Genomic DNA, 56,943 nt, shown 5'->3' on the forward strand with positions numbered 1-56,943 from the left:
TTCTCATCCTTCTGGCCACTTTCCTTCCTAGGGAGCTGGAGTCATTTCGCCAGGGAGAATGCAGAGCTGCGCCGCATGCAGGTGGCCCCGAAAGTCTCCCTTCCCTGGCCCCCAAACTGGCCCCCAAAGTCCCCCAACCTCTTCCCTCATCCCCCAAACTGTCCCAACAAACTTCCCCTCCCCCAAAACTGCCCTCCAAATCTCCCCACAGCTCTCCCCGGGCTGGCGCTGGAGCAGCCACAGCAGCACCCCCCATCCCTCCCCCACACAGTCAGGTAAGTGCTCCCCAAATTTTTAAGGTCTTCCACACCCTAAAACCCCTCCCCATCCCCTGCTTGCTTGGGTCTTCCCAAATTTTCTGTCTCCCTTCCAGTCACCGCGCAGCCCCGCCGGCAGCTGAGCAGCCAAGTGGTCAGGTAAGGGAGGGGCATCCTAAATTTGGGGTGGGGTTCCCCCCATTGCAAAGGGGAGTCCCCAAAACCTCACAGCCCTCTTTTGCAGCCGCTTGTCCTCACTGGAGCCCCCCTGGTCCCGCAGCACCCCAGGATGGCAGGTAAGACCTTGCCCCAAATTGGGGCCATCCAAAAAAAGGGGTGTTCCCATAATGCTTTGCGTGCACCCCCACAGGTTGGCGTAGCCTACAGAGATTCAGGGACCCCTCTGGCCTCTAGCATGGGTGAGCAACTCCAAATCCTACAGGATTTACCCCAAAATAATGCCGCAAGCACCACCGTTCAGCTCCAAGCCTCATCCCCTTTCCTCATCTCCAAGGAGGGACCCCAAAACCCCTGATCTCTCCCCAGAGAGACCCAAAAGCCCCTATAGGACCCCCAAACCCCTGATCTCTGCCAATAGGGACCCCAAACCCCCATGGAAGGAGCCCAGAGCTCCACAAACCCCCCACAGGACCCCAAGCCCTCCCAGAGAAGCCCCTCAGCACTGGTCCCCATCTGTGGGGTGACCTCAAAAACCCCCTAACGCCCTTTTTTCCTCCTTAGTGACCCCCCAGGCTGGGACAAGCGAGGGGCAGGTACTGGGGCAGTGGGAGGGACTGGGAGGGACTGGGGTCCTTGGGATAAACGAAAGACGTGGAGAGGAGGATCTGGGGGGACTGGGATAAACTGGTAGAGACTGAGAGGGGATGTGGGGAGCACCAGGAGGGACCTGGGGGCACTGGGAGGGGGTTACTGGGAGGGACTGGAATAAACTGGGAAGGGTAACCGGGAGGGACTGGAAGTGGGCGTTGGTTACTGGGGGAGTATTTGGATTCCTGGCAGCACTGGGAGGGGAGGTTGAGATTACTGGGAGGGGAGCTTGGTGTTACTGGGAGCACTGGGAGCACCCCAGCTTCACCCCCCCCCCCCCTGCCCCTCCCTTATCCTGCCTCTTTTCCTCCTAAACCAAGACAAAATCTCCACATTCAGTAGCTATTCCCCGTATTCAGTAGCCAAGCCCCCGCAAAATTCATTAGCCACTCCCCAAAATGCGGTAGCCAGCCCCAAAATACGGTAGCCACACCGAAATTCGGTAGCTAGGACCATTTCCCTGTATTTAGGGTTCTGCTCTGCGGCTGGCGAGGGACTGGCGCTCCCAGTGGGATCCCAGTCCACGGCCATAAAGGACAAACAGGGACCTCTGAAGGGATCCGAGGCTCCTGCACCGGGAGCGCCGGGACTTCCCTGGAGGTGGCTGGGGGCAGAAGTCAAGAATAATTAAAAAGATGCCAATTTTGGGGCTATTTTGTGTCCGTTTTGTGGGGCCGGGGGGGAGGAGGGGGGTGGCCTCCACTGCGTGGCCCGCCACCGCTTACATTTCGAGTTGTGTTGCCGGTGCTGCGTTGGTGGCTCGGTGTGGGGGCGGCAAAAGGGGAAAGCGGGGCTTGGGGGGAGTGGGGGGAAATTGGGAAAAATCGGGGAAATTGGGGAAAAATGGGGGAGGCGGGTATGAGGGGGTCTAGGGAGGAGGGAGAGGGCCCGCGAGATCCTGGGAAAGCGCGGATTGGTGGAAATCCGTTAGGGGGCGCGGCATGAGCGCGGCCGGTGCTGGGGATTGGAAGCAAGGCACGGAGGGGGCGGGACCTGCGCGGGTGTCGGAGCCGGATTGGTGGCCAGGAGGGCGTCGGGTCACCTGGAGCGGCGTCACTTCTGGTTAGCGGAATTTCCGCGTCCTGCTTGGCCTGCGGTCGCCGCTGCTCCGGGAACGCTCCGAGAGCGGCCCGGGCCCCCCAGAATCGCCCCGGGACTACTCCGAATTCCTCCGCAACAGCCGGGGCTCCACCTCCGGACTCTCCTGCGGTACGGCCCGGCCCGGCCCAAGCCGCTCTTCCCCCGCCCCGGGTCCGGCGCGGGGCTCGGCGGGGCCGGCCGGGGATGCCGCGGCGCTGCCCGCGCCATGTGGTACATCATGCAGAGCATCCAGAGCAAGTACTCGCTGTCCGAGCGCCTTATCCGCACCATCGCCGCCATCCGCTCCTTCCCGCGGGACAACGTGGAGGATCTCATCGGCCGGGTGCGCCCCCGCGGCCGGGACATCCCCCTTCTTCCGCGGCCGGGCTTGAGTCTCGCGGGGGCTCCGGGTCTTCTGACGGGCACTGCGAGCTGTCCCCGGCTGTCCCGGTCCCTGCCGAGCTTCCGTGAGGAGTCCCTGGAGGGGTTTTTGGGTCCCGAGAAGGGAAGATTAGGGCATCTCCGGTAGAGTCTAGGCTTTTCCTTCCCCGCTCCGGATCCGCGAGGCCGGGGGATCTGCGGCGGTCTCTGGGCGCCGTTTGGTGACAGTGAATTGGTGAAACACAAGTGGGAGCCGGGATTAAGACCGGGAGCGTTCTTGCGAATGAACCCGTGGGATTTCTCTTAATTAAACCTTTCTGAAGGGATGGGAAGAGCAGGGAAATGGGATGGGATTTGCTGACCCCGAGGCGGTTTCTGCCCTCGGAAGTTCCTGCAAAATCCCGGGATTTGTGTGAATTGACCCTTTCTGAAGGGGTTAAAGCGGGGAGTTCCTGACCCAGGGGGGTTCTTTTACTCCCCAGGGCGCCGATGTGAACTGCCTGCACGGCACCCTCAAACCCCTGCACTGCGCCTGCATGGTGGCTGATGCCGACTGCGTGGAGCTCCTGCTGCAAAAAGGAGCTGAGGTAAAGCTTTGAAAAAACTCAAAATAGATGGAAAATGCCGAGAAAAGGGGTGGGGAAGTCAGGAGGAGCTGATAAACAACTAGGGTTAGAGCTGATGAGTTAAAGTTGGATTTTGGGAAAAAGTTATTTCTCCAGAGTGTCATGGGGCACAAGCTCCAGGGACTGTTGTTTGGACATCAGGCGGGATTTTTGAGTGTCTTGTGAAGGACCAGGGCTTGGATTTGATGATCTTTGTAGGTCTTTTTCTGCTCAGGATGTTCAGTGGGTTTGTAACTCCTTACAAAGTAGCATCAGGCAAATGTTTGTTGTCCCAGCAGGGAGGGAATTTTTGGGCTGAGATTTTTGGGAGCAGAGGAAGGATTTAAAGCTATATTTTTGTGCTGGGCTGTTGGGGAGGCTGAGGAGGGAGAATTAAAAGCTGAACGTTTGCGCTGAGATTTTGGGAAGGTGAGGAGATAGGATTTAAAAAACAAATTTTGCGCTGACATTTTGGGAGGCTGGGAAGAAAGAATTAAGCCCTAAATTTGGTGGATTATTTTTTTTACCTGACTTTCCCCTGGCTTGCTGGGCTAAGCTCTTCCTCATTTTTCCCTACATTTGAAGCCTTTGGCTGTTCCCTTGCTGCTGTATCCAGCCGGAACCGCTCCCTGACTCCCAAACCTTTATTTTCTCACCCAGGTGAACGCCCTGGATGGCTACAACCGTACAGCCCTTCACTATGCAGCAGAAAAAGATGAAACCTGCGTGGAGATTTTGTTGGAGTACGGAGCCAACCCCAACGCCCTGGACGGCAACAAGGACACACCGCTGCACTGGGCAGCCTTCAAGAACAACGCCGAGTGCGTGCGGGCCCTGCTGGCCAACGGCGCCCTGGTCAACGCCCTGGACTACAACAACGACACCCCCCTGAGCTGGGCGGCCATGAAGGGCAACCTGGAGAGCGTCAGCATCCTGCTGGACTTCGGCGCCGAGGTGCGCGTGGTCAACCTGAAGGGCCAGAGCCCCATCTCACGCCTGGTGGCACTGCTGGTGCGGGGCCTGGGCACGGAGCGTGAGGACTCCTGCCTGGATTTGCTCCACAGAGCCACGGGACACTTCGAGCTGCGCAAGAATGGGAGCCTGCCCTGGGAGGTGGCCCGGGACCCGCAGCTGTGCCAGCGGCTGACGCTGCTGTGCTCGGCGCCGGGCACGCTGCAGGCGCTGTCACGCTACGCCGTGCGCCGCTCGCTCGGCCTGCGCTTCCTGCCCCAGGCCGTGCAGCAGCTGCCACTGCCCGCCTGCCTCAAGGAGTACCTGCTGCTGCTCACCTGAGGCAGGGACACCTGCCCGTCCGCCACATCGCTCCTGGGAGAGGTTCCCCGCTCGCTTCACAACTCGCAGGGTTCCTCTCTGTGGTTTTTGTTCCCCTTGGCCACCTGGGACCCCGCTGGCCGCTCAACACTGCCTCTGTTTCCTCCCCCTGTCCCTTCCATTTTGTCCTCTCACGGTTCCTCCTCTCTGTCCCCTCCACTTCTCCCCCTGTCTCCTCCTTTCACCCTCCTGCAATGAAAAATATCCGTCTGATGGCAAATTATATCCCAGCTGTTGGATTGATCTGTTTTTCCCCTTTTTTTCTTTTATGTTTCCTTTTTTGCCTTGGGAAAGGAAGGATTTAAAGGAAAATTGTCTTTTGAGGAAGGACCCTGGCCAGGTTGGGATGCAGAGAATTTCTGTGGGATGTGTTGGCTGAAAATCAAAAATCCAGGTTTGGATCTGAACTTTTGCAGGACTGGAATTCTTGTGGGCCAAGGAAATTTTCTCCAGAGAGCTCCACATGGAGCTGAGGGCTTCTTTCCCACCTCCTCAAGCTCTTCCTGAGGTTTCCCACCAGGAATTCACTCTTTGGTGTTGGTTTGGGGGGTTTTTGGGGATCTGTTCCAGGGTCCAATGGAAGAGCAGCTCTCCAAGGTGAAACCAAGCAGCTAAAAACTCTTGTTATTTTCTGGGAGGAACTTGGGGACGAATGCTGAAATTCCACCTCTTTTATCCCTCTTTGTTATGCTGGGCAGTGAAATCCTGAGGAGCAGGAGGGATTTGGGGGGAGTGCAATCCAGGTTTGCCTTTCCATGGATTTACAGAGACCTGGAGCACTTGGATAAGCACTGAATTTATTGAAATATCTCCATTTTGTGACTCTTAACCCTAAAAACCTCAACCTCCACCACCCATCAACTCATCATGCCATTGCTTGACCACTTCTCAAAGTCCCATAAAATCCCTGAAAAGCCTCAAAAGGCTGTGGGAAACAGGGATTTTTGGGGTTTCTCAGGGCTGGCAGTGGCCACTGTTCCTGTCACACGGTGGCTTCAGGGACCAGGACCTTGCGGGTCAGGTGCTCCAGATGCGCCGTCTCCGACGTGTCCAGCTCGATGTTGTACTTGGCCAGGACTTTGAGGATGGGCCGCAGCTTCAGCCACCACTGCTCCTTGGGGATGCGGTGCCTGAGGAGGCAGGACAGGGAAAGGCTGGGGACATCCCTGGGGAGGGATCCTGAGCTTTGTCCCACCTTTCTGGGGTGGGGAAGGGAGGGACACGCACTCGAAATCCGTCTGCTGGCGCAGCTCAGTGATGGGCTGGAACATCAGGCTGCGCTTGCGCATCCCCAGCAGGCACGCCGAGTCGGCCGTGTTGGCAAAGATCCGGCCTGGGAGGGACACGGGAATGTTTGGGAACCTCCTGGAGGCGAGTTGGGAATATTTGGAATCCACCAGGGATGTGCGAGGGAAGGGTGGGAATGTTTGGGAATCTTCAGGAAGGGGAGATCACCTAGGAAGTGAAGTTGGGAATGTTTGGGATCCTCCTGGAGCAGGGGTTGGGAATGTTTGGGACCTTCCAGGAATATGAGAGGGGAGGTTGGGAATGTTTGGGATCATCCAGGAGCAGAGAACACCCCCCAGAATCCCATGAGAGGGCATTTTGGGAATGTAGGGTCACTCTGGGGTCCCTCTGGGATTCCCTTTCCAGCAGCACCCACCATGCCGGGAGCACTCCTTGATCTTCCCGGTGATCCAGGCCACAGCCTTGGCGCCCATCTTGGTGCCGAAATTACGGTCGAAAGGGGTGGGACTGCCTCCCTGTGCCAGGAGAATCCAAGATGAGCCGGGGAATCCCCCAAACCCCGATCCCATTCCCAGGGGAATTCTTAAACCCTCATGCCATTCCCACAGAATTCCCACCTGCTGCATGTGCCCCAGGACATTTTTCCGGCAGTCAAAGACCCCTTTGCCCTCCTCGGAGTAGAGGTTGTAGATGAAATCTGTGGTGTAGTTCTCATTGCAGCGCTCGTTCCTACAGCAGGAACAGGATCAGGCCCAAACTCCACAATTTACCCCATCCCTAACAATTCCACTGATCCCAAACCCAGTCCCCCCTGGGGGTGACATGGGGCCCACCTGAGCACAAGCCCCCTTTTCACCGAGGTTTTCATCTTCTCTGTCAGGTGGTCCACGTTGGCCTGCGGGGTCAGGAGTGGAGTCAGGAGTGGAAACCTGCTCATTCCACACCACCCTGGTGACACTGGGGACAGGGGACAGGGCTGAGCCCACCTGCAGGTCGCGGCTGCTGAAGGGCTCCTCGAAGATGTAGGCGGCGTCGGCGCCAGCCGCCAGCCCGGCCATGGTGGCCAGGTAGCCACAGAAGCCACCCATGGTCTCGATGATGAACACACGGCGCTTGGTGCCTGCAGCCGACTGCTTGATCAGGTCACACGTCTGCAATGGGGACAGGATTTGGGGTCAGGAAAAGGGATTTAGGGCCAGGGGATTGGGGTTCCTGCCTCAGACTGCTTGATTAGTTCACATGTCTGAAATGGGGGATTTGGAGTCAGGAAAAGGGGTTTAAGGGCAGGGGAGTTGGGGATTTCCATCGTGGTCTCAGCCCAGTGATGGTGGTGGGAGAAGTATTTTGGGATCAGGGGAATTTGGGGACCTCCACTGGGGTCTCATTATGGTGTTTGGGAAGAGGAGGGTTGTGGGATTTAGGATCTCACTGTGGTGAGATGGTGTTTGGGATGTGGGATTTGGGGTCTGGCTGTGGTGATGGTGATTGGGATGAGGGGGATTTAGGGTGGGTATTTGGGGTCTCACATTGGTGATGGTGTTGAGGGAGGTGTCGGCGCCAATGCTGAAGTCAGAGCCGGGGACGTTGTTGGAGACGGTGGCTGGGACGATGCACAGGGGGATGCAGAGCTCCTCAAAGCGTGCCCGGCCCTCCACCAGCTCCAGGCCACCCACGAACGCCTGCAGGACAATGGGGACATCAGGGAACAAAGGGGACACTGACCACACCCTGAGTGGACGCGGCCCTCCACCAGCTCCAGGCTGCCTGTGAGTGCCTGGAGGACACTGACCATGCCCCAGACATGCTCTGACCAAGCTCCACTCACACCCTGTGGATCTCGTCCTGTCCACACCCTGCCCACCCCCCACTGACCTCAAAGCCGCCGATGATTATGAGCCCGTGGATCCCAAATTTGCTGATGTTGGTGCTGATCTCCTCGAAATATTTCTTGGGCAGAGTCCTGGGAAGGGGAAGCCCCTCTGGATGAGCCTGACCAGGGTGACCAAATGACCCCACATGGCAGGGGGGGCAGTCACCTCTTGGTGCCCAGTTTAGATCCTCCCAGCCCTGTCCAGCCGCCCACGGTATTCCAGCCAATCTCCTCCACCTGGGGGATGAAACAAGGGGTTAATGGGGTGGGAGAAAGGTCTGGGGTCACACTGGCCCCCCTCAGCCCTATCAGAGCCATATTGGGGTCACACAATGTCCCCTGGCTCAGAGACAGCAGCAGATCAGACCCACAGCAGTGTTGGAGTTTGGACGGGGTTAAACACCCTCATCGCATGAAATTCCTGAGGAATCCCCATCCCTGCACGGCCACAACTGCCCCTTCCCAGGCCCTTTTCTTGCACCCTTTTCCCACACGGATCTCCCCATCCTCAAATCCAACCCCTCAAATCCATACTGCACTTCCCAAACGCTTTTCCCACCCTATTTTCCCACTGGAATCTCCCCATTCCAAAACCCAACCCTTCAAACCCATCCTGCACTTCCTACCCCCTTTTCCCTATAGGAATCTCACCAGCCCCTCGAATCCATCCAAAACCCCCATTCCCTGTAGGAATTTCAGCATCCCAAACCCTTTCCCCTCTGGAATCTCCCCATCCCGGACCATTTCCCCACCCTTTTCCCACCCTATTCCCTTCTGGACCCTCACCATGCTGAAGGTCGCCCCCTCAAATCCACCCCAAACCCTATTCCCAGTAGGATCTCCCCATCCCAACCCCATTCCCTGTAGGATCTCACCATCCCAAAGGCCAGCCCCTCAAAGCCATCGTGCACAGCGAGCATGCGGTGTCCGTGGATGAGGCCGATCCTCACAGTCGACCGCACGGCCGCGTTCATCCCCGCTGCCGGAGCGCCCACGTTCATCACGGCCACCGTGTACCCGCTCTGGGGACAGGAACGGGGTCAGCGACATGGGCACAGGGGTCAGTGGGCCTTGGGGACAGCAGCAGGATTGGGGTGTCTTGGGATGGAATTGGGGTGTCCTGGGTCAAGCCCCTCCCCAGTGCCCCCTACCTTGGTGGCAGGCGGGCGGATGTGAGCCAGCAGCTTGTAGACGTTCCAGTTGTTCTGGAAGCTCCTAAAAATCGGGGAAATTGGGGGTTTGGATCATTTTGAGGACATTGGGGTGCAGAGACAAGGACAATGAGATGCCACCCACCGGCCCCGCAGCTTCAACGCATCCTCGAAGCGTCCCTCGTTCATGGCTGTGGTGACGTCCTTGGTCTGGGAGCACAGAGGGGGATTGGGGTAGGCTCTGTCCCTGGGGTGTGATTGGGGTATCCTGGGGTGGGACTGGGGGGGATGGGGGTTTCCTGTGTGGGACTGAGGTGGGATTGGGGTGTCCTGGGGTGGGATCCATCCCTGGGGTGGGTTTGGGGACATCTCAGGTGTGGGAACCATCCCTGGGCTGGGCCTGGGACCACTCTCAGTGTCCCCCACCCCCACTCACCACCTGGACGCACTCCATGAGGGGCAGGCGCACAGCCTGGTTGCCGGACAGACTGACCACACAGGCCGGTGTGTCCGGTGTCGCCTCCAGCAGCGCCATCACAGCCTCCACACCCATCCTGCTGGCCTGAGAGGACGTGGGGGGTGTTACCTCCAGTGGAAGCTGTCACCTCCAGGTCCCCTTGTTTGGGGCCGGGATAAGGAAGGAGGTGCCCACCAGGATGCGGTCAAAAGCTGAGGGGGTCCCCCCGCGCTGGACGTGGCCTAGGATGGTCACCCTTGTGTCATACCCCAGACGTTTCACCACCAGCTGTGGGGACACAGGAGAGCTCTGGGACTGGTCCCAGAAGGCAGGGTGGGGGCAGAGGGGGTTGTCCCCCATGTCCCCCTGTCCCCTGTGTCCCTCTGTCCCCACTCACGGCCTTGATCTCATCCGAGGTGATGGGCTTGCCCTGCTTGTCGATGGCGCCCTCGGCCACGATGATGATGTTGAGCCTGGAGCCGCCATCACGGGTCTGGGGGGAACACAGGGTGATAACAGGGCTGGGAACAGGAGGAGATTCTCCCTTCATCTTTCCCATCCATCCATCCATCCATCCATCCATCCCCATGTCCTTCTCTCCCTCCCACCTCAGCCAGCCTCCTGCACAGGTGCTCCTCCCAGTCGTCCTCAGGGGGTGACTCGGGGATGAAAACCCAATCGGCGCCGCAGGCCAGGGCTGTGATCAGTGCCAGGTACCTGAAGTGGGGCCAAAAACAATTTTTGAGCCACTTACCCCAATTTTGGGGGTGACAAGAACCCCTCCCAGGTGCCATGAGGACGTACCCGCAGTGCCGCCCCATCACCTCCAGCACAAAAGTCCTCTGGTGGCTGCAGAGACAAGAAAGTGTCACCCACCCAAAATGGGGACACAGCGGGTTGGGGACAATAAGAGTGTTCCTGTCACCTCTGCGCCGTGGTGGTGATGGCGTCCACGATCTCCATGATGCGGTGCAGCGCCGAGTCGGTACCGATGGTCATGTCAGTGCCGCAGAAGTCGTTGTCAATGGAGCCCACCATGCCCACGATGTTCAGGTGGCTCGAGCGCTGAGCCTCCTCTGCCGTGATGCCACCTGGGGAAGCGGTGGGCAGGAGGGGGCATCACCCCCAGATGGTCACTCAGTGGGTGTAGGTGTCACAGGCATTGTTAGGGGGGAAAATGCTCAGCTTTGGGTGACAAAACCCCATACTTTTGTGTAGCACACCTTGATTTTGGAAACAAAACTCTTGGAATCAAATCTTTCCACACCCCCTTTTCCTAATGTGGGACCCCTCCAAAATGTCCTCTTAGGGAAGGGGTGCCACAAATCTCCATTTTGGGAAAAAACACCAATTTTTGAGTGCCACACCCTGTTTTTTTGAAGCACACCCTCTTCTCCCTCTGTGTCCCCCCTAGAAAGATCTTCATCAGTCCCCCAAATCTCCTTATTTAGGGAAGAAAACACTAAGTTTCACATCCTGATTTGGAACCAAACCTTTACACACACCTGTTCTTTCTGTGCCCCCCTCCAAAATGTCCCCTTGGGGAGCAAAGATGCCCTAAACTTCCATAATTAGGGAAAACTCACACATTTTTGTGTGCCAAAACCTGAATTTTTGTGTGCTTTTGAACCCAAACCTTTCTCATTTTACTCCAACCCTTTCCTTCTGCCCCTCTCCCTCATCCCGAGGTGGTTTCGAGGCTCCCCCCGTGTTCCTCCGTACCGGTTTTCACCAAATCTGCCAGGAGCCCGCCCCACTCGGCGCGGAAGGTGTCGGCGCCGGTGAGGCTGCCGTCGCCGCCGATCACGCACAGGTTGGTGATGCCGCGCTTGACCAAGTTCCGCGCGGCGCGGAGCCGTCCTTCGCGCGTGCGGAAATCCTGGCAGCGCGCGCTGCCGATCACCGTGCCGCCCTGGGGACGGCGGAGGATGTGTGGCCTTGGGTCTGTCTGTCTGTCCGTCCCTGTGTCCATCCACCCCTCTGTCCACCCTGCCATCCCATCCCCGTGTCCATCCCTGTGCCCACCCCTCTGTCCGTCCCCCTATCCCAGCTCCGGTTTTGGGTCATTTTCTGCTGAGCCCAGGCTCAGACTGGGACCGGTGAGGAGCACACCAGTGCCCCCCCAGCCCAAGAGCACATCCCCCAGTGTCTCCCTGTTCCTGTCCCTGTCCATGTCCCTCACCAGCTGCAGCATCATGGACACGCTCTCCCACGTGGCCTCCTTGATGTGCTCGCCGCCGTCCACGAGCCCCTGGTAGCCCTGGGGGCACAGAGCGGACAGTGGTTGAATGACCTTTTCCCAACTTTTCTGGTGGGGATGTGGAATTTTGGGATCGGGGCTGGGCACTGACCTCATACACGTAGAACACCCTGGCCCCGGTGTAGATCCCCACGCGCACCACGGCGCGCACGGCCGCATTCATCCCTGTGGGACATTGCTGTCACCCCCTGGACACCTGCAATCTCCCGAGGACAACCACAAAGCCACCATCCTGTCACCTCCCTGTGACTGCCACCCCCAGGGGACACCCCAAATCCGGCCCCCCCTTCCCCCCCTTCCCCTCCTTGTCCCCCCTTGCAGCTGCCACCCCCTGGGTTATTTTTGCCCTGGTGACCTTTGGTGGCAGCGCCTGACGCGGGTGATAAACACGGGGTGGGTGGGGGGGGGACGGGACGAGGGACACTCCGGGGGGGCCGCCCTGGCCGGGAACCCCCCCCCCCATGTCTGTCCGTCCCCAATCCTTTTCCAGGACCCCCCCGGAAAAATCCCAAATTTGGGGATGAATCCTCGGAAGTTTGGGCAATCCTGATTATTTTGGTTCAATGCCAAAGTGCCACCAATGTCCCCCTGGATCCCCCTCCCCGAATTTTGTCAATGTTGTCCCTCCCCACGGCATTGCAAAACTCCCCCCGAGCTCCACCCGACCCCCAAAATCCCGCCAAGGTCATTCCCAAAACCCCAATCCAGGGAATACCCTGACGGCTGTGGGATCAAAATCCCGATTTTTACCCCAGAAGGAGCGATTTTAGGGATTTGGCGGCGATTTTTAGGGATCTGGGGAGAATTTCAGGGAGTTTGGAGACCCCAGCGATTTCAGGATCCCGGGGGATTTGGGGAGTTTTAGGAGAGGAGGGAGAAATTTGGGGGGATTTCTAGGGATCTGGGGCGGGATTTTGGATCCCGGGGGTTTTGGAATAGCGGGGATTTGGGATCCTGGAGATTTGGGGTTTGGGGTCCCCTTACCCTGCGCGTCTCCCCCGGAGGTGAGGACGGCGATGGCTTTGCCGACCCCCAGGGTCTCGGAGTGCCGGGGTCCCACGGGGCTCGGGGACATTTTCCTGCCTGAAAAAAAAAAAAACAAAAAAAAAAAAAACAGAAACGGAAAATCGGGAAATTCGGGCAAATCCCAAGGCGGGAAGGGCGGCTCTGTCCCTCCGGGTGGCGCTGCCAGCGCAGAGTGGCACCGCTGGGGGAGGAACACGGGGACAGGGACAGCGGGACAGCCCCGCTGCCACCGCCAGGACACTCCCGCCCGGGGGGGCGCTGGGGGACTCCTTACTGGTCCCAGTCTGTCCTTACTGGTGCCAATCTTGGGGCCTTACTGGTCCCAGTCCCTCCTTACCGAGGCCAGTCTATCCTTACTGGTGCCACTCTGTCTTTACTGGTTCCAGTCTGCATTCCCTATTCGTCCCAGTCTCTATTCCCTGTGGTTACTGGTCTGCCCTCCTTACTGGTGCCAGTTTATCCTCCTTGCTGGTCCTAGTCTGTCCTTACCAGTCTCAGTCTGTGTTCCCTGTGGGACTTGCTCTGCACTCCTTACTGGTTCCAGGCTGCTTTTCTTACTGGTCCCAGTCCCCATTCCCTGCCGCTGTCTCTCCCGTTGCTGTTGGCTGCCGGCCCCGGTGCGGGGGCGTTACTGGTGCCAGTCCCCGTGCCCTGCCATGCCTCTCCCTGCTGGTCCCAGTCTGGGGGCGCTACTGGTCCCAGTCCCTGTTCCCTGCTGATACCAGTACCTCTCCCTGACCAGTTCCAGTTTATCGCCGGTCCCGGTGCGGGGCGGTTACTGGTCCCGGTCACAGCTCCCAGTGGGATCTGCTCTGCCTTCCTTACACTGGTGCCAGTCCCCGTTCCCTGCCCGCGGGCGTTATTGATGCCAGACCGCGGGCATCACTGGTGCCGGTGCGGGGCCGTTACCGGCGCCAGTCCCCGCTGCCCCCGGGGAGCACTGACCTGCGGAGCGCCGCCGGCTCGGGGCGGGGGGCACGAAGGACAGGAGGAGGAGGAGAAGGAGCGCGGCCAGAGAGAGCGCGGCCGGGGCCAGGAACCGGCTCAGTCCCGGGGACAGCGGGACCGCCACCATGGCCCGGGGACAGCCCGGACAGCGCCACCATGGCCCGGGGACAGCGCGGAGACACGGGCTCGGGGACCTGGGATTGGCCGCAGGGAGCGGTGTAAGGACATCGCGGTAATGGGATCGGGTAACGGGATCGGAGTAGCGAGATCGCGGTAATGGGATCGGGGTAATCGGATGGCTGTAACGGGATCGGGGTAATGGGATCGGGGTAACGGGATAGCTGTAACGGGATCGGGGTAATGGGATGGCTGTAACGGGATCGGGGTAATGGGATCGGCTGTAACGGAATCGGCTGTAGGGTCCAGCTATTGTGGGATTGACTCTAACGGGATCGGTTCTGATGGGATCCGCTATTATGGGATCGGCTGTAACAGCTTTGGATGCAGGGACCAGCTGTAACAGGACTCACCATAGGGAGAAACCGGAATAGGCTCAGCTGTAATGGGATCGACTGTGATGGGATCGACTGCAGGGAGTAGCTGTAATGGGATACACACACAGAATGACCCCCTACAGGATGACATCATCACAGGGTGATGCCCTATGCGGTAGCACGCCCTCCCACAGGGTGACCCCCTATAGGATGACCTACACACACAGAGTGACTCCCTATAGTGTGACCCTCCCCGCAGGGTAACCCTCTGTAGGGCAACAACTCCCACAGAATGACCACCCACCACAGAGTGAGCCCCTGCGGGGTCACAGCCCCACAGAGTGAGCCCCTGCGGGGTCACAGCCCCACAGAGTGACCCCCTGCAGGGTCACAGCCCCACAGAGTGACCCCCTGCAGGGTCACGGCCCCACAGAGTGAGCTCCTCTAGGGTCACAGCCCCACAGAGTGAGCTCCTCTAGGGTCACGGCCCCACAGAGTGAGCCCCTGCAGGGTCACGGCCCCACAGAGTGACCCCCTGCGGGGTCACAGCCCCACAGAGTGAGCCCCTGCGGGGTCACAGCCCCACAGAGTGACCCCCTGCAGGGTCACGGCCCCACAGAGTGAGCCCCTGTAGGGTCACAGCCCCACAGAGTGAGCTCCTCTAGGGTCACAGCCCCACAGAGTGAGCCCCTGCAGGGTCACAGCCCCACAGAGTGAGCCCCTGCGGGGTCACGGCCCCACAGAGTGAGCCCCTGCAGGGTCACAGCCCCACAGAGTGAGCTCCTCTAGGGTCACAGCCCCACAGAGTGAGCTCCTGCAGGGTCACAGCCCCACAGAGTGAGCTCCTCTAGGGTCACAGCCCCACAGAGTGACCCCCTGCAGGGTCACAGCCCCACAGAGTGACCCCCTATAGGGTCACAGCCCCACAGAGTGAGCCCCTCTAGGGTCACGGCCCCGCAGAGTGAGCCCCTCTAGGGTCACAGCCCCACAGAGTGAGCCCCTGCAGGGTCACGGCCCCACAGAGTGAGCCCCTGCAGGGTCACAGCCCCACAGAGTGACCCCCTGCAGGGTCACGGCCCCACAGAGTGAGCCCCTGTGGGGTCACATCCCCGTCCAGGGTGACCCGTCCTCTCTGCGTTGCTACCCTGGACATCCAACCCGCCAGAGGGCGCGCTCTTCTCCCAGCAATGCGCGTCTCGCTTCCCCGCTATCTTCCACTTCCGGCGGCGCCTCACCCGCCGCCTTCCCTTCCGCTTCCGACGCCTCTTCCTCGCTGGAGCCGTCGAGCCCGGGAGAACCGCGCGCCCTCGGGACGCTTCCTGTGCCACTTCCGTTTCCGGTCGAGCGGCCGGGCCGGCTGAGGGCTGCGGAGCGGCGGCGGTTCCGGGCCCTGCTCCGCTCCCTGACCCCGCTCCTCTCCCTCCCGCTGCCCTCACACCGGAGTCCGCCGCCGCCGGGCCTTTCCCCGTGCCCGGTCCCGCCGCCGCCGCCGTCCCCGATGAGGATGGAGGCCCGGGGTGCGGCGCGGGCCCGGCCCGGCCCGGCCTTCAAGGGCTTCGGCGCCGAGAGCAAGGTGCGGCGGGGAGCCGGGACCCTTCTCCTTCGGGGCCAGAGCTGCCCCGACTCTTTCCCTCATGGAATTACAGCAGGATTTGGGCGGGAAACCGGTTTCGGGAATATTTGGGACAATTCCCCCGTGCCGGGGTGCTCCTGGGACACTTCCATCCGCGGTTTTTCTGGGAAAACTCAGCCTAAAGACCCCAGAAGTCAAATGCCAAACCCGTTTTGAGTTTTTCCCGGTTCCTGACGTGGGAATTCCGCCTAGAATTTGCCGGGAATTGACAGCCCGAGTGTGGGATCCACCCCAGGCCCGGAGCTGCCGGCAGAGCTTCGGAATTTTGGATTTTTCCACCAGTTTTTGGATTCTTTCTGCTCCATAAATTCTCTCCCTAAAATTTGAGAGTTGGGAGTTCTGGGAGTTGTGACCTTTAGAAACTGTGAATTTTGGGATTTGGGAATGTTAGGAATTGTGAACTTCAGGAGTTTTGCATCTTAGGAGCTGGCAGTTTTGGGGGTTAGGAATTTTGGCAGCTGTGGCTGTTAGGGATTGTGAACTTTAGGAATTGTGAATTTTGGGAATCATGGACTTTAGCAATTGTGAATTCCTGCCACCATTCCCAGCCAACCCTGGGAACACCCTTTCCTTTTCCCTGTAATTTTCCTGGATTCTTCCCTGGCATTTTCCCCCTTCTAACCAAAATATTGGAATTTTCCCACTGTTTTTCCCAGTTTTTCCCCTCCAAACTCAGCAGCTTCTCGTGCCCTGCTGGGAACTCCTCCTGCTCCCTCAACTACACCCCAGGTGAGTTTTCCCTCTGGAATTTGGGATTTCCCTTTGGAGAAAGGGAAATTTGGGAATTTTGGGGAATTCCCGGTGTTTTTCCTCTTAGAAATTCCCGAAAGATTCCCGGGAGCCAACGGGCAGTGGAGGAGCTCCAAGCCCCGGGGGAGCCGAGGCTCCTTCCTGGAGACCCGGAAAAATTCCAGGTGGGTGCAGCAGATCCCAGATTCCAGGGTTTCGTTTGATATTTTTGGAGGTTTTATTTTGGGATTTTTCAGGGGATTAAATTTAGTATTTTGGGGGGTTTTTGGCAGTTTTATTTGGGATTTTGGTTGTTGGGGGACGATTTTTGAGTGCAGTGTGGGATTCTTGGTGGATTTTTGAATTTCATCTGGGATTTTTGGGGAGGTGGAATTTTTAATTTGGGGGATTTATTTGGGGGGGGGTTTGGAGTTTTTTTTCTTTTTTGGTGATATTTTTGTGGATTTCATTTGGGGTTTTTGGGACAGGATGGTTGGGGATTTTATTTGGGATTTCGAGGATTCTTTGGGGGATTGGGGGGGCAGTTATTTGGAATTTTTTGGCATTTCATTTCTCCTTTCATGCTTTTATTTGGGGTTTGAAACCAATTTGCGGGATTTACAACAAACCTGAGGTGTTTTTGCCTCCTTCCAGTGGGAATTCCGGCGCTTTTGGGGGAAAGTCCACCCTCCACGGAACCTCTTTCCCCCTGAAGCCAGCCCCGAGCCCCTCCTGGAGCCGCCGCAGCCCCAAGAAAGCCCCGCGGCGCTTCCTGAGCGCGGCCGAGGAGGTGACGGGGCTGGGAGCGGGGAAATGCGGGGAAATGCTGGGGCTGGGAGCGGGGAAATGACGGGGAAATGCTGGGGCTGGGAGCAGGGAAGTGCTGGGAAATGCTGGGGCTGGGAGCGGGGAAATGCTGGGAAATGCCGGGGCTGGGAGCAGGGAAGTGCCGGGGCTGGGAGCGGGGAAATGCAGGGAAATGCCGGGGCTGGGAGCAGGGAAATGACAGGGCTGGGAGCGGGGAAATGACGGGGAAATGCTGGGGCTGGGAGCAGGGAAATGCTGGGGCTGGGAGCAGGGAAATGCTGGGAAATGCCGGCAGTTTTGTGGGACTGGGGGGGCTCGGGCAGAGCTAGGGGTGCTGCTGGGGTTAAACAAGAAAATTCCTGTGCTTTTCCAGCCGTAAATCCCAACTTTCAGGGGTTTTTCTCAGCATTTTCTTCACGGGATCCCAGCAGACCCCTGAATTTGGGGGTAATCCCTCGGGATCGGTGAATTCCAGGGGTTTGACAGGAGTTTTTTCCGTGGTTCTTCCCCACAGACCGTGCGGGAGGAGGAGCGGGAGATTTACCGGCAGCTGCTGCAGATGGTGACCGGGAAGAAATTCTCCAGCTGCAAACCCTCCCCACTGCTCCCCTTCCACCTGTGAGTCCACAGCATCACAAAAACCCCAAAAACCTGCCCCAGATCCCAAAGATTCTCAAAAGCCCTACTCGAATCCCAAAAATCCTTCCCCAAATCCCTGAAAATCACTAAAGGCCCAGCCCAAATCCCAAAATTTTCCAAAAAACTCTTTCCTAATCCCAAGAAATCCCCAAACCCCTCCCCAAATCCCAAATCTCCGGTCTTTTCCCAGGATATTCCCTAACTGGGTGTGTTTTTGCAGCTCCCGCTGTCCCCGTTCCAGCCCCTCCCTGACCCAGGAGGCTCCCAGGGATGATCCCGAGGCACTGGAAATTCACAAAATTCCGGGTCCTGCTCCACATCCGCCGGAGCCGCCCCAGAATTCCCAAAATACCCCCCTGGGCCCCTCTGCGGGGTTTCCTGGGGGCTTCCAGCCACAGAATTCCGCAGCCCCCCAGCAGCGGGAGGAGGAGCCCGTGGCCGGGGCACAGAGTGAAGGTAAAGATTCCCAAAAATTCCAGGAAAATAACCCCAGGGATTGTAGAAGATCCCCCAAGCATACCAACATCTCAAATAAACAAAAATGAACAAACTATGCCCCCCCCAAATAAAAATAAAAAAAAAATCAAAAACAAAAAAAAAATCCTCCCAAAAAAATCTGAAATAAGTTTTTACAAATCCCGAAAAACTCCACTAAAAATTACAAAGAAAACACCCCAAAAAATTCCAAAGAAAGTACACTAAAAAAATCCCAGATATATCTCAGAAATCCCACAGGTCCCAGATGAAATGAAAAGCAAATGCCAAGTAACCTGAAACCCTGGGAAAAGGATTTACATTCCATAACCAATTCGGGGGTTTTATTTGGGATCGGGAGGGAAGGATTTGGGCTGGGAATCTAGGGAGACAAAATTCCAGGAATTTTTCCCTTTTTTAGGGTCGGATTCCGTCATTTTGCTCAAGGTCAAGGATTCCAGGACGCCAGCTCCAAGGTGAGGGGTGGGAAATGGGGAGATGGAGGGGATTTTTAGTGACACGAGGAGGTGACAGTCAAGAAGGACAGGGTGAGAAATTGGGAAATGAGGGAATTCTGGGGAAATTCTAGGATTTTTGGTCACTTCCAACCCTCCTTTCTTCCTCTTTGCAGCCTCCCCTTTTTCCAGGCCGAGCTATGGATCAAAGAGCTGTGAGTCAATATTCCTTGCTTCCTATTCCTGGGATTTTTGGAGTGGAAAAACCAAAATCCTGATTTTTTAAATCCATTTTTCCATTAAAATCCTGGCTCTTCCAGGACGAGTGTCTATGATTCCCGAGCCAGAGAGAGGTGGAGGCAAATCGAGGAGCAGAAAGCTCTGGCCCTGCAGCTCCAGAGCCAGGTGAGAATTACATGGAAAAATGCCCTGGGTTGGAAAAATCGTGGGGGGAAAGTGCAAAAACGGGAAAAAAGCGGGAAAAATCAACTTTTTAAAAGCTTTTGTGCTTCCCAATCCTGGGATAAACAGCAAGGAGAAGAAGAAATGTGTCCCAGGTTGGAAATCACACCAGATTGGGAATTTTGGCATTGGGAGGATGGTCATGGCTTGGAAAAGGGGTCAGAATCCATGGAAATCGGGAAAATGCAGATGTGGCACTTGGGGACCAGAGTTGGGTGACTCTGGAAGGGTTAATTCCATGATCCTGGAGGTTTTTCCAAATTTTGTTGGTCCTAAATCCTCTTTTTCCCCGATCCCAAATGCCTCTGTGAGGAGAATCCCTGATCCCAGCTCTCTCATTCCTAAATCCCCGATCCCTGATCCCGGCTCTCTCATTCCCAAATCCCAGTCCCTGATCCCGGCTCTCTCATTCCCAAATCCCAGCTCTCTCATTCCCAAATCCCCCATCCCTGATCCCAGCTCTCTCATTCCCAAATCCCAGCTCTCTCATTCCCAAATCCCAGCTCTCATTCCCAAATCCCAGTCCCTGATCCCGGCTCTCTCATTCCCAAATCCCAGCTCTCTCATTCCCAAATCCCAGTCCCGGATCCTGGCTCTGTCATTCCCAAATCCCAGCTCTCTCATTCCCAAATCCCCCATCCCTGATCCCAACTCTCTCATTCCCAAATCCCAGCTCTCTCATTCCCAATCCCAGTCCCTGATCCCGGCTCTCTGATTCCCGCAGCGCCTCCAGGAGCGGGAGCGCTCCGTGCAGGACCTGGTGGATCTGCACCTGCGCGTGCCCCTGGAGAAGGAGATCCCGGTGGCCGTGGGGCCGGAGGGGCCGGAGCGCGCCCGGGCGGGCCAGGGCGACGAGGAATTCCCAGAGATCACCGAGGTGGGGCTGGGAGCGGCTGCTCCTGGGGCTGCTGGGATTTGGGCGCAGGGATGGAGCCCCACGCCCTGCTCCCGTAGGACTTGTGGATCAAGGGACAAAGAATCAGTTTGGGGTTCAGCCCCTGGGGATTTGGGGCCTGGAAAAGCAGGAATTCTGCCTCCCCTTGCCACAGGAAATGGAGAAGGAAATCAAGAGCCTTTTCCGAGGGGGGAACCAGGACGAGGTGCTGAGCGAGGCTTTCCGCCTGACCATCACCAGGAAGGACATCCAGACCCTCAACAACCTCAACTGGCTCAACGACGAGGTGAGAGCCCCAAAACTCCCAATTCCAGCAGCTTGGGAGGGAAAAACGGGTGGGTGTGGTGCTGGGAGGGGATTTGTGGGTTGGTATTCCCACCCTGGAGTAATAAATCCGTGGGGAGAGCGCTGTAAAATAACAACAATTTAATTGATGGGGGGAATTAGTGATAGTGGGAGAATGGGATTGATGTGAACAGGGGAAACAACAAGTAAATCTTAAATGCAGACAAATAAATACAGGAAAGTTCCTAAAAATCCTTGGATTTTTTCTGGATTGCTTTAATAGTATGGAGCTATTGCAAACCCCCCTGGGTTTTTTGTAGGTTTTAATGCAAATCCTGCTTTTTGGGGGTTTACTCCCTAACTTGGGCCACAAATCCGAACTCCATGGTAAAATAAATAAAAATCCTGTCTGTTTTCCCTTTCTTTTCCCAGATCATCAATTTCTACATGAATTTGTTGATGGAGAGGAGCAAGGAGAAGGATTTGCCCGCAGTCCACGCCTTCAACACCTTTTTCTTCACCAAATTAAAGACTGCAGGCTACCAGGCTGTGAAGAGATGGACAAAAAAAGTGGATATTTTCTCCGTGGATCTGCTCCTGGTGCCCATCCACCTGGGAGTGCACTGGTGCCTGGCTGTGAGTGCCTGAATTATCCTGGAAATCTTCAACTTGGAGTTCAGGGCTGGAATTTCATTGATTTTGGGTGATGTTGAGGGGAAAAATCTGTGCTTGTGACTCACATTAAAGCCTGAAGTGGGTACAAGGCTAGGACCGGCTTTTTTGGGGGGGGTTTAGATCTTACATTCAGACTGGAGGTGACTTAATTCCTTAAAATCCTCAGTTTGGTATTTAAGGCCCAAATTTTGTTGGTGTTGGGTGATGCTGAGGGGAAGATTTGGTGTTTGTGGCTCAAATCCGAGTTTAAAGGGAGATACAAAGGTAGGAGCAGCTTTCTGTGGGGGTTTTAGTCCTTAAATTCAGCCTGGAGGTCATTTTAGGGAATTTATTCTCTTGGGAAGATCCGATTTCCCCGTTCCCACCAACTCCTGGTGCCACAGGATCTTGTTAAAGAGATTTAGGCCACAGATATTTCACTTTATTTCACTTTTCCCTCTCCTTTGTCCATCCCCTCCCCTGGCTTCTGGCATCCTGCAGGGATTTTCAGCTCCTTTAGCAAAAACCTCCTCAATTTATTAATTCCTTGCTTAAATTGTTGATTAGTTCCATGGAGAAGAGGTCATTTTCACAAATGATGTGGGAGTGGGGAGGGAAAGCACCAAAAGCTGCCCAGACTGAGGCCTTGAGAGGTGGGACAAAATCGTTTAAACCTGTGGGAGGAATAATAGTAATAATAACAACAACAACAATAATAAATAAATAAATAAATAAATAATTATATTAGAGGCTGATTTAGACATGGTTAAGAGCACAGCAGGAAATGGGGTTTTTTGGGCAAAATCCTTCTGTGAAATAACCTGAGGTTCTTTTTGGCCTGCAGGGAGAATTCCTGATTTTTTTTTTTTACCCACTCTAAGGATTTTTCTCTGTACAGGTCGTGGATTTCAGGAAAAAAACCATCACGTACTACGATTCCATGGGGGGGATCAACAGTGAGGCCTGCAGGATCCTGCTGTGAGTGAAATCCCTGCCCCGGGAGAATCCCACTCCTGCTTCCCCAGCCTTGGAAACACTGGCTTGGCCTATTTTTGGGGTCATTTTTGGGCCCTCTAGGGTCACTTTTTGCTGCCTTTTTCAGGCTCATTCTTCCCTTTCAGGACCTGCAAAATTCCTGCCCTTCCCTGGAATTGCCTCCCACAAATCCCAGGAATTCTCTCCCTTTTTTTTCTCCCATGAGATTCAGCCTCTCCTGATTAAATTCTAGATTTTTTTGGCATGGATTGATTTGTAAATCCCCACCCCAAGTCCCTTTGGGAATGACCAAACAGAGAAAAACCTCAGAATTCCCGTTTTCCCATGAATTCCAGCTTTTCCCACTCATTTTCCCACAGGCAGTACCTGAAACAGGAAAGTTTGGATAAGAAAAGGAAGGAATTCGACACCAATGGATGGGCCCTGCTGAGCAAGAAGAGCCAGGTTTGGAGAGCCCAGAATTCCCAAAAAAACTCGGGATTTCCTTGGATTCTCTTCCCTTTTCAGGCCCCTTTTCCTTCAGGGATTCCTGGGAAGAAAAGGAGGGAACAAATCCCAAATCTTGAGAGAGGAAATTTTTCACAGGGGATCTGAGGGAAGGGTTTGGGTGGGAATGCAAGAAATCCTGGAGTTCTAGGACTCGTCCAGCCCAAAAGGTTCTGGAATTCTGGGACTTGTTTGGTTTTCCAGCAGGAGGTTCCCCTGGGATTTCCCTCAGATTTCCCTGGGATCAGGGGGGGTTCCTGGGCGGTTTGGGAGCGTTGGTTTCCCCGCAGGAGATCCCGCAGCAGATGAACGGCAGCGACTGCGGGATGTTCGCGTGCCGCTACGCCGAGTGCATCTCCAAGGACAAGCCCATCAACTTCACCCAGGTACCCCCTGCTCCCGGCCCCCAAAATCCGGGACAAATCCCCCCATTCCACCACAAAGTCCCAATGAATCCCTGGGTCATTCCCCATTCCCAACCTCTGGGAATATCCCACTTCCCTCCTCCAACATTCCCAAATTCCCTCAGGTCCCAGACCCCAGGGCCAGGAAAACCCCAAATTCCCCAGAGCCCCAGGAAAATCTGGGATAAATTCCCCATTTTTTGCCTGAATCCCAAGAAATTCCCCCTTTTCCCCCCATTCCTCAAAGCCCCAGATTTTGCTGATTTTCCGTGGGGAAAAAAAAAAAAAAAAACGTGAATCCACCCCTGGATGAACAAACCCTGACCAAAATTCCCATTTTTTCCCATTTCCCCCCAAAATTCCCAAAGCAACACATGCCCTACTTCCGGAAGAGGATGGCTTGGGAAATCCTGCACAGGAAGCTCCTCTGATGCTGGAAAAATCCCAAAATTCCAGAGATTTGGATCAGAAGAATCCCGGGATTCTCCTCGGGACACAGCCAAGGAACTCCGGGTCCTGCTCTTCCCAAAAAAATCCCCTTGGATTTGGGGGGAATAGAAAAGTTTGGAAGCACAGTTGGGATTTTGTGGAGGTTTTTTCCCTCTTTTTTGAGATTCCAGGATAGATTTTCCTGCTTCTCTGTCTGCTGGGATGGGGAAATTTGGGAATGTTGGGCTTCTTGGAGCCAGATTTTCAAGACAATGGAGGAGCCTCTGGATTTGGGTTGGGAAAAGCAAGGGAAGGGTTTGGTTCTGGAGGGAATTTTTGGAGATCATTCCAATTTTTTCCACCTCATTCCCAAAGTTTGGGGATTTTATCCATGGGAAAACCTGGAGTGGGATCCCTGGGAATAATTCCTGCTTAAATCCCAATTTTTCCCAATTTTTCTTCCCAAATTGCAGCTTTATAGCATGGTTTTTCCCAGGATTAAGCTCCAGAATGCCAGAATTCCTCTAGATTTATACCCAAACTTTGTTTTTCCGAGGGATAAACCCCAAAACCTGGGATTTTTGGAGAGTTTTTGGGAATTCTCCCCTCCTTTTCAAGCTGCTTAATCCCAGCAGCTCCTGTTGCTTTTTCCATCTACTTTTCCCACTTTTTCCCAGAAAAAAAGCTCTCCCAAATCCCAGGAACTGCAGAACCATGGGGAAAGCCCCAAAATCCTGGAATCCCTTCAGTTTTTCCCAAAAGAACCCCAGGACTTATTTGGGGAGCTTTTCACACCCCTTTCCCCAGATTAATTTATTCCTGAATTTTTTTGGAGCTTCCCAAGCCTCTGGATTTGCTCTTCCTGGTGGAAAAGAAGATTTTTAAGAAGAAAAGTGGGAAAAAATCCCAAATTTTTGTATTTTCCCTCTCCTGCGGGAGCTGGGAACTTTTTCTATTTTTCCCAAGCTGGGAGCTGAAGTTTTGTACCGAATTCCCAAATTTTTGGAGCCCTTTTTCCCGGTTTTTCCCGGCCCTTTGTGTCCCTTTGGATCCCAAATTCTCTTCCCTGTTTTATACCAGATTCATTTCCTACTTTTTTTATCTTTTATTGGAATTAAAGATGTGAAAAAAAAATCCTTGAATTGTGGAATTTTCCTGCTTTTTGTGCTCCCTGGGTGGGAATCCCAGGGAAAGGATTTGGGGTTGTTTGCCCTCAGGCAAAGAAATCAGGCAAAGTGCCCCAAAATCTGGGAAAAGCCCCAAAGTCCAGTGTAGATGCCCAAAAATCCAGGGGAGATGCCCCAAAACCCGGGCAGACACCCCGAAATCCATCCCAAAATGACCCCAAATTCCACGGAGCACCCTCAAATCCCGTCGGGAATTCCCTCCCCCCTCCCTTCATGCCCCTCCACCCGCCCTGGCTCTGGCACTATTTTTACCAAAATTCCCTGAAAACGCCAGGATTTGGGATAAAAGCTCCCTTTGTGGGGCTGCGGCCGGGCCGGGCAAACCTCGACTCTCCCGGGAATCCAAAAATCCCAAAAAAATTCCGGGACACGGAGTCCCCCTGTGCTACCCCCTGAGAACCGGGAAAATGCCCCAAAATCCCTGGAAAATGCCCCAAAACGCCAAAGGATGTCCCAAAACCAGGGATGCCTGCCCCATAATCGGACACAAATCCCCCAAATACATGAAAGATGCCCCAAAATCTGGGACAGATTCCCCAGAATTCACAGTCGGGACCCCAAATTCGGAGCTGAGAGACCCCGGAATTCAGAGCTGCCCTTCCAAGCCCCAGTTTTGGGTCATTTTGGGGTCATTTTGGGTCATTTTTTACCCCAAACCTGGCCAGGTCATATCTACCCCTGCAAAGGCCAGTTTGGGGTAATTTTGGGGTCCTTTTGTGTAATTTTGGATCATTTTTAACCCCAAACCCAGCCAGGTCCGAGCTACCCCCTCCAAAACCCCCAATTTGGGTCATTTTGGGTTCATTCAGGTAATTTTGGGTAATATTTAACCCTCCAAACCCTAATTTTGGGGTCATTTTGGGGTAACTTCAGGGTAATTTGGTGTCATTTTTCACCGCAAAGCTTCCAGACCTCAATTTTGGGGTGATTTGGGGTGATTTTGGGTCTTTTTTAGCCCCAAGCAGGAACAGGGTCCTCACACTCCAGGAGCCTCCTGATCCTAATCCTTCCTAACAATCCGCCCCCTCCACCGACCCCATTAATCCCCACAGCCCCGAGTTCTCATTAATTAATTAATTTACCCACAGGCCCTGCTGGGCTTTTTTTCCAGTTAAAAAAAAATCCCAAAAATATCCAAAAAAATCCCAAACCTGATCTCCCTTCGAACCCTGGGACCCTCAGCCCATCCCCCATCAAAAAATCCCTTTTAGGGTCAGGGTTTTTTTGGGATTTTGGGTGTTTTTGGCAGTTTTAATTTTTTTTTTCCTGGATTTATTTATTTTTTGGGATTTTTCCTGTTCTGGGACACAGGGGCGCCTTTGTCCCCGTGGCTTTTGGGGCCCTGGCTCAGTGCCACCCCAAATAGTTTTTTTTTGGGATGGGGGGATGGGAGAATTCGCCATCAAAGGATCCTAAATCCCGGGTTTTTTTGCCTCTTCCTCGCACCAGACAGGGAAAAAAAAAAAAGGAAACTTTAAGGGTTTGGAGCTGGAGGAAAATCCTGAATTTCAGGTATTCAGGGGCAAAAATTCCAAATTTTGAGGGGGTCCTAAAAAATTAAAGGTGAAACGACTCCCCCTACATGGAGCAACCCCAAGGGGAGAAGTCTGGGAATTCCAGGGGGAAAATCGACTTTGGGAATGGGAGAAATCCCTAAAACAACCCCTAAAATTCCCAAGGAATCCCCCAAACCCATTCATTCCATTCCTGACATTTCACTACAAAATCCCTGGATTTTGCCCCAGATTTCCAAGGTTTGCCCCAAATTCGAAGAATTTCACCTCAAATTCCCAGCTTTTCACACAAAATTACCCCAAAAATAGAAACCACACCAAAAATACTCAAAAAAAATTGAAATATTAAATATAAATATAAATTATATATAATTAAATATTTTAAATATGCAAAAATAATTTAAAATGCACTAAAAATTTAAAAACCAAAAAATACACAAATATACCACATAAACATAAAAATATACCCAAAAATATAAAAAAATAATGCCAGGCAATATTTGAACACCACACAAAGAAATCAAAAAATTCAAAAAATTAAACTGCCCCTGAAAAAATCAAAATAATGCTGAAAAATATTCTAAAAACATACAGAAAATAACAAAAAATATCTTCTTTGACCAAAAAATGCAAGAAAAACCCCAATAAAAACATTTTAAAAATAAAAAATAAATCAAAATAAACCAAAATAAATCAAAATAAATCAAAATAACCCCCAAAAAATCCCCGGCGGGGCCCTGAGCTACCCCCCCTTGCTCCCTGAAAGGATCCCTTTGTACCTTTCCCAAAAAATCGCCTTTTCATCCCAAAAAAGGGGGAGGAGGGAAAGGAGGAGGAGGAGGAAGAGGCCACGCACAGGGGGAAGGCTTTGACCTCATCCCACAAAAATTCCCGGTTTTTTCCCCCATTTCGGGCCCCTTCCCACCTTTCCAGGGGGAAAAGGGACAAAGGGGCTCTGTGCGACAAAACCCCCAAAATTGGGTGAAAAAGGGAATTTTGGGGATTCTACCCACCGGGAAAAGGAGGGGAAGGGAAGACTGTAAATGGGAAAAGGATTAAAAGAGGATTTTGGATCCCTCCAATTAAAAATTTGGGGAGTAAATTCGCCCCAAAATCGGATTTTCTGTGGGGCTTGGGGTGTTCAAAATCGCTTTTATTGCATGAATTCACCCCAAATTTGGAGATTTTGGGGGTTTTGCCTGCCTAAAATTGGGGATTTGGGGGGTTTTACCTCCCCAAATCTGGAGATTTTCCGGGACTTTGCTTCCCCTAAAAAAATAAATTTGAGGTTCGAAAAAGATATCATCTCAATATTATTTTTTAATTGGAATTTTTATGGTATAATTCAAGATACAGAGTGAAACAGCTGCAAAATTAGTAGGAAAAAAATAAAAATTGGGGGTTTGGAGGGGATAAAGGTACTTTTTCTGCTCCCCAGTCCCAAAAGCGTCCCAGGAAATATTTGGGGCCAGATCTGAGGTTATCGCGAGGTGCCAGAGGGAAAAAGTTGAATTTGGGGAATTTTTGTGTTTAAAAACGCCAGTTTTGAAGGGAATTATAAATTCCTGGCTCCCTCTCTGGGTTTGGGGTTTTCATGGGATTGGGTGGTTGGGGAAAGTGGGAAAAATTGGGAGGGAAGAGACAAAATGGGGGGAAATGGGTGGAAAAGGGGGGAAATTCGAGGGGAAAATGGGGCAGAAATTGGGGAGAAAACAGGGGGAAATGGGGCAAAAATGGGGAAAATTTGGGTAAAAGAGGGGCTGAAATGGGGCAGAAACTGGGGGAAAGGGAGAAAAATGGTATAAAAATGGGGAATGGCTCAAAATTATGGGGGAAAATGGGGAAAATGGGGGAAAATGGGGCATAAGTCTGGGAAAAGTGGGGCAGAAATGGGGCAAACATCTGGGCAAAAGTGGTTAGGAAATAGGTTTAAATTTGGGTAAGGTCGGTGTTAAAATGGGGGGAAATGGGGCAGAAATGTAGCAGAAATGGGGGAAATTGGGGAAATAGAATTAAAATGGGGTTAAAATGGGCCAGAAATGAGGTTTATATGGGATATAAATGGGGAAAAGTGGGGTAAAGTTGGGACCAAGATTGAGTAAAAACGGGACTGAAAAAGGGGTAAAAGGGGGCAAAAATGAGGCAAAATTAGGGGAGAAATGGAGGAAAAATGGAACCAAAGTGAGACAAAAATAGGGCAAAAATTGAGGAAAATAGGGGGAAAGGAGGGGAAATGGCGAATAATGGTAAAAACTGAATTTCCCCTCCGCTCCCAGAGCAGTCTTGATCCTAAACTGGGGAATTTGGGGAATTTGGTAAAATTTACTCCCAACTCGACGGGGACAAGGCCGGGTGACGCTCGCGGGTGATGGCCCCGGGGTGGGGACAACGGGGCGGTGCCACCCCCTGGGCCGGTTCCAGCCCAAACCCGCCCCCGCCCCGCCCCCCAGCCCGCTGTCACCTCCCTGTCCCCTCCCTGTCCCCTCTCTCTCCCCTCTCTGTCCCCTCGCTGTCACCTCCCTGTCCCCTCCCTTTCCCTTCTCTGTCCCCTCTCTGTCCCCTCCCTGTCACCTCCCTGTCCCCTCTCTGTCCCCTCTCTCTCCCCTCTCTAGCCCCTCGCTGTCCCCTCGCTGTCCCCTCGCTGTCCCCTCTCTGTCCCCTCCCTGTCCCCTCCCTGTCCCCTCTCTGCCCCTCTCTGTCCCCTCCCTGTCCCCTCTCTGTCCCCTCTCTCTCCCCTCTCTATCCCCTCGCTGTCCCCTCCCTGTCCCCTCGCTGTCCCCTCCCTGTCCCCTCCCTGTCCCCTCGCTGTCCCCTCGCTGTCCCCTCTCTGTCCCCTCGCTGTCACCTCCCTGTCCCCTCCCTTTCCCTTCTCTGTCCCCTCGCTGTCCCCTCTCTGTCACCTCCCCGTCCCCTCTCTGTCCCCTCTCTGTCCCCACTCGTTCCCCTCGCTGTCCCCTTACTGTCCCCTCCCTGTCCCCTCGCTGTCCCCTCTCTCTCCCCTCTCTGTCCCCTCCCTGTCACCTCCCTGTCCCCTCGTTGTCCCCGTCTGTCGCCGGGCTCTGGAGAGGCCATCAGGGACCGGGGCCAAGTGACAAACCCGGGGGGCCCCGCTTTACCTCTGTCACTGCCACATTCACCAGTGCCACCAGTGCCACCAGTGCCACCAGTTCCATCATTGTCTATCACCGGTGTCACCGGTGCCACCTGCATGTCCCCACTCCGAGGGGAACGGGAAGCGATGTCCCCACCCCACGGCGGGGACTGCACCCGCCCGCTGTCCCCACCCCGGTTTGAGGGAGTTTTGGGGGAATTCGGGGGATTTGAGTGGTCCCTGGCCCTGTCCCGGCTCTGTCACCCTGGGGACAGCGGCGGAGCCTCCCCAGAAGCTGGGGAGGGGTCGGGCAGAGCCTCCTTGGCCGTTTGATTTATTCCCAAGTTTTCTGTTCCATCGGAAAGCGGCGGCCGGAGCCAAGGCCTGGCCCCGATCCCGGCCAGATCCGGCCACGCCGAGCGCTCTTCCACCTGCTGGGGATGGCAACCCCGAAATCCCCCAAACCGGACTCAACCCCCTCCCAAAACTCCTCCCAAAACCCTCAAAATCCCGCCCAAAATATCCCCCCAAATCCCCCCAAGTTCCCCTCAAACCCCCCCCAAGTTGCCCTCAAAAGCCCCTCGAATCCTTCCCAGAATCTCCTCAAATCCCCCTCAAGTCCCGCCCTAACTCCCAAAAAATTGGGGGGGGGGGCGTTTATGGGACATTTAGGGGAATTTTGGGGGGTTTGGAGGCAGGGCATGGTCCCGGGGGAGGGTTGCGCTGGGTTTGGGGTCGGGGGGGTTCCCCGTGCCCCCCAGCTTGGTCCCACAATTGCTGCCGGGAATTCCGCCGGGAATGGGGACAACGAAAGGGGGGAGGGGTCGGTCTGGGCCCGAGGGGGCCCCAGAGGGGGGCGGGGATTTGGGGACACCGCGGCGGGGGCGGGGGAGGACGGAGTTGGGGGGTTCCCGTCCCGGGGCGGGGTCGGGGGCATCCCGATTTTCCCAGGACCCAGGAATGGAGATGGGATGGGGTAAAAATGGGATGGAAAAGAGGATGGGATGGGAATGGGTGGGAATGGGATGGGGTGGGGTGGGGTGGGGTGGGCTGCGCCGCCTCACCCCCGGCATCCCCCCTACCCCGCATCCCCCAAACCCTGCATCATCCTCCAAACCCCGCATCATCCCCCAAAACCCGCATCATCCCCCAAAACCCGCATCCCCCAAACCCGCATCCCCCCTCACTCCGGTCCCTCCGCCCGCTCTGGCCCCGGTGGTGGCCGGGGGAGGGCTCGGGGAGGGCTCGGGAGGGCCGGCCCGGCTCGGGGCCCGGGGGAGGGTCCGGGGCCACCGGGGGAAGGTCCGGGGGGCCCGGCGGGGCCGGCCCGGCTCGGGTTACAGCTCCGGGGGGCGGCGGGGCCGGGACTTAAACGGGGCCGCGGGGCCGAGCGGGCACTGCCGGCCCCGGGCGCGGATCGGGCGCAGCCGCCTCGCCATGCCCGGACACCGCCCGGCCCCCGGCGGCCACCGCTCGGTCCGCAGCGGCCACCGCTCGGAGCCCGCAGCCACCGGCGCGGTCCCCGGAGCCGCCCCCCGGCCGGGGCTCCTGCTCCTCCTCCTCCTCTGCCTCGCCGCCGCCGCCGCCGCGCAGGACCGAGACCTCCGTGAGTGGCGGGCATGGGGACGGAGCGGGGACGGAGCGGGGACGGAGCGGGGACAGAGCGGGGACAGAGAGGGAAGAGGGATGGGGAAGTTCTGGGACATCGCCGGGGGGGTGAATGGGACACGTTGAGGGAAAGTTGGAGAAGGGGAGGGGGGACAGCGTGGGGACAGAGGGGAACAATGGGGACAGAGGGGAGACGGAGCGGAAAGGGGATGGGCGACAGCGAGAGGACATCGCAGGACACTAAGGGACATTTTGGGATGGACAGGAAAAGTTTCAGAGTGGTGGGAGGGGGGACAACTCGGAGAGTGGGGACACCGGGGGACAACATGAGGATGGTGGGGGACAGCGTGGGGACATCGGGGAACATAGCGGGACAGTGTGAGACGGACGGAGAAAGTTTCAGAGTGGCGGGGAGGGGACAGACCGGAGTGTGGGGATATCGGGGACTGCAGGAGGAGGGTAGGGAAAAGCAGGAAGGCACCTGGGGACAGCGTGGGGACCCTGCGATGGAGGCACAGGGTACGGGACAAGGGGAAAAGTTTCGAGGCAGTTCTGGGGACAGCAGCGCGAGGAGGTGGGGACACCGTGGGACAGCGCAGGGACACCGGGACAAGTGTCAGAGAAATGTGGGACAACCTTGATGGCGGGAGGGGGAGCAGTGGCGGACAGGGAGGGAGACGGAGGGACCCCAGGACAAGAGCTGGGGACATCGGGGGACAGTGGGCAATGAAGTGGAACGAGGAGGGACAGCGTGGGGGACGCCCGGGGGCAGCCTGGGGGACAGTGGGGGGACAAGGTGGGGCAGGGAAGGACAGCGTGGGACACTGCAGGTTGGCACAGGGCGGGCGGGGGACACGGTGGGGACACTGGGGGACAGCTCGGGATCCAGGTGTGTGGCGTGTACGGAGTTTAGGAACAGTGGGGACGGACAGGGACAGCCTGAGGTGGCCGAGAGGGGCACAGCTGGGATGTGGGAACAGCAGGTGACAGTGACGGGACAGAGGGACAGCGGGGAGTGCAGGAGATGAGCCGGAGCAGGGGCGTGGTGGGGACAGGCTGGGGACAGTGAGGTCCGGTTGGGGTCACAGGGTCTGGCTGGGGACAGAGGGTCCACTGAGGGCCAGCCCTGGGCTGTGTCCTGGGGTCATCCCTGGGGACATCCCAGGGACCCTGGGGACACCTGGAGACCCCGGTGTGCAGCCTGGGGACCCCGAGGCACCTCATGGGGACACTGGGGCACCTTTTTGGGGACCCTGGGGGACCCCCGGGACCCTCCAGGAGCACCCGGCTACCTCCGGGTCAGCCGTGAGTTCAGCCTGGGGACACCAACCCCCCTCCTCCCCGACCCGTAGGGACACTGGTGCCACCAGGGCTGCGGGGACCTCGGGGACACTCGGGGGACCCGGGGAAGGGGTCGGGGGTGTCGCTACTCTGGGCTGTGTCCCCTTCGTTGCTTCAGAGCCTCAGCGAGAGCTCAGAGGGGGGCTGGCAGTGCCACCACCCCGTTGCTGGCTGTCCCCGCGCTGTCCCCGAGCTGTCCCCACCCAACTGGGGGCCGCGGGGCCCCTTTGGCGTCCCCTTCCTCCTCCTCCTCCTCCTCCTCCTCCTCCTGCTCGTGTTCAGGACGGGGCTGGCAGTGCCATCCCCTTCTCCCGCGCTGTCCCCGCGCTGTCCCCGCGCTGTCCCCGCGCTGTCCCCACGCTGTCCCCGCGCTGTCCCCACGCTGTCCCCGCGCTGTCCCCGCAGCCGAGGCTGGCAGCTGCTTGCAGGACGGGCACCGCTACAGCGACAAGGACGTGTGGAAGCCGGAGCCGTGCCGGATCTGCGTGTGCGACACGGGGACAGTGCTGTGCGACGAAATCATCTGCGAGGAGCTGCGGGACTGCCCCAGCCCCGAGATCCCCTTCGGAGAGTGCTGCCCCATTTGCCCCACCGAGCAGCCCAGCGGTTGTAATTTATTTATTTCCTTGAATTAGCGAATTAATAAATAAATTACCCGGCCATGGATGGCGCCATCCATGCGGCAGCGCAGGGAAAAGGCAACTTAACCCCGAAACAACGGGGGGAAATCGGCCCCAGGGGGAAGAATCGTGGAGGTTTTTAGCCCTGGTTGAAAATTTGGAGGTTTTGGGGGATTTTAGACAGAAAAAATAGGGGAAAGGGGGGTTGGAGAGGACTTTGCACCCCTGGAAGAAGGATTTTGGTGGAAATCCCCCGAAATTGCGGGAATGTATCCCAAAATTAATGGAACCCCACAGAAAGCCCCGATCCGGGTTCCCAATTGTGGGATTTCACCCCAAAATGGAAGAAAACCCAAAACCTGCTTCCCCAAAACCTCCAAAACCCCCAAAGTTGCCTTTTTTTAACCCTTCCCTGCCCCCGCCCGGGAGGGGAGGATTAAAGGGTTGAGCATCCCCAAAAATCCTCCGAACCGCCCCAAAAAAGCCCCCTCGACCTTCTCGCTGCTGGCCCCGCTTTGGGGGAGCCCCCAGTGCCCCCCCAGTTTGGCCCTACAGCCCACCCAGGATGGAAACACCTCGTGTTGCCCCCACCCCAAATTCGTGTGTCCCACTCATTAATTTATCTTTATTTTTCTTCCCCGGGGGATCTCCAACAGGAAAGCCCGGCCCCAAGGTGAGTGAATTTGGGGGGCAATTTTCCGGAATTTTGGAATGGTTTTGGGGCTTTGGGAGGCTTTTGGGGGGAATTTTGGGGCAGTTTTGGGGTCTCTGGGTTCATCCTTTGCTTTGCTTTGGGGGATTTTGGGGAGATTTTGTGCTCATCCCTGGGGGGGCAGAGAGAGGAATTTGGGGGCGGTTTTGGGGTCTCACTCTGCTTCTCCTCGCAGGGACAAAAAGGTGAACCCGGTGACATCAAAGATGTGAGTGGAGGGCAGACCCCAAAAGGCGCTGGGAGGGGGCGGCGGGGCTGGGACACCCCAAAAAGGGGCCGGGACCCCCCCAGCCGAGCCCTGATGTCGCCCCCATTTGTGTCCCCACAGGTCGTAGGACCCCGAGGACCCCCGGGCCCGCAGGTGGGAGCAGCTCCAGGCTGGGAAATCTCTGGAATTTTGGGGGGAGGGGAGTTTGGGGGGGCGGGGGAGGGGCGGGAGGGGGGAGGGGGGTAGGGGACTCCTGACACCCCCTCCCCCATCCTGTTCCTCCCCTCAGGGCCCCGCAGGTGAGCAGGGACAGCGAGGGGACCGCGGCGAGAAGGGTGAGAAGGTGAGCGGGACCCCAGAATCCCTAAAAATCCACTGGGAACGCCCCACATGTCCAAAAATCCGCTGTGACCCTCCCAGCATCCTCTGTGAAACCCTAAAATCCTCCTTGGCCTCTCTTAAAAACCCCAAAGATCGAGTGGGAGCCCCCCACAGTCCCCCGTGGCTCCCCCAAATCCCGTTTTTGTGCTCCCACCCCAGGGCGCCCCCGGCCCGCGGGGCAGGGATGGAGAACCCGGAACCCCAGGAAATCCCGGCCCCCCCGGCCCCCCCGGCCCCCCGGGACCCCCCGGCCTGGGGGGGGTGAGTATTTGGGGGGGAGAGGGGGGGAGATAGGATACTGGGGGGAGATTGAGGAGATTTGGGGAGGGGGCGAGGGGAATTTGGGTGGGTTTCCTGGAACTTTGCTGGGAATTGAGGGGGATTTGGAGGGGGTTTTTGGGGGGTGTTGAGGAGATTTGGGGAGGTTTTGAGGGGGATTTTGGGAATTTGGGGTGATTTTGGGGTGATTTTGAGGGGGATTTGGGTGAGTCTTGAGCACAGAAGGAGGGATTTGGACAGGAATTGGGGGGTTTTGGTGGGAATTGGGTTTTTTTGAGGGGAATTTGGGTTTTTTGGGGTCTCCGGGGTGCTGAACCCCCTTCCCCTGGCAGAACTTCGCGGCTCAGATGGCCGGGGGCTTCGACGAGAAGGCCGGAGGAGCTCAGATGGGCGTGATGCAGGGACCCATGGTAATGTCACCCCAAAACCCCCAAAATTCCCCTCATTCCCCCCAAAATTTCCATAAACCTCCCCCATGTCCCCTCAATTCCCCCCAAATCCCATCAACCTCCCCCTCAATTCCCTCAAATCCCCCCTCCCCACACCCGATCCCATTTGGGACCCCCCCTCCGGAGCCCCCAGGTTTTGGGGGCTCCCCCGCTTCGGAGGTTTCGGGGGTGTCCCCCCCCGGTGTCCCCTCCCTGTGTGACATCGCTCTGTTCCCCCAGGGCCCCATGGGACCCCGCGGCCCCCCCGGCCCCTCCGGCTCCCCCGTAAGTATCGATCCCTTCTCCTCAAATTTTGGGGTGTCCGGGCCGGCTGGTGCCACCCCGCTGACGTCACTTTGTCCCCGCAGGGTCCCCAAGGATTCCAAGGCAACCCCGGCGAGCCCGGCGAGCCAGGCGCTGCTGTGAGTGTCCCCAAATGTCCCCACCCCTCCCCAAATCAGGGCACTGCCCCCCCAGCGCCGCTCACCGCCCCCTCTTTGTCCCCTGCAGGGTCCGATGGGTCCCCGGGGACCTCCGGGACCTCCTGGCAAACCCGGTGACGACGTAAGTGACATTCATGGCATTCAGCCGCGGTGCCGGCTGCCGAAGCCGGGCTGAGGAGGGACAGAAAGTGACATTTTTGTGTCCCCAACCCCTCAAAAATCCCATTTTCCCCGCAGGGTGAGACCGGCAAACCCGGCAAATCGGGCGACCGCGGCCCCCCCGGTCCCCAGGTGAGCGTGGCACCGGTGGCCCCGCGACAAAGCCGCCGCTGTCCCTCCGTGTCCCCTCTGTGTCCCCTCCCCGTCCCCAACTGTCCCTTCTCCGCCGTCCGCAGGGCGCTCGTGGCTTCCCCGGGACCCCCGGCCTGCCTGGAGTCAAAGGCCACAGGGTGAGTGCGTGTCCCCTCCCTGTCCCCATGTCCCCTGTGTCCCCCGGAGTGGCTCTGCCATTGTCACACCCCGCCGTGTCCCTGTCCCCAGGGCTACCCCGGCCTGGACGGCGCCAAGGGAGAGGCGGGAGCACCTGGAGCCAAGGTGAGAGGAGAGGACAGTCCCTGGTGCTGGGGACAATCCCCTGGGCGCGGTGACTGTCCCTGTGCTGGGATGGCTGTCCCCTGACTCCGGTGACCGTCCCGGTGACACCAGGGGACCGCGCCCGTCCCCGCCCCGCGCTCACCCCTGTCCCTCCCCGCAGGGCGAGTCCGGCTCCCCGGGCGAGAACGGATCCCCCGGGCCCATGGTGAGTGCGAGAGGGAAACTGAGGCACGGCGGGTGCGCTCGGGAAGGGCCAGCACCCCCGGCCTCACCTGTCACCCTCTGTCCCCACAGGGTCCCCGCGGGCTGCCCGGAGAGCGAGGACGCCCGGGCCCCTCGGGCGCTGCGGTGAGTGCGGTGTCACCTGCGGTGTCACCTGCGGTGTCACCTGCGGCGCTGGTGGCACCCGGGGGTGGCGGGGGGGACCCGTTCCCCGCCCTGGGCACCCCCGTGACCCCCGGCACCTTCTCCCCGCAGGGCGCTCGTGGCAACGACGGCCTCCCTGGCCCGGCCGGACCCCCTGTGAGTCCAGCGGGGGTTGGCGCGTCCCTTGTGACACCCCCGCGAGGGGACAGCGGGGTCTCCCAAGGCCCCCCACATCCCGGGGGGACCCTCACGCTCCTCTCGTCCCCAGGGTCCCGTCGGCCCCGCAGGAGCCCCCGGCTTCCCCGGCGCGCCTGGCTCCAAGGTGAGGGGACAGGGTTGGTCCCGATGGGGACAGGAGGGTGCCGATGTCACCGCTGACCCTCTCTGTCACCTCCCCCCCAGGGTGAAGCGGGTCCCACCGGAGCGCGAGGACCCGAGGGTGCCCAGGGGCCCCGCGGAGAATCCGGGACCCCCGGCTCGCCCGGCCCCGCCGGCGCCCCCGTAAGTCCTTGTGTCCCCTCGCCCTGGTGGCTTCGTCCCCTCGCCCTGGTGGCTTCGTCCCCTCGCCTTGTCTCAAGAGCTGGGAGAGGCGGGAACGGGGCCGGATCCGGGGAAACTGAGGCACGGAGCTCAGCGGAATCTGCTTGCAGGGGAATCCCGGAACCGACGGCATCCCCGGAGCGAAGGGATCGGCGGTGAGCGGGGACGGGGTGGGGACAGGGACGGGGAGGGGGACGGGGATGTGGTGTCCCCGTGAGTCGCTGGTGATGGGGACAGGGACTGACCGGGAGTGAGGAGCAGCTGCCGAGGGCTGCGCTGGGATTTGGGGACATTTGGGTCCCCTGGGGGTTGTGGGACACCCAGGGATGGGGGACATTGGGGGACCTTGGGGACACTGAGGGGACACGGGGCTCTTGCGGGGTCCCTGACGTCCCCCGGTGTCCACAGGGCGCTCCAGGCATCGCGGGCGCTCCAGGATTCCCCGGCCCCCGCGGCCCACCCGGACCCCAGGGAGCCACCGGCCCGCTGGGCCCCAAGGGACAGACGGTGAGAGACCCCCGAGGTACCTGCGGGGTCCCGGCCACGCCCGGTGACAGCGCCCCGGACACTGACCACGCCCTGGCCACTGACCACGCCACATCCATTGACCACGCCCCCACCAGTGAATGGCCACGCCCCTTCTTCCCAGGCCACGCCCCTTCACACCTTCCTTCTTTGGGTCTCCTCCCTGGGGTCACTCCAGGGTCACCCCGGGGTCACTCCAGGGTCACCCCTGGGTCACCTGGCCCTCACCCCTAAGGGGACATTGGGGGTGGGATGGGATGGGATGGGATGGGACAGGACGGGATGGGGACAAGGACCTGGAGAACAGGGATGGGGTGGGGACAGCTGTGGGGACGCTGTGACATCGTCTCCCCTTCCCAGGGCGAACCCGGCATCGCGGGATTCAAAGGCGAGCAGGGACCCAAGGGAGAGACGGTGAGCTGGTGTCCAGCCTTGGCCTTCACTGTCCACTGAGTGTCCATCCCCAGCCTTCATTGTCCACTGAGCGTCCAGTCCTGGCCCCTCATTCCCCATCCCAGTGTCCATCCCCAGCCCAGTGTCCATCTCCAGCCCACTGTAAATCCTCAGCCCAGTGCCCATGCCAGTGTCCATCCCAGTGTCCATGCCAGTGTCCGTCTCCATGCCAGTGTCCATCCCAGTGTCCATTCCAGTGTTCCTGTCAGTGTCCATCCCCAGCCCAGTGTCCATCCCAGTGTCCATTCCAGTGTTCCTGTCAGTGTCCATCCCCATCCCAGTGTCCATCCCAGTGTCCATCCCCATCCCAATGTCCATCCCCGTGTCCATCCCAGTGTCCATCCCCATCCCAGTGTCCACCCCAGTGTCCATCCCAGCCCAGTGTCCATCCCCATCCCAGTGTCCATCCCCAGCCCAGTGTCCATCCCCAGTCCCTCTCTCCCCTCCGGCGCCTCCTCGGCCCTAATGAGCTGTTCCCCTAACAAGGCCCCTTGAGGGGCAGCGTCCCCCTCCCGCGGGGGGACGGTGGCCGGGGGGGCAGTGGGACAATGGCCGCAGTGTTCGCGTGTCCCCCCTTGGGGACATCGCCCCCCCTTGGGGACATTCCCCCCTCGCCTCATTAACCACCATCAATGGGGCCCTGCGGAGCCCGGCGCCAGCGGGGACAGGAGGGGGACACGAGGGGGACTCGGATTTATGGGATTTGTCCCCGGGGGGGTCGGGGGGAATGAAGGCTCCTTGTGACCCCTTTTCCTCCTCGTCCTCAGGGCCCTGCAGGACCCCAAGGTGCCCCCGGCCCGGCCGGAGAGGAAGGGAAGAGAGGAGCCCGCGGAGAACCCGGAGCTGCCGGACCTTTGGGACCACCTGGAGAGAGGGTCTGTGGTGCCCTCGACCCCAAGGACCAACCCTGATCCCAAAAAACTGACCCCGACCCCAGAAAAACAGCCCTGATCCCAAAGAACCGACCCCAATCCCAAAAATCCTCCCCTCGACCCTAAAACCCTCCCCAGACCCCATAAATCTTTGTCTTCCCCCACAGGGCGCTCCTGGCAACCGCGGCTTCCCCGGGCAGGACGGGCTGGCCGGCCCCAAGGTGGGACTTCGGGGACACCGGGGGGGACAATCCCAAACTCATCCCAAATGCCCCAAACTAACCCCAAATCCCCGCACAGGGGGCACCGGGCGAGCGCGGCCCCGCCGGCCTGGCCGGCCCCAAAGGAGCCACCGGCGACCCCGGACGCCCCGGAGAGCCCGGCCTGCCTGGAGCCAGGGTGAGGGACCCCAGAAATGGGGACAGGGTGGCACCTGTGGGGTCTGGGGGATGGATGGGGGGGCGTCATTGGTTAAGTCACTTTTAGGGTCAATGAGGTGATTTTGGAGCTGGTTAAGGTGGTTTCGGGGTCACTAACATGCTTTTGGGGGTGGTTAAGGCACTTTTAGGGTTGGTTTAAGGAGATTTTGGGGTGGCTAAGGTGCTTTTGGGTCAGTAAGGGGATTTTGGGGGTGGTCAAGGAGATTTTGGGTTGATAAGGTGCTTTTAGGGTTGTTTAAGGAGCTTTTGGGGTTACTAAAATCCTTTTGGGGTTAGCCGAGATGCCCTTTGGCATTAAAACCTTTTTTGGAGTTGTGCTTGGCACTCCTTGCTGCTAATTAAGAAACTTGGGGGTTAATTAAGATGCTCTCTGCTAATTCAGACACTCTTTAGGATTCCCAAAATCCCATTTCTCTTTTGGTGTTCCCAAGAATCCTACTTGGGGTTCTCCACTCTTCGTGGGGAACTCAGGTGCCCTTTGGGGTCACCCCATGGCCATGGGGTCAGGCCCCCCACGCCGGGGGATGTCCCCAAATGTCCCCAAACCCTTTTTGTCCCCACAGGGTCTCACGGGCCGCCCCGGTGACGCTGGGCCCCAAGGCAAAGTCGGCCCCACAGTGAGTGACACCCCATTAGGGGTTTGGGGTATGGATGATTTGGGGTTTGGGGTGGCCTCCTGTCCCCGCTGACCCCGCTGTCCCCACAGGGTGCCCCTGGCGAGGACGGACGCCCGGGACCCCCCGGCCCCCAGGGGGCTCGGGGCCAGCCCGGCGTTATGGGGTTCCCCGGTCCCAAAGGTGCCAATGTGAGTACAGACCCTTCTTCCTCTTAAAATACCCGGGACTTCCCCTGGGGCTGGAACCCCAAATCCTCCATCCTTTTTTAGGGTGAGCCTGGAAAAGCTGGTGAAAAAGGACTTCCTGGAGCACCGGGGCTGAGGGTGAGGTTTTCTGCCCCCACAAACCCCCAAAAATTCACATTTTGGTGCCACTCCACCCTAGAAGGCACCTAAGGGGGAAAATGAGGCACAGAAGGGGGAGAAATGGGATTTATGGGATTTGGGGCTCAGCAAGGTTTCCCTTCTCTGTAGGGACTTCCCGGCAAGGACGGAGAGACCGGAGCCGCCGGACCCCCAGGACCTGCCGTGAGTGCAACGGGGCGAGCTCGGGGCTGGGGCTGAAAAACCCACATTTGGGCTAAACCTCCCCCTGGATCTGCTGGGGGATCCCAAAACCCACAAATCCCCAGCCCTTGTGGCTGGCTGAGGGAAGTCTGAAACCCCAAAGGTTTCTGGGGTCCTTGAGCAGCGTCTGTCCCACAGGGCCCGGCAGGAGAGAGGGGAGAGCAAGGAGCCCCCGGCCCCTCCGGCTTCCAGGTGAGCACAAGGGTTTGGGGTTTGGGGTTTGGGGTTTGGGGTGATGCCACCCCAGTCACCGGGGTCTCACTGTCACCATTCTCACGTGGCTCCTGTCCCCTCTCAGGGGCTGCCAGGGCCACCAGGTCCCCCCGGTGAGAGCGGCAAACCCGGAGATCAGGTGAGAGCCCCCTGTCCCCTCCCAGGTGGGACTGAGATTCCCCAAATCCCTCAGGTCTGACCCCAAACCCGTTCATCCCCTTCCCACAGGGTGTTCCTGGAGAAGCTGGAGCCCCCGGGCTCGTGGGTCCTAGGGTAAGTGTCACCTGTCACCTGGGGGTCTCAGAGTGTCACCTTTGGGGGTTGCAGTGTCACCAGTCCTGGGGACGTGCTCATCCCATGGAGACCTCGGGGGGTCCCAGGGCCGCCAGTTCCGTGCTGGTTCTGCCCCCATCCCAGTCCCTCCCAGTCCCTCCAGGGCAGCGTGGTGGCAGGGCAGCCCTGCCACCTGCCCTGTGACATGCCGGTGTCCCGGTGTCCCCACTGAGCTGTCCTGCTGTCCCCAGGGCGAGCGTGGCTTCCCCGGCGAGCGCGGCTCTCCCGGCGCCCAGGGCTTGCAGGGGCCCCGCGGCCTCCCCGGCACCCCCGGCACTGACGGACCCAAGGTGGGTGACCCGTGGGGACAGCGCTGGGTGGCTCGGTGCCACCACGGGGGGATGACGGGACAATGTCCCCAATAATGTCCCTTTGCTGTTTCAGGGTGCCACCGGGCCCGCCGGCCCCAACGGCGCCCAGGGACCCCCAGGGCTGCAGGGGATGCCCGGGGAGAGAGGAGCCGCCGGCATCGCCGGTCCCAAGGGGGACAGGGTGAGTGACAGTGACATGGGGGTCACGGGGTGCCACCAGTGCCACCAGGGCTCAACTGGGCTCAAACTGGCACTGTCCCGATCCACAGGGAGACGTCGGAGAGAAGGGACCCGAGGGAGCCCCTGGAAAGGACGGAGCTCGCGTGAGTGGGAGGGGACCGGTCAAGGACACTCATGGTGGCCAGCTGGCCCTTGGTGGCTGGCCGGGGACACTCATGGGGGGTAGCCAGGGGTGGTCTCAATGGTCAGTCAGGGGTGCTCATGGTGGCTAGCAAGGCATTGTGGCTGGCCTGGGACACTCATTGTGGCCAGCCAGACGTGCCTGTGGTGGCCATCCAGGGACACTCGCGGTGGCCTCACTGTCCCCTCTGTCCCCACAGGGTCTGACCGGTCCCATCGGCCCCCCTGGCCCCGCTGGCCCCAACGGTGAGAAGGTGAGCCCAGGGCGGCCCTGCTGCTGCTCCCACAGGGACAGATCCCACCCGATCCCCGGGACAGATCCCACCTGATCCCTGGGACAGATCCCACCTGATCCCTGGGGCAAATCCCACCCGATCCCCGGGACAGATCCCACCTGATCCCCGGGACAGATCACACCCGATCCCTGGGACAGATCCCACCCAATCTCGGGGACCGATCCCACCCGATCCCCGGGACAGATCCCACCTGATCCCTGGGACAGATCCCACCTGATCCCTGGGGCAAATCCCACCCGATCCCCGGGACAGATCCCACCTGATCCCCGGGACAGATCACACCCGATCCCTGGGACAGATCCCACCCAATCTCGGGGACCGATCCCACCCGATCCCTGGGACAGATCTGACCCAATCTCCAGGACAGATCCCACCTGATCCCTGGGGCAGATCCCACCTGATCCCTGGGGCAGATCTGACCTGATCCCTGGGACAGATCACACCCAATCCCTGGGGCAGATCCCACCTGATCCCTGGGACAGATCCCACCTGATCCCTGGGACAGATCCCACCTGATCCCCAGGACAGATCCCACCTGATCCCCAGGACAGATCCCATCCGATCCCTGGGGCAAATCCCACCTGATCCCTGGGACAGATCCCACCCAATCCCTGGGACAGATCCCACCCAAACCCCGGGGCAGATCCCACCTGATCCCCAGGACAGATCCCACCTGATCCCTGGGACAGATCCCAATTGATTTCTGGGACAGATCCCACACGATCCACCGACCACATCCATCTCCCACAATTCCCCCTCTCTCCTTTCCAGGGCGAGTCTGGCCCCCCTGGCCCGTCCGGAGCCGCCGGTGCCCGCGGTGCCCCTGTAAGTGCCACCTGTCCCCTTGCCGGTGCTGGCAGTGCCGCATTTGCCCCGTTCCCTTGATTTTCGTCCTGTTTCCCCCACAGGGAGAGCGCGGAGAGCCCGGAGCCCCCGGCCCTGCTGGATTTGCCGGACCCCCGGTGAGTTCTGTCCCCAGTCCGTCCCAGTGTCCCCAGTGGCTGCTGGCCACTGACTGTGGCTCTTTCCCAGGGCGCCGATGGCCAGCCCGGAGCCAAGGGCGAACAGGGGGAGCCTGGCCAGAAGGGCGACGCTGGAGCCCCCGGGCCTCAAGGTCCTTCTGGGGCTCCTGGACCACAGGTGGGTCCAGCCGGGATCCCCAAAACTGGGGCTGAGCCCTTGCAGGGGTCCCTCATCCCTGGAATTCTGGGAATCTCCATGTACTGACTGTCCTGATTGGTTTCCATCTCTTCCCAGGGTCCCACTGGTGTCACTGGTCCCAAAGGAGCCCGGGGCGCTCAGGGACCCCCGGTGAGTGGGAGGGAGATGGGGGAGAGGGGAGGGGAATGGAGGAGGAACGGGCTCTGACCTCCTCTTGCCTCTGTCCCCAGGGAGCTACCGGATTCCCTGGAGCAGCTGGACGTGTCGGACCCCCCGGCCCCAACGTGAGTTGGGGGCAGCTGGGGTCACTGGGGGAAGCTGGGGTCACTCAGAGCAGCCAGGATCGCTTGGGAAGACCTGGGAATGCTCAGGACAGTTGGGATCACGGGGAAAAAGCTGGGATCGTTTGGGAACAGCTCATTTTGGGACAGTTGTGATCCCTGCGGAAGCTCTGGGATCGCTCGGGACAGTCGGGGTCAGCCAGGGTCGCTGACCCCCAGCTTCGGGGGCCGGGCAGCCACTGCTCCCCACGATGTCCCCAAACCAAAGTCACCCCCGTGTGCCACCTCCCTCCCCTTCCGAAGGGACATTCCCAGCGCTCCCCAATCCACAAGCAGCGCCAGGACTGGATCAGGGATGGATCACGGATGGATCAGCAATACAGAAACCGCTCCTGAGTTCACTCTAACCCCGATCTCTCTTGCAGGGCAACCCCGGCCCTCCCGGGCCCCCCGGCTCCGCGGGCAAGGACGGCCCCAAGGGCGCCCGGGGCGACGCGGGACCCCCAGGCCGAGCGGGCGACCCGGGGCTGCAGGGCCCCGCTGGCCCCCCCGGCGAGAAGGGCGAGCCTGGCGAGGACGGCCCCGCGGTATTTGGGATTTGGGGTTTGGGGACGCCTCCCGGACCCTCCGGCACCCCCCTCGAGTGGCACTGACGGCCTTTGTGTCCCCGCAGGGTCCGGACGGTCCCCCCGGTCCCCAGGGGCTGGCAGGGCAGCGCGGCATCGTGGGGCTGCCGGGGCAGCGCGGCGAGCGTGGGTTCCCGGGACTGCCCGGGCCCTCGGTAAGTGAAACCCTGAGAAAACCCCAAAAAAACCCCCCCAAAACCCCCAAACACGCCTGACACATTTTCCATAAATTTGCCGTCGATGACACACAGAAAAGGGAGAAAAGCCCCAATCCGATATTTCCCTTTGTTGGAGCAGCAATCCCCCATCACTCACGGCGGGGATTTCCCGTTTTTTTTTAGGGAGAGCCTGGAAAACAGGGAGCACCTGGATCTGCCGGTGACCGGGGACCCCCCGGGCCCGTGGGACCCCCGGGGCTGACAGGACCGGCCGGAGAGCCCGGCAGAGAGGTACGAAAATCGGGAATGTCTGGAATATCCAGGATGGATCCCTGTCTGATCCTGGGTGGGGACAGCCCTAAGGTTGATCCCGGAAAATCCCGGCACGTTTTTGCCATAGGATTTTGCCTGGAAAAGGAGACTTTTCCCCATCTCAAAGGCAAAAACTGAATTCTTCCTCTTTTCCCAGGGAAGTCCAGGCTCTGACGGACCCCCGGGCAGGGATGGGGCAGCCGGAGTGAAGGTGAGCTCATCCCGGATTTCTCAAGCGCCGGAATTCCCGGGATCTCCTGTTATCCCTGCACTCGCCCCCATCCCAGAGCCAGAATTCCTGACCCCACTCCCTTGTCCCGGATCTCTCCCGGACCTATCCAAGGGCCGGAATTCCCGGGATTCCAAACCCCATTCCCTGTTCCCAGGGCGATCGTGGCGAGACCGGCCCCGTGGGCGCTCCCGGCGCTCCCGGCGCTCCCGGAGCTCCCGGCCCCGTGGGACCCACTGGAAAACAGGGAGACAGAGGAGAGACGGTGAGCGGCACACGCTGGGATGGGGGGAGGCGGAAATTACCGGGAATCATCCCAAATCTGGGCCATGGAGCTGTTCGGGATCATCTGGGAATGGCACCAGGAGCATCTTCGAGCATCTTCCTGAGGATTCCTGGGAGCCTGGTTTGGGATCCGCCTGGGATGCCTAGGAGCTGGAACTGGGAATGGACCAGGAACTCCAGGAAAGGGAACTGGGAATGAGCAGGGAACCCCAGGAGATAAAACTGGGAATGACTGCAGTACCCCAGGCAGTTGCAAACATGAAATCCCACATCCCACATCCCACACCTCCAATCCCAAATCCCATTCCCGCTGTTTTTGACTCCCCTTCTTTCTCCGGCAGGGTGCTCAGGGTCCCATGGGTCCCTCCGGCCCTGCTGGCGCTCGGGGGATGCCGGTGAGTGATTCCCACCCAGAATTCCGAGGATCCCGGTTTGGGATCGCGGCTTGGCATCCTGGTTTGGCATCACCCTGACCCGCGGTGTCCCCCTTGCAGGGTCCCCAGGGGCCGCGTGGTGACAAAGGCGAGGCGGGCGAGGCTGGCGAGCGTGGCCTGAAGGGACACCGGGGCTTCACCGGGCTCCAGGGGCTGCCCGGGCCTCCCGTAAGTGCCGGGGTTTGGGATCACAGACCCCCGCAGATCCCAAATCCACATCTCCCGCGAGATCCCAAGTCCTACACCCTCCTCTCCTTCCCAGGGTCCTTCTGGTGACCAGGGTGCTGCCGGGCCTGCAGGTCCCTCCGGACCCAGGGTAAGTCCTGCAATTTTGGGGGAAAAAGGGGAAAACGAGGCGCCCCTGGACTGGTGCCATGCCTGGGGGTGGCAGCCCTATCCCTGCTGTGCCCTGAGCCCTTTCTGGGGTTTTTCAGGGACCCCCCGGCCCCGTGGGCCCCTCTGGCAAGGACGGCTCCAATGGGATGCCCGGACCCATCGGCCCCCCTGGACCCCGCGGGAGGAGCGGCGAGCCCGGCCCGGCGGTGAGCGGGACAGCGGGAGAGAGATCCTGCAGGGGAGGGATCCTGCAGGGGAGAGGGATCCTGCAGGAGAGGAATCCTGCAGGGGAGAGGGATCCTGCAGGGGAGGGATCCTGCAGGGGAGGGATCCTGCAGGGGAGGGATCCTGCAGGGGAGAGGGATCCTGCAGGGGAGAGGGATCCTGCAGAGGAGATGGATCCTGCAGGGGAGGGATCCTGCAGGACAGAGGGATCCTGCAGAGGAGATGGATCCTGCAGGGGAGGGATCCTGCAGAGGAGAGGGATCCTGAAGGGGAGAGGGATCCTGCAGAGGAGATGGATCCTGCAGGGGAGGGATCCTGCAGGGGAGAGGGATCCTGCAGGAGAGATGAATCCTGCAGGAGAGAGGGGTCCTGCAGAGGAGAGGGATCCTGCAAAGGAGATGGATCCTGCAGGGGAGGGATCCTGCAGAGGAGAGGGATCCTGCAGGGGAGATGGATCCTGCAGGGGAGGGATCCTGCAGGGGAGGGATCCTGCAGAGGAGATGGATCCTGCAGAGGAGATGGATCCTGCAGGAGAGATGGATCCTGCAGGGGAGGGATCCTGCAGGAGAGATGAATCCTGCAGGAGAGAGGGATCCTGCAGGGGAGAGGGATCCTGCAGGAGAGAGGGATCCTGCAGGAGAGGGATCCTGCAGAGGAAAGGGATCCTGCAGGAGAGGGATCCTGCAGGACAGAGGGATCCTGCAGAGGAGATGGATCCTGCAGGAGAGAGGGATCCTGCAGAGGAGATGGATCCTGCAGAGGAGAGGGATCCTGCAGGAGAGAGGGATCCTGCAGAGGAGATGGATCCTGCAGAGGAGAGGGATCCTGCAGGAGAGAGGGATTCAGGGGTCAGGGGGATCCAACCCCTGGCCGATCCCCCCATGAGCGCTGCTCCCTCCCGCAGGGCCCCCCCGGGAACCCCGGCCCGCCCGGGCCCCCCGGGCCCCCCGGCACCGGTATCGACATGTCGGCGTTCGCGGGGCTGGGGCAGCCCGAGAAGGGCCCCGACCCCGGGCGCTACATGCGGGCGGACGAGGCGGCGCCGGGGCTGCGGCCGCACGACGCTGAGGTGGACGCCACGCTCAAGGCCCTCAACAACCAGATCGAGAGCATCCGCAGCCCCGAGGGCTCCCGCAAGAACCCGGCCAGGACCTGCCGAGACATCAAACTCTGCCACCCCGACTGGAAGAGCGGTGAGAGAGAGGCTCCAGTGCTGTGTCCATCAGTGTCCATCCCTGTGTCCATCTGTGTCCATCCCTGTGTCCATCCCTGTGTCCATCCCTGTGTCCATCTGTGTCCATCCCTGTGTCCATCAGTGTCCATCCCTGTGTCCATCTGTGTCCATCCCTGTGTTCCCCCTCCTCCACCGCCCACCCGGACACCAAGGGCTGTGCTGACCTCCTCACTGGCCCCAAGGCCGGGCGGTCACTCACTCTGCGCCCTCTGGCCACAGGTGATTACTGGATCGACCCCAACCAGGGCTGCACCCTGGACGCCATCAAGGTCTTCTGCAACATGGCCACGGGGGAGACGTGCGTGTACCCCAGCCCTGGCAGCATCCCCAGGAAGAACTGGTGGAGCAGCAAATCCAAGGAGAAGAAGCACGTCTGGTTCGGCGAGACCATCAACGGCGGCTTCCACGTGGGTGTCCGGCCGGGAGGGGCACGAGGAACACACGGAAAAGGGGTGGGCAGGGAGTTTGATGGGAAAGTGGGAGCTGATATCCCTCCTCGGGTGAAATTTCTGGTGGTTCCATCAGATATTGGGTGATTTCAGGGTTATACGGAAAACTTGGAGGGACATCCTTCCTTGGGGTGAAATTTATGGGGTTTGTACTAGAACTGGTTGATTTAGAGACTTCCATGGAAATTCTGGCATCAGGCTGTGGCACCTGCACCCCTCTGGGCAAGCAAACCCCCAAAATTCCCCCAAACACCCCAGCTGAGGCCGTCCCCACTCCCTGCAGTTCAGCTACGGCGCTGAGGACCTGGCGCCCAACACGGCCAACATCCAGATGACCTTCCTGCGGCTGCTGTCCACCGAGGGCTCGCAGAACGTCACCTACCACTGCCGCAACAGCGTGGCCTACCTGGACGAGGAGTCGGGCAGCCTGAGGAAGGCGCTGCTCATCCAGGGCTCCAACGACGTCGAGATCCGCGCCGAGGGCAACAGCAGGTTCACCTACAGCGTGCTGGAGGACGGCTGCACGGTGCGTGCCGCGGGGGGACGGGGCAGCCAGGCACAGCCTGGAAATCAAGGGGTTAACGGGGCTGGAGGGGACTCACAGGGCAGCGAGGGTCACTCCTGAGGTGACAGCGCCACCAGGCTTCGTGTCACAGCTCCTGCTGGCCGTGGTGCTCAGGGGTGGGGACTCCAAACCCCGTTTTCCAGAGTTTTCCCACAGAAACGCTGGGAAGCGCGGCCCAGCTGGGTTTAGTGATGGAATGGGGCTCAGGCTGAGACTGGGAAGGTTCTGGAGGATTCAATAACCCCATCTGCCCCGTTTTTCCCCCAGAAACACACCGGCAAGTGGGGCAGGACCGTCATCGAGTACCGCTCACAGAAGACCTCGCGCCTGCCCATCGTGGACATTGCACCTATGGACATTGGGGGACCCGAGCAGGAGTTCGGGGTGGACCTCGGCCCCGTCTGCTTCTTGTAAAAAAAAAAAGGATTTTTTTGGTGTGGTTGTTTGTTTTTGGTTGTCGTGGTTTTTGTTTGTTGGTTTGGTTTTTGTTTTTTTAAAAAGCCCAGCCCAATTCCTTAAGAAAAGAAAAAAAAAAAAACCACAAAAAACGGGATCCACCCCAAAAAGGAGCTGAGAAGTTCTGCACTGAAAGGGCTCACCCCGAATCAGGGAGCAACCACCTCACCCCAACACCAGAATAAAAGGAAAACCCATTAATATTTATTTATTCTCTTCCTGGAAGACCTGTTTTTGAGGTCAGGTGGAGGTGGGAATGTCAGTGATCCCTTTTTCCCTGAAAAAAAAAAAAACAAACGGGATTTCACCAATCCAGGTATCAAAAATCCCCTCCTTACCCCAAATTTGCCCCTTTACCCCTACAGGAATGTTCATGTATAATATGAGTTTAAAAACACACAAAAAAATCAAAAAATGGTGCTATTCTTGTAAAACAAGTCTGTATTTTTTAACATCTGTTGGTATAAAATGAAAAAAAAATCTAAAAAAAAAAAAACTTTTGGTGGAAAGTAAAAGCTGAATTGAGTCTCTTTTTTTTTTGAGGAGGGTGTGTTTGCAGTGATGTAAATATTTCCTTTTCGATCACTATAAAGTTCTTTAGCTTGGGAAAAAATCCCTTTAAAATCCTCATTTTGGGTTAAAACTGCAAATTTTTTGTGTTGGGATACTTCAAACTAAGGGGAAAAAGGAAAAGTCCCCAAAAAAAGGGAAAAATTTGAAAGTGAAAAATTTTGAAGTGGAAAATCTTGGAAAAGCAGGTTTAATTGTGGAATCCTTGTCCCATAATTAGGATTGGGACAATCTTGGTGTCACCAGGGGAAGGGGTGGCTGTCCCCTCCTGCCCACGGATTTTATCCTGGTTTTTACCTCCAAGAACTCAATTTTGGGCTGTTTTGCAGCACCGTGGTCGTCCCCTCTTGCTGTGCCATAAAAAATCCCAGATGGAAATTCTGCTCCTCACCAGGCTGTTCATTACAGGCAAAAAGCTCAGAAATGGGATTTTTTAAAATGATCTTGACGAAAATCAGCGCAGTGACCCCGAAGAGCCCCAGACCTGCTCAGATTCCTCGTGCAGGAGGCCCCAGGCAGCTCCTGGGTGAGGAATTCCTGAGTTCCATCTCAATTCTTTTGGGTCAAAACTCCTCTTTTTGCCTCTGTGCGTGGCAAAACTTCTCTTTGGAGAAATTATAACTTCAAAGGATTTTTAAAAACAGCTTTTAAAAAAAGCCATTTTGGGGCAGAATTTGAGTTTTAAACCCTCCCAACTTCAAGCACAGCAGCTGCCAGTTGTGGCCAAGCACCAAAACATTGGCAGGGGAAATTCATTAAGGAGGATTGGGGGATTAAAGAGGATTTTCCACCCAAAAATGCCCTTTAAGAGGCTCTCCTAACGATGGGAGCTCTGCACAAAGGGTTTGGGGTCAAACCTTTCCCCTCCTGGTGCAGCCAAGCAGCAAATTCGGGGATCCCTGCTGGGGGCAGCCCCTCCAAAACACCCTCCAGGATCCTTGGAAAAGTGGGATAGGGCTGGGGGAAAGAGGCAGAAAGGGAATGTGGGGAGACCCTCCCAAAATCAGGATTGAACCCCGCCAGGAGGGGAAGAAAACGGAGGAAAAGCAAAGTTTGGGATTTCTTCCTTCTCCTAAAAAAAGAAAAAGAAAACTCAGTGGGAATTGGGGGGTCTGTGGGACAAGTTTTGGGTCACCAGGGAAGGAGGTTGGGATTGGGATTCTGGGCACTGGTCCCAGCTGGGAATGGGCACCTGGTTCAGTTTTTTCCTCCTCATTTTTCCTCAAAAACCCTGGGAAGGGCTGGTGGAAATGGGATTCTTCAGCGGAGAAGAGAGGGCTCCAGGGTGTCCTTTCAGGAGAGCTGGGAACAGATTTGGGACAGAGGACAGAGGGACAGGACACAGGGAGTGTCCTGGGATCTGGAGGTCTGGGTGGGATTTGGGGAAGGAATTCCTTCCTGTGAGGGCATTCCCAGAGGATTTCCCATGCCTGGGATGGTGGGAGGTGGGATGGGATGAGCTTTAGCATCCCGCCCAACCCATTCTGGGATTCTGTGGAAATCCATCAGCAAAAGGGGGGTTTTGGGGCAAAAAACACCACAGGAGCAATCCCAGTAGAGCACTGGATTTAGGAAAAATCAATTCCTTCTCCAATATGAAAAATAAAGGACAGCACATGGAAAGATCCAAACCAGGTTTAATGGAGGATTCAGCCCTAAAAACGCCGTAGGGGCAGGAATCTCCTGCTGGAAAAGGGAGCAAAGCATGGATTTTGTGCCACTGTCACCCAAAAATCCAGTAATTTTTCCACTGAGGAAGGGTTCCCTCACCTGTAGCTGTGCCTGGCTCCCAAATCCCACGGGAAACAAGGGCTGAACTTCCAGAAAAAAACTCCCAAAAAGGGGCAAAATGCCAAAGGGCTGCGGGGGCCGAGCTGGCAGCTGGATTTTCCTCGGGATAGCGGCCGGCAGGAATGTCCAGCTCCCGGCAGGGAGGCCTTGGAATCCCAGCCTCCCACAGAACCCCCTCCAATCCCCGCTGCTTTGGGAAGTGGAGCACAAAAAGCAGCAAATTCCCGGATTTCAAACCCCAGGGAAGAGCCTCTGGATGCCAAAGGGGTCGGAGCCACAGGGGAAAAAGCAGGAAAAATTAATTCCAAAGGTTTGGGTTCCTTTGCCTCCTTCCAGGGTGTAACAGAGCAGCATTCCTGGTGGGAACTGTCCCTTTTTTGGGGTCCTGAGGTGCTGGCAACACTGAGCAGGAAAATAAATTCACCTCCTCTGAAAAAACAAACTCATTTACTCGCAAAAATCGAATCCATTTCCCCCAGAACACCCTGACGGTGCCAAGCTTCCAGAACAGGTGCAAACCCCGTAAATCTTTGGGATTTCAGCCCTTAATTCGGGAGGGAAAGCTCCAGATTCCTTCCCAAAGAGGAAGGGAAGGAGCAGCCCCCAGCAGGGCTCCAAAGGGCCCCGGGGCTGCAGGTCTGTCCCTGTTTGTCCTCTCGAGCCCCTCAGGGTGCCCCCGTGGAGTTGGAGCTGCAGTCCAGGTAGTGGAAGGTCTCCAGGGCGCTCTGGGTGCTGTGCCCGATGTAGGAGAGCTTCACCGAGGTCCTGGCAGGGCAAAGGGACAGATCAGACAACTCTCGTCCTCAAATGAAACCCCCAAATTCCTGCGGGTTTGGTGGAAAAGGGGGAATTGCAGCTCCACCCCAGATCTACCCCCTGGGCTGATTAAAACCTGACCCTGAGGTGGATTTGGGGGGAATCTGGGGAAAATCCAAGCAGGATTTTCTCTCTGGAGTCCAAATCCACAGCTGGAATTCCCTTGGGATTCAGGAACCACAGAACAGAATCTTTGAGGTGGGAAAAGAGCTGCAAGAACCCAAAGCAGGAGCAGGACCCACCTCATGAGGATCACGATGTTGTGGACCTTCACCTTGGGCAAAGTGCAGAAAAAACTGGAAAAGATCAAGGAAATTGGTCGGCAAGTGAAAAACCTGAGGAATTTGGGGGTTTTGGCAGCTCCTGCTGGTATTTTTCACTTTGGTGTTAACAAAAGCATCTCACAGCACCTTGAGAAAATTCTTGGCAAAGGAATTGAGCAGGAAAAGCGAGTGACATCCAGATTATTTCCCCACATTTTAATCAAAGCAGCTCCAACCCTGTACCTCCCCCAGGTACCTCCAAGGAGCAGTAAATCCTTACTAGACATAGGACAGAGATCCACCCAGCTCTGCCTTCACGGTGAAATTCACCTGCAACAGAGCAGAAAATCAGATTGCAGCGCAGCTCAATCACCCGTCAGCCCCATTTGTGAGGGAGTGGACAGAGCAAAAGCTGCTGCGGCCACTGGACGCTGAAATGCCGAGGGTGCAGCCCCCAGAACTCCCAGTCAGTACCAGTTTGTCCCTCAGGGGCTGGATGCTGGAGACGTTGGTGAGCTGCTGGCTGCCCACCACGGTGTTCATGTACTGCACCTGGCTGCTCAGGCTGCTCACTGTCACCGAGTAGAAGTTGGAATTCCTGATCCTCAGGGTGGCCTGGAGGGGACAGAAACAGCCCTGACCTTGCTGGTTCGTTCCCCCGGTGATTTATTTTCCCAAATCCGCAGAAAATTTACCGTGATGGCCAGGAGGACTGCGGAGTTTTTCCTGTCAAACCACACCTGGACCACTTTGATGCCATCATCGTCCACCAGCACGGAGTGGGGGAACAGGAAGAAACCCCCCAGGCCAGACAGCAGCAGGCAGAGCAGCACTGAGAGCAGCACATAGAGCTTCCTGGGAAAAAAACAAAAACATTAAATCCTTCACCTCCTCTGCAAGATCCAGACCCTAAAAACCCCACGCCCTGTTTGGTTTCCCTGGAAAAGACACTCAAGAGCTGCTGTCACATTTTTAATATCGAAATGGCTCAAAATCTCTTTACGCATTTGGGGTTGGGCAATGAGCAACCAAAGAAGCATTTTGTGGGGTTTTTTTGCAGTTGCACACAAAGTTCCACTGACAGGAGTGGGATGGTGGTGCCCAGAGCAGAAATATTTAAAATCATGGTTCAAATCCTATCTTTTGGGGTGAAAACAACCCCTAAATGCAGCAATAAGCGATGAAAGAACTCATCCCTTACGTTCTCTGAGGACGAAGCCGCTGGTCGCTGTAGGGGATCAGAGCCACCAACTCGTTCACCTGCTCTGGGAAGCAAAAATGGGAGTAACATTAAAAAGTGAGGTTTTTTGCTGTCGAGAGTTGTTTTTTGGAGCGCTCAGGCCCCCAGGAGCAGCCACCTGTGGGGATGCGGCCGGTGCCTTGGCAGGTGGGACAGGTGATGCTGTCCTGGCCCGCGAATTCCATGTAGGGAATCCTGGCCGCGTCCTCCCCGGGCTCCTGGCTGGGCAATAAACGCTCCTGCTCCTCATCCTCGGCCTTCCTCGGGCTCGGGGCAGCGCCGGGGGCGGACAGGGATCGCACAGGGCCCATGGTGTCACCTGGCACGGCAGCTCAGCGTTGGTAAAGGGGGTTTTGAAGCCGTTTCGTGCCCCTCTCAGGGGTCCCAAAGCCACCACGAAGTGTCCCCGTCCACAGGGGACGGCCCAGGGCACCCCTGCACTGAGAGCCCCGAGGAACAGGGCCGGGGCTCAGGAGCACCCCCACAGCTCCCGAGACCCCACGAGAGGAAAGGGCCGCGCTACGGACCCCCGAGACCCCCACCTCAGAGACTCCCTCATCCTCACGGGCCCCCTCCCTGAGAGAACCCCGCTTTGGAGACCCCTCTGTGCTCAGGAACCCCTCCCTCGCAGACCCCTCTCCCTCAGGAGCTCCCCCTCCCATCTCCCACCCTCGGGAGCCCCCTCCCCTCGCAGACCCCCCTCTCTCAGGAGCTCCCCCTCCCATCTCCCACCCTCGGGAGCCCCCTCCCCTCGGAGACCCCCCTCCCTCAGGAACTCCCCCTCCCATCTCCCACCCTCGGAGCCCCCTCCCCTCGCAGACCCCCCTCCCATCTCCCACCCTCGGGAGCCCCCTCCCCTCGCAGACCCCCCTCTCTCAGGAGCTCCCCCTCCCATCTCCCACCCTCGGAGCCCCCTCCCCTCGCAGACCCCCGCTGCAGGCGCGGCCCTCACAGATCCCTTCCCGCGGGGCCCCCTTCCCTCAGCGCTCTCCGGCAGGGGGCGCCCTACTCCCGCCGCCAGCGCGCGCCCCGCTCCCGCGCGCAGCCGCCGTCGCCAATGGCAACGGCGGGAGGTGGGCGTGGGCTCGCCGTGGCTCCACCCATGCGCCGGCAGGTAGATGGGCGGGGTTACTCAGACCGCGCCTATCGGGTGGGGCATTACGTCAGGAGAGGGGCGGGGTTTGGCGAGCCACGCCCCGTCGTGTCACCCAAAGCGCACGCGCCAATTGTCGGGGTGGGGTCAGTGGCCACGCCCTTCATTTGCATGTGGTGGGCGTGGTCAGAGCAGCGCGCACGCAGAAGAGACGCGTAGTTCCGGTTGGGCGGGGCAGGGCGGGGCGTGACGTAATCGCGCGCCTGCGCGTGGGGGGATGGCGGACGCTGGAACCAGTTTGGAGCTCGCAGCCCCCAGTTTGGGCGTCCCTGTCCCAGCAGGAGCCCCGTCACACCAGTACGGACTCGTGCCGCACCAGTGGGAGAGCCCTACTCCCAGCACGGAGCGGTCCCACGCCAGTCTGAGCCCGCCCATCACAGTACGGACCGGTCCCGCACCAGTCCGAGCCCACCTGTCCCAGTTCAGCCCAGCATCACCTCTCGCACCTCTCAACCTTCGGGGAAAAATCCCTCCCAGGCCATTCCCTCCCACCCCGCTCCCCAGCCCCGACAGTTCCCGGGTCCGTTTTCCTTCCGTCCTCCTCCCGTGTGACTTTTTTCCCCACTACACACAAGAGAAAACCGATGGAAAATAAAATCCCACCCTCTCCCAATCAAAATAAAATTCGCTGCAAACTTTAAATATTTTGCGAAATCCAGAGGCACCTCCTGCCACCGTATAGCATGGAAATTTTATGGATAATTTATTCTCTCCTTCCCAGGAGCGAAATTCCAGGCGCGGGGAGAATTCCCGGCTCTTCCTTCCCCCGGCTCCTTCCTGCGCCTTCCCGGGGCTTGTGGCATCCCGGGGAAGGGCTGGAAAAGGACCAGGGAGAGGGATTGGGAAAAAGCAATCCCTACCAATCCCCTGGGATGAGCTGTGGGATGAGCTCGATCCCGCAGAGAATTCCCAGAGCAGGGAGAGAAGCGAAAATTCCCTCCGCAGCCTCCCCTCGGCTCCTGTCGCATCCTGGGTTTGATCCCTTTCTTTCAGGCGTTTTTTTTTCTGCCCTCAAACCCAGCGGGACTGGGCGGAAAGGAGGGGAAGCCCCTTTTCCTCCTTTTCCTCCTTTTCCCCCTTTTCAGCCACCAGGTGGGATTGTGGAAGCGCTTCCCGGGAAATCTCCGCTCTCCCGGGATGGGGCGAGTCCGGATCCATCCCGGGAGGAGCTCCGGGATGAGGGATCGCTGCTCCAAGGGAGGAAAATATCCGACTGGAGCTTTTTCCGACTTTTCCGTGTGCCCCTCAGGGGCTTCTGAGCCCTGGAACGGGATCGTGGAATCGCGGGATTTTTTGCGAGGGTCCTTCGAGCTCATCCGGTCCCGTTTATCCCGCACCTGCCGCTCTCCCAGGCGGCTCAAGGATGGGAATGAAGATCCTTGGGGTCCCTCTCAATCCCAAACCACTCCTGGGGATCCCAGTTCCTGCCGCTCCGAGCCATCCTCCTCTCCTCCCAGCCCCGCCGATCCCTTTTTCCAGGCTCCCCCTCATAGCTCTTGGAATTTCCAGGCAGGAATTAAATTCCGGGCAGGATTTCAATCCTCCCGAATCCCTGCACATCCCTGCTGTCCCAGGGATGCGGGATTTGGTCCCAAACCCCTGGTCCCGGGTGGATCGAGGGCGGAAAAGCAGCGGGAAATCAGGAGAGGGAAGGAATTCAAACCCTCCCCGGCCGCAAACTTTTCTTAGAGCTCGGGGACACAAATTCCCGGTGGGAAAAAGGTGGCATCGACAGCAAATTGTATGGAAAATATGTCGCGATGGTCTGGTGCTTGGCCGTGCGAGTGGGGAAAAGCCTTTGGAGATTTTGGGACATCTTTTTGACAGCTGCGATCCCAAAAACACCGATGAGCAACTTCCACCTCTCCTCACCCTCCCGAAATCCTTCCGCGCCACGAAATTGCCTCTGATGAGCTCCCATTTCTTCCCAGACGTTGTTTTCCCCTCCTCGGCCTCATTAAATCAATTTAAAGGCGATTTCGAAACGTTTTCCCCACGCAAACGGCGGCGGCTGAACCCGGTGCCCGCGGCTGCGGGGGTTCCGCTGCGCCGGGGGTCGTTTGCTCCCGGGATTTTGGGTTTAGAGGACACCGACAAACCCTGGGAGCAGCAGCAGGGCTTTTTTGGGAGCACTTCTCGGTGCTTTATTCGGTGTTGCAGGTGGCTGCATCTCGGGTGGGTGTTGGAGGGTGGAAAGGGGAAAATTGCCGAATATCCCGATTTGTTTGGACTGGGTGTACAGAGTGCCCAGGCAACGGAGCATCTTTGGGTTGGGTTGAGTCGGCTCTGCCCAAAATCCCACATTCCAAGACACCAATAACGGGATTTTGGACGGTCCCAAACACTCCGGGATCCTTCAGGGGTAGCCATGAGCCCTGCGGGTGGCAAGCTCGGGTCACCCTCGGCTGTGTGGGGGCAACGGGAGCAGCCGGAGCCTGCGAACAGCCAGGAGTGCTGGCGGTGGCAGTCTGGTGCTGGTGGCGTTTGCCGTGTCCCAGTACAACGCTGGGCACTCACTGGGAGCTGGATCGGCCCGCCGGACCTTCTGGCGGGGTGGCAGCTCCTAAAGAGCCGGGCACTGGCACCCCAAAAGTGCCCTGCCCAGCCGGGCGCTCCCGGGTGTGGGAGAGGGGGTCGGGTGGCCAGCAAGGACTGGGTGGGCAGAGGGGGCGGGTGGGCAGCAGGAGCCGCGGGAGCCCCGGGGGTCCCGAGGGCACCGGGGGTCCCGAGGGCAGCGGCCCCGGACCCCGAGCGGCCCCGGGCCCCGAGCGGCCCC

At 58.1% G+C, this 56,943-nt stretch overlaps 6 protein-coding genes across 15 annotated transcripts; 4 read left to right on the plus strand and 2 right to left on the minus strand.

Annotated features, from left to right (window-relative positions):
* The first annotated feature begins 6 nt into the window (after positions 1–6).
* LOC117009125 (pectinesterase inhibitor 10-like) lies at positions 7–1,738 on the plus strand. Of its 5 annotated transcripts, none has more exons than XM_033083334.1 (6): positions 7–275; positions 374–416; positions 502–553; positions 628–676; positions 999–1,030; positions 1,556–1,738. In XM_033083334.1, the coding sequence occupies exons 1-6, from the start codon at positions 59–61 to the stop codon at positions 1,616–1,618; spliced, it is 456 nt and encodes a 151-aa protein (XP_032939225.1). In that variant the 5' UTR covers positions 7–58; the 3' UTR covers positions 1,619–1,738. The 5 variants fall into 5 exon arrangements, 4 of the variants coding, with proteins under 4 accessions (XP_032939225.1, XP_032939224.1, XP_032939223.1 ...); XM_033083336.1 differs by lacking the exon at positions 999–1,030 and having other exon boundaries at positions 36–81; positions 212–275; XR_004420427.1 differs by having other exon boundaries at positions 628–1,030.
* A 394-nt stretch (positions 1,739–2,132) lies between these two features.
* On the plus strand, positions 2,133–4,726 carry ASB8 (ankyrin repeat and SOCS box containing 8). Of its 2 annotated transcripts, none has more exons than XM_033083316.2 (3): positions 2,133–2,508; positions 3,029–3,133; positions 3,812–4,726. In XM_033083316.2, exons 1-3 carry the CDS (start codon positions 2,392–2,394, stop codon positions 4,442–4,444), a joined length of 855 nt encoding a protein of 284 aa, XP_032939207.1. In that variant the 5' UTR covers positions 2,133–2,391; the 3' UTR covers positions 4,445–4,726. The 2 variants fall into 2 exon arrangements, with proteins under 2 accessions (XP_032939207.1, XP_032939209.1); XM_033083318.1 differs by having other exon boundaries at positions 2,370–2,512; positions 2,989–3,133.
* Positions 4,727–4,768: 42 nt separating this feature from the next.
* PFKM (phosphofructokinase, muscle) lies at positions 4,769–14,367 on the minus strand. Of its 3 annotated transcripts, none has more exons than XM_033083312.2 (23): positions 13,974–14,367; positions 12,454–12,552; positions 11,561–11,634; positions 11,392–11,469; positions 10,932–11,121; positions 10,135–10,300; positions 10,014–10,058; positions 9,818–9,926; positions 9,607–9,702; positions 9,405–9,497; positions 9,189–9,314; positions 8,898–8,962; positions 8,753–8,816; positions 8,477–8,623; positions 7,768–7,838; positions 7,604–7,691; positions 7,258–7,410; positions 6,718–6,882; positions 6,565–6,626; positions 6,349–6,460; positions 6,147–6,246; positions 5,711–5,816; positions 4,769–5,613 (listed from the first exon to the last, which is right to left on the minus strand). In XM_033083312.2, exons 1-23 carry the CDS (start codon positions 14,089–14,091, stop codon positions 5,466–5,468), a joined length of 2,475 nt encoding a protein of 824 aa, XP_032939203.1. In that variant the 5' UTR covers positions 14,092–14,367; the 3' UTR covers positions 4,769–5,465. The 3 variants fall into 3 exon arrangements, with proteins under 3 accessions (XP_032939203.1, XP_032939202.1, XP_032939204.1); XM_033083311.2 differs by lacking the exon at positions 13,974–14,367 and adding an exon at positions 13,441–13,570; XM_033083313.2 differs by lacking the exon at positions 13,974–14,367 and adding an exon at positions 12,985–13,182.
* Positions 13,569–24,427, plus strand: SENP1 (SUMO specific peptidase 1). Of its 2 annotated transcripts, none has more exons than XM_033083314.2 (16): positions 13,569–13,661; positions 16,227–16,299; positions 16,388–16,484; positions 16,954–17,089; positions 17,621–17,724; positions 17,966–18,201; positions 18,641–18,695; positions 18,851–18,889; positions 18,995–19,079; positions 19,861–20,013; positions 20,186–20,317; positions 20,749–20,952; positions 21,869–21,948; positions 22,326–22,410; positions 22,743–22,838; positions 23,225–24,427. In XM_033083314.2, exons 1-16 carry the CDS (start codon positions 13,569–13,571, stop codon positions 23,285–23,287), a joined length of 1,731 nt encoding a protein of 576 aa, XP_032939205.1. In that variant the 3' UTR covers positions 23,288–24,427. The 2 variants fall into 2 exon arrangements, with proteins under 2 accessions (XP_032939205.1, XP_032939206.1); XM_033083315.2 differs by lacking the exon at positions 13,569–13,661 and adding an exon at positions 14,945–15,510.
* A 6,087-nt stretch (positions 24,428–30,514) lies between these two features.
* Positions 30,515–48,777, plus strand: COL2A1 (collagen type II alpha 1 chain). Its single transcript, XM_033083376.1, has 53 exons — positions 30,515–30,683; positions 33,303–33,319; positions 33,534–33,566; positions 33,687–33,719; positions 33,856–33,909; positions 34,107–34,208; positions 34,559–34,636; positions 34,895–34,939; positions 35,023–35,076; positions 35,165–35,218; positions 35,335–35,388; positions 35,493–35,546; positions 35,638–35,691; positions 35,852–35,896; positions 35,986–36,039; positions 36,169–36,213; positions 36,326–36,379; positions 36,460–36,558; positions 36,708–36,752; positions 37,006–37,104; positions 37,483–37,536; positions 38,343–38,450; positions 38,615–38,668; positions 38,748–38,846; positions 39,451–39,504; positions 39,594–39,692; positions 39,774–39,827; positions 39,978–40,031; positions 40,209–40,262; positions 40,369–40,422; positions 40,512–40,556; positions 40,808–40,906; positions 41,001–41,108; positions 41,197–41,250; positions 41,488–41,541; positions 42,355–42,408; positions 42,492–42,545; positions 42,616–42,723; positions 42,841–42,894; positions 42,975–43,028; positions 43,451–43,612; positions 43,699–43,806; positions 43,993–44,100; positions 44,279–44,332; positions 44,508–44,615; positions 44,977–45,030; positions 45,130–45,237; positions 45,332–45,385; positions 45,504–45,611; positions 46,535–46,823; positions 47,084–47,271; positions 47,597–47,839; positions 48,146–48,777. The coding sequence occupies exons 1-53, from the start codon at positions 30,515–30,517 to the stop codon at positions 48,290–48,292; spliced, it is 4,341 nt and encodes a 1,446-aa protein (XP_032939267.1). The 3' UTR covers positions 48,293–48,777.
* Positions 48,778–50,523: 1,746 nt separating this feature from the next.
* TMEM106C (transmembrane protein 106C) lies at positions 50,524–54,051 on the minus strand. Of its 2 annotated transcripts, none has more exons than XM_033083329.1 (8): positions 53,967–54,051; positions 53,133–53,333; positions 52,976–53,039; positions 52,470–52,629; positions 52,249–52,389; positions 52,055–52,104; positions 51,754–51,807; positions 50,524–51,460 (listed from the first exon to the last, which is right to left on the minus strand). In XM_033083329.1, exons 2-8 carry the CDS (start codon positions 53,323–53,325, stop codon positions 51,361–51,363), a joined length of 762 nt encoding a protein of 253 aa, XP_032939220.1. In that variant the 5' UTR covers positions 53,326–53,333; positions 53,967–54,051; the 3' UTR covers positions 50,524–51,360. The 2 variants fall into 2 exon arrangements, with proteins under 2 accessions (XP_032939220.1, XP_032939219.1); XM_033083328.2 differs by having other exon boundaries at positions 53,943–54,050.
* Between the last annotated feature and the right edge of the window lie 2,892 nt (positions 54,052–56,943).

This window comes from Catharus ustulatus, chromosome 31 (genome assembly GCF_009819885.2).
Source record: "Catharus ustulatus isolate bCatUst1 chromosome 31, bCatUst1.pri.v2, whole genome shotgun sequence".
NCBI classification, from domain to species: domain Eukaryota; kingdom Metazoa; phylum Chordata; class Aves; order Passeriformes; family Turdidae; genus Catharus; species Catharus ustulatus.

Bases quoted from the DNA above. Each gene is read 5' to 3' on its own strand.
- ASB8 (XM_033083318.1), top strand. From the start codon at position 2,370: ATGCCGCGGCGCTGCCCGCGCCATGTGGTACATCATGCAGAGCATCCA. The intron at 2,513-2,988 runs GCCCCCGCGGCC...AAGGGGTTAAAG, and splicing joins GGATCTCATCGGCCGGGTGC to CGGGGAGTTCCTGACCCAGG. The intron at 3,134-3,811 runs GTAAAGCTTTGA...TTTCTCACCCAG, and splicing joins TGCTGCAAAAAGGAGCTGAG to GTGAACGCCCTGGATGGCTA.
- TMEM106C (XM_033083329.1), bottom strand. From the start codon at position 53,325: ATGGGCCCTGTGCGATCCCTGTCCGCCCCCGGCGCTGCCCCGAGCCCG. The intron at 53,040-53,132 runs GTGGCTGCTCCT...TTTGCTTCCCAG, and splicing joins CACCGGCCGCATCCCCACAG to AGCAGGTGAACGAGTTGGTG. The intron at 51,461-51,753 runs GTGGGTCCTGCT...TTGCCCTGCCAG, and splicing joins AACATCGTGATCCTCATGAG to GACCTCGGTGAAGCTCTCCT.
- COL2A1 (XM_033083376.1), top strand. From the start codon at position 30,515: ATGCCCGGACACCGCCCGGCCCCCGGCGGCCACCGCTCGGTCCGCAGC. The intron at 40,423-40,511 runs GTGAGAGCCCCC...CCCTTCCCACAG, and splicing joins GCGGCAAACCCGGAGATCAG to GGTGTTCCTGGAGAAGCTGG. The intron at 45,031-45,129 runs GTGAGTGATTCC...TCCCCCTTGCAG, and splicing joins CTGGCGCTCGGGGGATGCCG to GGTCCCCAGGGGCCGCGTGG.
- PFKM (XM_033083311.2), bottom strand. From the start codon at position 13,570: ATGGTGGCGGTCCCGCTGTCCCCGGGACTGAGCCGGTTCCTGGCCCCG. The intron at 11,635-12,453 runs GTAAGGGGACCC...AATGTCCCACAG, and splicing joins CTCCGGGGGAGACGCGCAGG to GGATGAATGCGGCCGTGCGC. The intron at 7,692-7,767 runs GTGACTGCCCCC...TCCCCTTCCCAG, and splicing joins TCTAAACTGGGCACCAAGAG to GACTCTGCCCAAGAAATATT.
- LOC117009125 (XM_033083332.1), top strand. From the start codon at position 59: ATGCAGAGCTGCGCCGCATGCAGGTGGCCCCGAAAGTCTCCCTTCCCT. The intron at 417-501 runs GTAAGGGAGGGG...CCTCTTTTGCAG, and splicing joins CTGAGCAGCCAAGTGGTCAG to CCGCTTGTCCTCACTGGAGC. The intron at 554-627 runs GTAAGACCTTGC...GCACCCCCACAG, and splicing joins GCAGCACCCCAGGATGGCAG to GTTGGCGTAGCCTACAGAGA.
- SENP1 (XM_033083314.2), top strand. From the start codon at position 13,569: ATGGCCCGGGGACAGCCCGGACAGCGCCACCATGGCCCGGGGACAGCG. The intron at 17,090-17,620 runs GTGACGGGGCTG...TCTTCCCCACAG, and splicing joins TCCTGAGCGCGGCCGAGGAG to ACCGTGCGGGAGGAGGAGCG. The intron at 21,949-22,325 runs GTGAGTGAAATC...ATTTTCCCACAG, and splicing joins GAGGCCTGCAGGATCCTGCT to GCAGTACCTGAAACAGGAAA.